This window comes from Colossoma macropomum, unplaced genomic scaffold (assembly GCF_904425465.1).
Source record: "Colossoma macropomum unplaced genomic scaffold, Colossoma_macropomum, whole genome shotgun sequence".
NCBI classification, from domain to species: domain Eukaryota; kingdom Metazoa; phylum Chordata; class Actinopteri; order Characiformes; family Serrasalmidae; genus Colossoma; species Colossoma macropomum.
Window position 1 is genome coordinate 33,213,941 of NW_023494802.1, and position 72,089 is coordinate 33,286,029.

General features: G+C 39.3%; 3 protein-coding genes across 6 annotated transcripts; 1 reads left to right on the plus strand and 2 right to left on the minus strand.

Annotated features, from left to right (window-relative positions):
* Positions 1-1,420: 1,420 nt before the first annotated feature.
* Positions 1,421-13,671, minus strand: nol9 (nucleolar protein 9). Of its 2 annotated transcripts, none has more exons than XM_036592049.1 (13): positions 13,501-13,671; positions 12,167-12,719; positions 11,815-12,037; positions 11,073-11,203; positions 9,730-9,874; positions 9,067-9,163; positions 8,676-8,773; positions 8,265-8,426; positions 7,065-7,317; positions 5,515-5,629; positions 4,994-5,168; positions 4,677-4,810; positions 1,421-1,953 (listed from the first exon to the last, which is right to left on the minus strand). In XM_036592049.1, exons 2-13 carry the CDS (start codon positions 12,680-12,682, stop codon positions 1,825-1,827), a joined length of 2,178 nt encoding a protein of 725 aa, XP_036447942.1. In that variant the 5' UTR covers positions 12,683-12,719; positions 13,501-13,671; the 3' UTR covers positions 1,421-1,824. The 2 variants fall into 2 exon arrangements, with proteins under 2 accessions (XP_036447942.1, XP_036447943.1); XM_036592050.1 differs by lacking the exon at positions 13,501-13,671 and adding an exon at positions 13,282-13,463.
* A 915-nt stretch (positions 13,672-14,586) lies between these two features.
* zbtb48 (zinc finger and BTB domain containing 48) lies at positions 14,587-27,332 on the plus strand. Its single transcript, XM_036591005.1, has 10 exons — positions 14,587-14,719; positions 15,762-16,565; positions 19,169-19,561; positions 20,170-20,262; positions 22,279-22,365; positions 23,486-23,640; positions 23,935-24,071; positions 24,765-24,929; positions 25,170-25,258; positions 26,487-27,332. The coding sequence occupies exons 2-10, from the start codon at positions 15,804-15,806 to the stop codon at positions 26,925-26,927; spliced, it is 2,322 nt and encodes a 773-aa protein (XP_036446898.1). The 5' UTR covers positions 14,587-14,719; positions 15,762-15,803; the 3' UTR covers positions 26,928-27,332.
* Positions 27,333-30,096: 2,764 nt separating this feature from the next.
* On the minus strand, positions 30,097-46,561 carry klhl21 (kelch-like family member 21). Of its 3 annotated transcripts, none has more exons than XM_036591006.1 (5): positions 46,417-46,561; positions 35,621-36,709; positions 33,245-33,650; positions 33,046-33,118; positions 30,097-32,002 (listed from the first exon to the last, which is right to left on the minus strand). In XM_036591006.1, exons 2-5 carry the CDS (start codon positions 36,645-36,647, stop codon positions 31,673-31,675), a joined length of 1,836 nt encoding a protein of 611 aa, XP_036446899.1. In that variant the 5' UTR covers positions 36,648-36,709; positions 46,417-46,561; the 3' UTR covers positions 30,097-31,672. The 3 variants fall into 3 exon arrangements, with proteins under 3 accessions (XP_036446899.1, XP_036446901.1, XP_036446900.1); XM_036591008.1 differs by lacking the exon at positions 46,417-46,561 and adding an exon at positions 37,961-38,199; XM_036591007.1 differs by lacking the exon at positions 46,417-46,561 and adding an exon at positions 37,976-38,193.
* Positions 46,562-72,089: the final 25,528 nt, after the last annotated feature.

Below are 72,089 nucleotides of genomic sequence, written 5' to 3' on the forward strand. Positions count from 1 at the left end.
AATAGCAGAAAACTGCTCAAACTTTAACTTCAAAAATTAAAATTGTCCAGTATTTGTTGTGTCCACCCAGTATCCATTCTTTTCAGGAACAGGGATATTTTTCCCCACCTCCAAAGTTCAGTCTAAGAAGTTGGTTGCACTTTCTGTATCGCATGATCGCAGTAATCCCAAATTTATTCAGTGATGTTAAAGTCTGGACTTCGGGATGGTCAGTCCATTGTTCTGAAAACACCAACAGCTTCTTTGTTTGATTTGCATTTCCTTTTCTCAATAACAATTTCTTGACATCTACATAACCTTTCAGACCCATAGCGTTGAGCTGTCTTCTCACAAGACGGTGGAAGGATGGTCTAAGGCAGGCATGTGGGGATCTTCTAGGCCGAAAGTGCTGCAGATATTAGCGTTTACCCTCATCTAACGCTCCGAATTCAGTTCACGAAGGCCTTGCTAATTAGCTGAATCAGTGAGCTGAAGTCTGCAGTGTTTTGGCCTGCAAGGACTGGAGCTTGACAAGTGATCTAAAATAAGAGTGGTGCTCTTAGGTGCTGTTTATCTGATGGTAACAGTTTTGGTGGTCTACCAGGTCTTACATTTGTTAAGAGTCCCACTTCTTTCTGTATCCTTGCAGAAACTCATTTTCCTTTGAATTTCCCTGTCCTTATGCAAGCCGATTATCGTATATCTAATCTTCTCATAAATATCTTCTGAAAAATGAGTTATTTGGCCATTTTGACTGGAAATTAAATAAAGGGTGGTCTCTGATTTCTGCACAGTACCATATGTGACGTTTTATAAAGCCATTACCAGCTAACTTGACCCATTCTTCTGTTTAGCAAAGAGAAACCCAGTTGGCCTCATTCCAGAGTGGACCCGCTTAAGACCTTCTTATACTTGCCAGGATGAGGAGACTCCACTGAGGGACTCAACAGATGGCACTACTCCCCTCCCAGCCCTGCTGACGAGGAAAACTGGCTTGAAAAACATTTGGCGGGAAGATCTCATAAGTTCGGCAATTATACAGATACAGGTTTGTCAAAGTAAACAAGACACAGATGCTTTAAGCTCATTTAGACGCTAACATTTTAACATGAAACACTTGTACCACTCTTACCTACACTGCTTGTCTCAATCATTCCAAGCTGGGAACAATTATTAATTTTCCAACACAATGAATTGCTGTATGAGGCATGTGTGAACGTGTGGAAGTATTTTTCTTTACTAATTTTACTTAAATGTTTAGTTGCTGTGACATGTCGACCCTCAAACTCGAATAATAACAATATTTACAGATAATTTTGTGCCAGTTTATCAGTTTGTTAACCTGGCATATTTGGGCGCAAATGTTCTCGACTTATATAATACATTTAATTTAAAGTGTAGACTTTTTCATAACTGTGGAAGAAGTTACTGAAAAGAAGTCTGGCGAAAAATGAAACCAATTTTAATATCTTACAATCTGTACAGCCTGGGAATGTCACCTGAAACAAACTGACAAAAAACTTACAGTATGCAAACCTACAACTAATAACATTTAAAAAAAAAAAAGTAACACAAATGTCAACCGAATTATACGATGCAGCAATTAATAAAATACGTTTAACCAAGGTTGTGTTCCAAATACTTTTATGGCAAGGAGTTGTCTGATCAAATTATAGAAACAGTTCTCATCATACACCATCGCTTTAGATGGCACAGAGTTTCAAGAGCCAAAATGCCTGTTGTTCTGTACATTCAACAGCAGCTGTTGCCTCTTTATTCAGAATATAAAACAAATACAAGGATACAAATGTCATTCGCTGAAAGCGTAGTCCAGACACAAAGACTTTAGTTATTTGTTTTAGCATTTACAAAACAGGATCTCGTCCGTCTTTTAAAAACGTGGAGTTTTCCTGCTCCTGCGATTTCAAAGCTGTAGTCTGTGGTGACGTACGGAAGCTCCATTTCAACTCCATGCTGAAAGAGAAAAAGAAAGTAAGTACTTACACAAACAGGTGCACGGTAGCAAAGGCAGTGAAAATCCTATTAATTCCGACAAAATTACACTATTAAAAGGTAAACCTACCATACACGTGTACTTTGTAGGTTTACAATTACTGATTGTAGCCCATCTTTTGCTGCACAACTCAACCTCCCTCTAACCCATCAATCAACAGAAAAGGGCCACCACTGACCAGATACTGTCTGGGTGGTGGACCACTCTCAGCATAGCAGAGATGGAGTGATAAAATAGTGGCATGGTAGCATGTGTTGCGCTGGTATAAGTCTCTCAGGCACTGCAGCGTTGGCAACTGTACTCAAACTGTGCTCATGATGCGGGTCACATAATTACATACAATCATAAATATTATGTTTTAAAAAGTCTGACGACACAGGCTATGGGAACAGACGCTCAGCATATTTTCTCTGTTTAGCAAAAAAATGGAGACAAAGAGATGAGAGTTTTTAGCTTTTAAAAGAATTACTGCCACTGCAGTCTTCCTAAACGGAAACCTCAAGAGCTCTATGGCTGGAAATTAAAGTGGGGTTGGGTTAAAAATAAAAATAATAAAATCCCAAAATAAAAACTAATAATTAGAAATTCAGTAGGAAACAAAAATGTCATCAAAGTCACTTTGATGGGAAAAAATGTGTATACGGTTAATTTTATTCCTGCAATCTGTGCAGAACATCAATGGAAACTTAGCTTCTGTTTGTAAGTCTTGCTTGAAAAAGTTACTGTTTCACAGACAACCACTGGTTAGCGCTGGTCTACACACCTCAACCCAACCCTACGAAAATGCCATACGAGGCCATTTCAGATCCTTTAAACCTGAATAACAGTGACCACAGCACATAGATTCACAGATCCACTTGAAACTTATCTTTGTTGACTAACTTGAACCAATGATATTGTGCATAGTCACAATCCTAGAAACTACTGTAACTAAGCACTTTAAGCATCACTTACACATAATTTGCATAAAGCTATAACTGTCTTGCTCAAGCTTATACTAGTAAAGAGGGCACCTGTGGGTACTTACACTCCTCCCCCACTTCACTTTCTCTGTTATCTCTCCCTACATGTACTGAGCATTTTTTAAAAAACATTTTATTTTCTGTTTAAGCCATCTAGGTTTAGTTAAACTTCTCTGTGCACTACATTACATGCAAACACATGGCAGGTAACTCATAAAAGAGAGTTTTTTTTTCCTATTTCAATGTCTTCATCCTCTTATTAAAACACCTTTAATAATTTTTTTCATAATTTATTATATTATATAATGCTGGAGATATGAATCATCTCTTTGCTGATTTTCAGCTTGAGGTGCTGAGGATTCAATTTGATTACATTACATCCTTCCATCATCATTACATCCTTCCTCAAACTTGAAAATCAACCTAAGGTCTTTTTTGGTTTTACCTTTCAGGTCTGTCATTTTTTTTAAGTTTCAACTACACTATGGCGAACCGACACTACACTGTGATAAAAATGTGTCATGATGCTTCAAGATATTTTCACAATAACAATACATATCATATTGCCTAGCTCTACTACGTACTACTATACACCATGTAATACATAAACATTACACCTTATAGATTTGGGCAATGAAACAGAATAAAAGATGAAGGCAAACTATAAAACTGTCACTTGCTTCTAGACTAAAGAAGAGAACATCCTGAACTGGTGTCGTCATCTTCACAATTAATAAAACAGGCAATTTGCTGAAGCCAGTTTTGTACTGATTACTAAGGGTGCACTACAAACAACAAACAAGAACAAATCAAAAACATCATCCTTTGCTTTCCCCCCCCCAATTACAGAAGAGTGCATCTAACAGAAGTCATTGAATAGCATGAGAACTGCATGAAAAACAAAATTTTCCAGCAGTACTCAACAAAGGAGTGTTCAGAAAGATCACAGAAATGCACTGTGGTGTGTTATACTCTTTTGGTAATAACTTTTGGTTGGACCATTTTGAAAAATTTCACATTTCACAAACCTACATCACCATGAGAAGCCTTTCAAGGAACTAAATATATTTGTTTTATTATTGTATATTTGTTGCAGGTATATGCAGAATATATATCATAAATAGTAAATACTACTTCTCATCATTAAATCCAACAGCTTTATCGAACATCATATTCATTGTCCATATTGTGCAGCCCTAAATGAAAGTACTAGAAATCAGAGATCTTTCAATTTAATACACTGCATCGGTAACAGACTGATGTGACTGCTCCACACTTACTGTTTTTTAGGGATAGTCATGATAAAAATCTAACCGTACAAAAAAAGGACCTGTTTGTGTGGCCTGTTTACTTCATACAGAAGCTTATGTGTGGCCCCACCTATCAGTACTACATTCCATGGTTCATATAAGAAACACTTTTCAATATCTCTGTGCATTAATACAGAACTGCTGTGTGCAAATATGAAAGTATTTTACTTGGCCTCAGCTAATCAGCTTTTAGATCTTTTTTAGTTTCTTTTTTTTATAAATGATACTTTGATGGGTTGCAACCTTGATTTTAGGCTTGTCGGTTAATGATTAATTGCTGACTTACAACGGACGATTATCTGTGAAAAGAATTTGCCACAAGTTGCATCCCCAGTGCAGATATCAGAATCAGAGGAGAGCCAGTGCGCTTGTAATTGCAAATGAATGTCAGTTTAAAATCCTGACCCTTACCTGCACGGTGAAGAGTATTTTAGGCAGATTGACTTCCCCGAGCAACAGACAGTTCACCTGCCTCAGGGCCGCAGGGGGTACTGGAGTAACCAAGAAGTAAAGCCCTCGTGCCATGTCCACCCCTCTAAGGACACCTTTAACAAATGGGGAAAAATAAAAGAACAAAAAAAAATCATACTTCAATCTTAAGCTACGTTTAAGACGGAATGCATCAGTACTTTTTTTTTAACCTGTTAATCTGGATGCACTGGATTTTCCAATCAATCTGTGATGCCTTTCCTATGCCAGATATGAAACAGGAAATATGGTGCACTCACCTAAGCCCACGCACTGGCAGATGGGTATCTGGGAGAGCAGCACAGGGCCTCCTCTTCCTGACACTTTTTCTCCCAGACAGCAGAGTCCCACAAGACTGGCATTGGCTGCGTACAGCATGTGGTTTGGCGCCACCTCACAGTGTGTAACTCCTATAGCTACAGCTGAGTGAGGCACCTGCAGGAGGGAGAACAAACGAGGCACAGAGAGAATGATGAGTGAAGAGAAGAATAACAAGCAACATTCATGCAGGTGTAAGAAGTGCTAAAAGACAAATAATTATATTTTCATGACTTTTCAACATTATATTAATAAAGCTTAAACTTGTAGCTGGTCTAGTTAAGCATGGGGAATACATTATGCATATTCAAGCAGAGAAAACAAAACAGTAATGCCTTGTTCTCCAGGACTAGCGTTTGATCTCTCTGCACTAAACCCTCTATGAAAAACATAGGCAAACAACCCGAAAGTGCCTTGAGGACATCAGCTATGCTCATGTCTAGTTATAGCACCCATACTTTACCTGGTAGGGAGTGAAGCAGTGGAGGGGGCGAATGGGGCCTGGTTCCGCAGATTGCAGCTGGCTGAAATACCCAAGCAGTGCCAGGTCCCGAAGCTCGTTACTACGTTGGTGACGCCTGCAGGAAACACATAGGGGAAAACTAATTTATGGCCATTGCAACAAAATCTTTGTATACTGATGACCCTCACTCTCTGAATCCCTCAAGGTTTTAATTTTAACTAGAGAGCACTGACAGCAGAGATCCAAAATGAATTGGGCCTCAGTAGCCTTTGCACAAATGTGGTTAAATTATACAAAATTAAATTTCCTTTATTTAAAAAAAAAAAAAAATTCTGTTGAAAACATGTTAACAGTACAAAGTTGTTAAAAGTTAGATGCGTCCACAATGAACGGGGCTATGAATGATTCCATCATAATTGATAAAACTGTAAAACACTGAGAATGAAGTTATGATAAAATTAATATCCAGAACACCTGGTATTTGCAAAGTGGTAAGAGATGACTTATCAAAAAATTACTATAAATACAGTCATATGTAAAATTCAGAAATTACAAATTACACGTTCTGTTGATTTTCTCAGTTAACACATCCACTACAGAGAACAGATTTAAATATGTAATTTTTCTGCAAATTTTAGTGTACACTTTCTATTTATTTGCTACCTATTTTACCATATCAGGGAAAAACTACTTTACTTTTGCACAAGCCACATTATGTTTGTGTGAATTTGCACATCAATATGGGCAGAATTGTGTTCCTTGTAGAGGATGTGTTAAGTTTTCTTCACTCAATCAAAGCAAAACAAAACAACAACAAAAAGAAAAACAACATGCTGACCAAGGGTGCCCAAATTTTTGCATATGACTGATAAATAAAACTGTGATTACATACATTCAATAACTTTACATTTACTAACTGATGCTCCCAAAAATGTGAAATACTAAATAAAACATCTTAAAATACCTAATGACTATATTTAGGTCAATAGGCCAACCAATTAGCCATCAGTGGCAGCAGTGCTAAGCTCTTGCCACCCAATAACCCATTGCTGAAAACAAAGATTCATGTTTTTAATTAATGTTTTGATACAGTAGAATCAAAAGCTAATTACTGCAATGACCAGAAATAACTGATTTAATTATTTTAGCTATTTAGCTCCGTTCAATCCTATTCATTGAGGATCGCTTCATGTGTACCCCCTGATTATCAACTGCACTGCTTAGGCAGGTGCAACAGGACTTGGAAATACTGCCTCTCCATGATTAGATTTGGAGAACTAGGCAATAGGAAATCGTCTCTTCACAGCAGTCAAAATCTACACCAGGGGTGCCTGGAGGTATTCATCTGCTGATTTTACACTCCAACTATACAGTCAGTTATAAATGTGTTCATGAGATGAACTAGATTACTGTTAGAGAATGAAGAACACCAAACCCAGCAATGCTGTGGTCTTCAATGACTTTGACACTCATCTTTACATACATCTGCAAATATATAATAACGTATTGCTTTTACATGAGTTAAGATCAAAGCACAGATTACAGCTTACATTTCACCAGAGGTGCCGGCCCCTTCAAACTCTGAGTGGACGCTGAGAAGCACATGACTCCTCGCAGAGAGGTGACTGACTGGCTCCTCTGTGAGAGAAGGCTGGGATGGGGGATGTGTTTGCCAACCCTGGGCAGATCGTAGGAACTCAGGGGTAAGACTGTGGCACTGGGGTGTGTCCCCATAGCTCAGCTGTACTAAGTGGGTGACTGAGAAGAAGCGGATGAGGTCCACCAGCAACTGGAAGCCATGGCCTATAGAAGAAAACACTGGTTCTCAGGACAGGATAACTGCTACACTGCATAGAGACTAAAAATAATTAATTTAAGAGAACAAAGGTGACAAATATCCTTTATAAAACAGATTTGGCCATAAAGTTAGCATTTTATTGCAACTGATTTGTTGAGATCACTAATTCTACAGGCAAATATAACCTGGCCAGTCAAAGGTTCACTACCAGCTGTGGCACAAATTGTGAAGGGAAACATTAATGGTAGCGCTAACAGTGGTCTATTTTGTTATAACATGCAATCCAAGGAGTTTTCATGAACATAATAAGGCCATAACCTTTAGTGAAGCAAGACACATATATATTTAACTTGAATTAAATGTCCTTACCGTCCATATATGGAAACTAAGCTGCAAAAACACCCTGTTTTGAATTTACTGTTTTTGTTATGTCACGAAAAACAACACATTTACGTATGTTCACCTATTATGCTTCCAGCGGGTTAGCCCCGACCATTCATGCCAAAGTATAAGGAGTGTTTCAGGACTACTTTTTAAAGGAGGCACAATACAGGACAGCCAATCAAAGTAGAGCTTGTTTACATGGATCAATCTTAAAGGCAAACAGGTTAATTCTAAGGGATCGCAAGAGGATGGAAAAGAGTCATGTAAAAATGAATGATGACTATTTTTGGTACCTAAAACCAACCAAAAATTACAAGTGGACCTCAGGGGGAAAAGAAATATAAATAAAAATAAAAATAAAATGTAGGGATCTGGGCCCTTTAAATCATTTTCAACTCCACTGCTGTTGCATACCCAACTGCTCATCAATAAAGCAATATATTTCCTAAGTGGAAACGTACCTTTTCTAGCACTTTCAAGCTGAATTCCCTCCCACATACAAAACTGGCTAACCCATAATTGTCATTAACATTTATTACATGGATGTTAGTTTAGCAAAGTGCCTGACCTTTGACCCAGCCCATGGTGTTAATGATGATGGGATTTTCTCCGCTGTAGTGCCTCCATAAGGTTTTGAGGGAGTCCAGGTATCTGTCCAGGTCAGCCTGGCAATCAGCCTGTCCATAGAAAACCATGTGGTCTGGCTCTCGCTGGTGCGTGAAGGGAGGACCTGAGGAAGGGGGGGGGATGGTCAAACAGTCACTGGCTTCTGGATTGAAACTGGACTCAGTTAATAGTAAGATAAAACGTTATAAACAAATGAATGGTTTAATTGGCTTTACAAAGTCCAATCAGGGTAAACCCTGCTGGAAATCAAACATCAAAGCCCATGTTATTGGGTCTGATATCAGAGGCTACAGGTACAGTATTACTCATGTTTCTTTCCCTTCAGCTGTGGATGTGTACTGCTTGTACTTACCCAGCAATGGCTCAGTCACTGTGCTTAAAGAAAGACATCCAGGAGGAGTGAATTCAGTCTGTCCAAGGTCACACTCCAGATATTCTACGCTTGCAGTGCTGCGCGCGCACACACACACACACACACACACACACACACACACACACACACACAAATACATGTGCCTATTAAAACAGATATAAAAGCAGAGAACCAACAAGCCCATCCACATATTGTGTTTTATTCTCCAACAAAAAAAAGTCTGGATCATAATCACTGCACCCTTCTACAACAAATTCTTATTATGGGATGCGTTATGAGTTTCTATTCATTAGACATTCTGCGCTCCATTTCACACAAACACGCTCAATGGTGTATTTTACAAATAGAACTGTATAATGCTGGCACTCACTGGTTGAGTAGGCTGTTGATGAGATGTCGGTTGAAGGTTGACTTGCCAGAATTTTTGGCCCCACACACAAGAACAATGGGACAGCGGTCAAAATCCCCTGCAGAAAAACAAGAAAAATAACAGTTCAGATGTATTATAGTAGGTATGAATTTTTCAAATGGAAAAGCAATTAACACCGTGGCTCTGTCATCCTCATCAATGAGAAAAGCAGCACTAAAGATAAAGCACCTTTAAGAGATAAATGAAAAACATGACATGCTACTGTTCAAAAGATTAAGGCAGTTTAAATTGATGTTGAAGTTTCTTGGAAACATCAATAAGCTATTAACAGTAACATACTGTAATTATTTGTTACCTGCCTCAAGACTTGATCACCACTTTTCAAACACAAGGCATTCTAGCTGATAATTAATTCTCAATGTTACATAGCTTTCTCAGTCATGGACTCATCTACAGCTCTGTTCCTCATTCTGGGCATATTTTGAAATTTTTTTTTACTGCTTTTTACAAATTAGTTGTAAATGTAGTAGTTCTTTTTTACAAAGAAGTTGTATCATTGTAGCATCATAACGGACCAATTTTGTACATGTATCTTCAACAAATTGGTTTTATATTATTGAAAACTCTATTTTTTACGTGGTAGTGTACGTGTATAGTGTATACCTTCCCAGGCACTGAGTAGGTTGCCGAGAGCCTCTCTGTAACTCGGGGACACGACCAGGCCTCGACTACACGGCCCCCGCAGAGCTGTAACACCCACGGCTGAGAGGGCAGGGTCGTATACAGCGGCCTGAGAGCGCAACTCTTTCTGTAAAACACACACACATCCATACACAGACACACAACCCAAGTTTCAATGTCAAGTGATATAGACACTCGTCATTTAACCCATGAGTTAAAGTCTGTATGAACATCAATGCCTTCTGGCCACAGCTACAGCCATAATACAGTTTGTATATATACTCTCTCTCTCTCTCTCTCTCTCTCATATACACACACACACACACACACACACTTTATTTTATATAATATACAAAAACAGAGGGATGGCGTGCTCATTTATTCATACTCCTAAAAATTCACTGATACCAACAGATACCATGTCACGTGAGCCTAGCGTATACTGCCGCACAAATGAACAAATGACTCAAGATGGCAGTGAAGGAGGCTCTGCTCACATCGAGAAGAGGGAACTTGGACACAAGACGTAGGTCAGTTTTAACATTCCACCTTGGCAAATTCCAGGAATAGACGGTACGATTTTAGCTCATTTTAAAACACATACAATCACATTCACAACCACTTCCCCAATATGGGTGGAGACACGTAGGCTAGCAAAGCGGATGTTGACATTTCTTACCAGAAGTCCGTATTTGCCAACTTTACTCTATTAGAATGAATGTAATTGCGAAGTATAAACATTAATACGATGACTTTTTAAACTGTCTTTGTAAAATAGGCTGTAGAGAGACTGTTGTCCTACTGTGTACATTACCACCTGATTTTATGTTTGGTTTTATTCTTATATGTAATCTTTGGTCTCTCTGTATGTTTGCTAAGCTCCTCAGATTAGCCTCGGACGTGATACCTGCGGTCACTGTGTTTAAGAGACTGATGTTGAAAGAGATCCAAGATAACTAGCATAGCTAATGGTTGGGTTATCATTATCCAAATGTGTCTACATTGTACTATATTTTATTTATCTGTGATACAGCTATGACTGTTACTACATGGTAACTTGTGCTGTGCTATAAGGCTTTATTTAGTGCTTTAGGTGATTGATTGCTACGTGTCAGTTTGGGCACTGTTTTGTTGGACTCATTTTAACTTGATATTGTGTTTCGAATCAGATTTGGTTTAGACTCAAAACATGATGCTTTGTTAGCAACATTTGCCTCTTAGCCTCTAGTGCAAAACTGAAAAAGCAAAATTTATCTATTTATTTCTTGGTCACACTTAATATTTATTAGTAAGACTGTGTGTGAAGAGCAGCAGAGCTCACTAACCGAGTTGACGTCAAAGAGTGGGCTGAGCTCACTGAAGCTGCCGAGGAAACGTGTGAGCGGCGTGTCCAGCGGTTGCAGCAGCAGCACACACGAGTCTGAGTCCACCTCGCTTAGCAACCTCTTCCGAGGCTCTGCAATGCAACAAGAAAGTCACACATCAACCTGCATAATCTTTTATTACGGCTACAATGATTAGCTGATGACGAAGATTATGAAAAAAAATGTTACTGTTGCTTTAATAAAAAAAGTGCTATAATGTTCTTAACATGGACAAGCTGTTTATTCCAATATACTGCACGACACTACAGAACAAGTTACCTGTGACTGCAATTATATTGAATATCACTATATATAATAAATCACAAACGAGGTCTCTGTTTATCTTACTTTGATTCTAGCTACTGAAGACTCCCTTGCAATGAAACAGCTCTGGGACTGCCGCAACTTCTTGCATAAAAGGATGTTAGCTAGCTGGCTAATTGCTACTAATTAACTTACAGCATGGCTAAGTAACTTTAGCGGCACTTTGGTGAGCAAAAAGATACGTTTCAATCCATTTCATCTGTAACACTGTTGCAAGCAGCGTTAATCACATAGCTGAATTCAGACAACGGAACAGCATCCATGATGCCAGACAGATCAGCTCAGCAAGGGGGACCACAAATATGAATATAAATGTGTCATCAAAGAAGAGTTAGATTACTTGCAGCCCAATCATTTACCATGGTGGCAAAGCGCTCACCTGAGGAAAGGTACTTGCGGACAATGGCCTTGGCCTCCAAGCGGCATTCTTTCTTGTTCTTGGTGGACGGTGTGCAGTCCCCTAAGGCTGTGATGGTGAGGGGGCAATGGGATGAGGGGGAGAAGAGTGGGTAAGGTTGCTGGCCCTGCTCTATAGTGAAGCCCAGCACCTCCACACGACCGCTGAGGCATGTGAGCAAGCACCTCCCTCGGAAGCACAGGGACTGCAAATGTAAGATCACAAAGGTTGAAGCCTCAATAGCAGCACCACTCAGAGTACAACCAGGACACACAAATGGTGATTATGAGCTGGACCATTTAGAACTTTAAGAATGACCAAGACTCTGTTTTACCTGGCCTTGCTGCAAGACCAACACTGTGTGGTTCTGGACATGATCATGCTGGGCATGGTATCCCGGCAACTCCTCGTCCTCCAACTGTTCTGAAGCCGCTGGGGCTGAACTTTCTCGACCTCCTCCTCGCTCCATACCATTCTGAAGAACACTCTTGGCATAGGAGCGCCACTCCTGAGAGTCTTCCGAATCGCCACCGGCCTCCACCTCTGTCCCACCATTAGTGTGGACGTGAGGGAAGGTAACAGGAGCGGAGACCTTGCCTTTGGCCCGAACTGAATGATTGTCCTCAAGTGTCAAGTCTTGCGCCTTGGTGTACACCTTCTGCAACCGTTTCAGCTTGAGCTTTTGCCTAGTAGCCAGCTGATGCTCCAGTTTTGCTGTGGCAGGGCTTGAACTGAGGCCAGAGGGGTCCACATTGCTAATTTTTTTGTTGTGAACACGCCACTTGTTCCTTGGTGGATGGCGTTTTCGCTGATCATTTCTGGAACGAGGGGAGACTTTATGCACTTTCATTGCTGCTGCTTCTGTACTTTCATTGGCACTAGATCACCTACACAGAAACACAGAAAAATAACACATTTACATGGACAAGAAGCACTCCAATGTTCGTCTTCAGCCTTTCTCTTAAAAAAAGCCAGAGGCTGGATTTGCCCACCAAAGATAACTTTATTGATTCACTAGCCTACTGGTTGTTACACTGATGTTAGTTCTGCAGCTTCAACATACAGCATTAACAGTGACACTTCCTCTCACAACCAAACAACATGGTAATAAGCTTTACTAGTTCAAAAGTAACATAAGATTTCATTTGCTTGAGCTAAAATGCTGTAAATGAGTAAGACGAATGTAATGTTTACACAGCTTCTCCTCAAACAGTGTACTAGTACTGAGCTAACAAGCTGTGCTAGCATTTCACTGCTTTTATCTTATTTAATGCCTAAATCGTTTAGCTAACACGTTTAAAATATTAACATAGCTCAAATTAGCCCAGACTGATGTATAATACTCGTGAAAACCACTTCAGGTGTTGTTCGTTATTATCAGTGTGTGGCTGTAAAGTCACAGCGCTGCCTGAAGCACCGCGCATTAGCCACGCTACGTTACCTGCTCACCTCTGTATGAAAAGCCACTATTTCTGTTTTGAAGAGAACATTCAAAAAGCAGCACCGACAAGCATTAAAGTTAAATATGAACTAATTCTCGGGCTGTGCTCCGAATTATCCACCAACCGCTGCTAACAGTCTAATGAGCGGCAGGGCTTCACTCCATGTGAGGGGCAAACACTAACTAGAAGACTCGGCTAGTCACGTTATAACGACACACTACGTTACCGTTCGTAGCGGACCGTCATGCTCCCGTATCCTGAAGCTCTTCTACGCAAAAACGTAGTCTAATACAGCACTTTAAACGGGGCCATTGAGTTCACACTGGGAGAGAACCAAAATGTTAAAACAATGCAGCTAGCGGCTGGCTAGCGCTAGTAGCGATATTCGACTCGTGAATTGTTCTTTTGAATCGGTTCGTCCCAGTCAGCCGGTGGAACCGATTCACCAATCTAATTGAATCGATCTCTGTAGTGGCATCTTCATCGCTGGAATGTTTAATTTCATTTTATAAGGAAAAGACCACCAATTCAACTTGAATAACAATCTCTCGTAATTTTACTTTATAAAATGATAACATAAACATTGTAGCATATCAAGAACAATGTATTTAATTTAGCTTGCCTTGTCTCTCTGACTTCCTCTTCCCTTTTGCCTTTCTGTAGTTTTGTACTTTACTTTGTACTGTACTTTGTGTTATGTGGACACGAATTTTCCATTGTCTTATTTGTTGCATCCCACACTTTCACCACATAAATCAAAACTACAGAGCCCCTAAGGTGATAAATGGTGACTATTTTCAATAAGGTGTGACGGCAAATCAACATACTAAGGCCACGAATTAGTTCACTGAATCCATAAATTAAGTTTTCTCATAACTTGTGGCCTCAATATAGTAATTCTTAGCGCGCACTCCCTCAACTGAATCTCTTTAAAATTGAGCGTAACGAGAATAAAGTTGGCTTGACATACGAATCAGTGAATCGCTGCTTCGGGAGTTCGGAAGTTAACTACTGAGTAGAGTCGATTCGGTACTTGAATCAGAACGACAGAAAAGGCTACGTGATGGACAACTAAAGCATTCTCGCGTTTAAGTCTCTGTACTCGACTTTAACAACAAGCTGTTAAAAACATTCTGTTATGCTTTCTGTTCAAAATAAAACACACTGTTAGTTATTTTATCTTTAGGCAACGCCAGATGTGCTTTAGTGTATAATTTCTCATCAACAAAACGTAACTCCGTTGCAAAGCTTTGTTTGGCCAACAACCTTGTAGGCTTCAACATGCAGGCGTCATTTCCTGCTTCTTCCCAACATGGCCGCCTGTGGTTTAGAGGAAAAAAGTATTTAATGATTTCAGTGTAGTATGTATTTGCTGTGTTGTTGCTATAGGTATTGTTTCGACATGTGGAAATAAGGGGATATTTACTGTCGAGATTTGGGGGAAGGTGAGTTATTCGCAGCTGCTTTCATAGGCGCGAACTTTAGGGAGCGTCACTAAAATACAGATATCGCGCTCAACGTCGAGCTAGCTAGTAACCTTAGAGCCGAACTAGCCGGATAAATAATGGAGCCCTTAAGGTGCTAGATAACAATATGTACATCAAATGTAAATGTGTTTTCTTATTTTTAGAAAATGGGAGCTTAGTGTAGGGCTGCAACATCTCGAGAAGCCAAATTGGTTCTTCAAGCACAAAATGAACGGTTTCTTATTAAAGGGGGATTCCACCAAGTTTTAAAAATTTCTGAATAATTCAGCCCTTGACATGTAAACAGAGTCATTCAGAGTGGTTTTATGTAAAATGGCTAATTGTAGAGATAGTTAGAGGCTAAAATGTCTGTACAGTGGTGGTGATAGGAACCAGGGGTCACAGTGTATACATCACAAGTATAACCATTTTATTTATTGTCTAAAATCACCAGAGAGCCTACACACATCTTCTGAGTTTTATTTGTAATGCTGATGATGGTCAAGTAGTGGAAAAATTGGAAAAAATAAGTTTTTGGGGGCCTATTCTGCCTTATAACACCCTGCATATTACCCCTCCACCTTGAATGGATTAAAAATAAATGAATTAAAATACATTTTAAGGCAAAACTTTATAACAAAACTATCATTAAACAATATGTCATAAATCAGGCCACATATATCTAACCATTTCCTGTACTAACTGTCTGTGAGGGAGCTTTTAGAGGTGTTTAACTCTTCAGGCGCCTAGTTCCTAACACCACCATTGTGAACAATTCTGACTCAGCTAGTTTCTTTAGAATGGGTCATTTTACACCAAACCACTCTGAATTACTTTGTTTACATGTCAGCCATTTAATTATGTAGAATTTTTGAAAAATCGGTGGAGTTCCACTTTAAGACAGTAGCCTTTGGGGACAAAAGTTGACCATTAAGTAAGACCTCGTCCTGTAAATATTACTTATTTCAAGATGTCTTTGTAGTATTTGTTTTTTTTTGTTGTTGTTGTTGTTGCTCTGCAGGGTGTTCTTGCTGCTGGTCTGACTTGCTTCCCATCAGTAAAGATGGAGATAATGGCTCAAGGGAACACCCATGCTCAGTGGGTGCTATCCCAACTCAACCAACAGAGGGAGCTCGGCAAGTTCTGCGATGTCATGCTCAGCACCCAGAACGGTCAGGTGTTCCTGGCCCACCGCAATGTCCTCGCCTGCTTCAGCCAACTATTCCAAGAGCCCATTTCAAACACCACACCTAGCATGGAGGTCAACCTTCCTCAGGAGTGCACTGAAGATGGCCTTGAGCTGCTTTTAACTTTCTTCTACACTGGTGAACTGCAGCTGAACAGTGATAATGAGGCGAAGGTTCGAGGTGCAGCCAATGGACTGTCTGTCCCTGATTCACTTATACCTGGCCAGGGTCCGCCAGGGATTAAGGCTCCCAAGGGTTCGGACTGTGCTGGGGATGCTGAAGGCAAGCCACCTTTGCCCTCATCTGCGGTGATGAACACCAAACCTGATCTGACTGTCCAAGAACAATCAAAACCTCGACAGAGAGTGAAAAACAAAGCTGAAACTGTAGGGAAGGCAGCGCCAGCAGTACCAGCGGTTACAGAACTTGACGATTCCTCCAGTGCCATTTCGTCCACCACTACTCGATCTGGCAGGAGAGTAAAGGGCCCGAGCAGGTTGGTTGGGGAAAGCCCAGTGACTGGGGTTCAAAAGTCATGTACACCTAGGAGAAGATCACCAGCTACTGAGGACAAGGCTGAGGGCACTGTCACCACTGAAGGAGATCAGAGTAATACTCAAGTGTCAAGCCAGGCTGAGGTAATCATTTCATTCACCAGTTGTGGTACTGGTCATTTAAGTGCTCCATAGTTGTGGAGTTGCTGCCATGCTTGAGTTGCTGGTTTACTTGTCCTGATACAGTCCAGGGAATCAGGGCTGATCCAGGTGAATATTAAAGGCCCATTTCCAACATTTTTTTTGTATTTTATTTTTTCCACCTGAGGTTCACTAATAATGTTTATTGTGTGGTTTTCTGTCCCAAAAAACAGTTCTGTCCCAACCTTCCAACCAGTTTTTGGTTCAGTCTAGCCTGAAACACTCCTTATAACTTGTGCGTTTATGGGCGGAGCTAAACTGCTGTTGGCTGAATAGGTTGATATATGTGTTGGGCTGTTTTGTGGTTTAGTATGGACTAAGAGTGAATGCTATGTATACTACATTAACTGTTTTTATTGCAAGAAAGCAAGGAAAATTTGTTTGTCCGTGATATGGGCCGTGCAATGGATTGAGCATCAGCTGTTTAAATTCTGATCCACTTACGATGCTTTGTTTATTTTTTTCCATGCTCTACTTACGCCGTAAATGTCGTAAAGGTGCCGTAAATGGTTATACCTGTAGCAGCATGGTGCACAATTTTCTGCATTTACAAAATTACATGAATTCACTGCAGCTTTTTAAAGTTAATAGTAGTTGAATCATCATATCATTCAATAAAACTGGATCAGTGGTCTAATCTAAACATACCAGTTCACAGTGTTCAATTTTGCATATACTAAAAATGAAGTAATTTTACTATAGTATTAATTAGCAGACTAGAATATATTATTTAGATTATGTGGCTGTATATCTGTAAAAATGCAAATATTGGATCAGATCAATATCGACCAATACTTAATGTTAACATATTCAGATTGGATCAGAGGCAAAAAACTGAATCAGGATGTGCCTATTGTTAAGCGCTTGAGTCAGTTATGATTCCTGACTACCAAATAGAGTGTTTCTCCAGAATATCCCGTCTTATGTTTAGGTTTTTAGGTATCTGAATGGCTTTTTCATGATTCCTTTGATTGTATCCATTCATCTTCTAGCTGGTTGTCTTCTTCCTCTTTTACCTTCAACTTGTCCAAACAAGAATTGGTTCTTCTGAGACGATATGACCAAAATAAGATAAGATTCATTTTTGGGTATCTGGGCTTTGAGTGAGAGGTGAGGCTTGATTTGTTCAAGGATCCATTTGTTTGTTTTCTGTGCTGTCCAAGGTACTCTCAAAAGTCTTCGCCAACCCAAAGTTCAAAGGCAACGTTTTTCTGTCTCACCTATTTACTATCCAGCTTTCACATCCATGAAGAACCAGAGAGAAGAACACAGGCAGAACAGTTATAATCTTTGTTTGCAGAGTCACATTGTTATGTTTGAAGATCTTTTCAAGTTGCTTTCATCTTTGTTCTGCCATGCTTTGTTCTAGTGGTCTTTACTGTTTCCTGATTCACATATTGTTATGTTTTGAGTAGTCTTAAGTCTTAAGTGCTCAGACAGTGTATAGCCCAATTTAATTACTTAATTACATTTTGTAGATTGATTTTCAATATGAATGTAATAATTAATTAATAATTTATTATATCTGTACCATTACAGAAAAAAAAGAATCACATATAGTTATGAGTCTGTGTTATAAGTCTTAGCCGTCTTCATATTGAGCCGAAGTCACACTCTGTTCTTTAACTTTTCTTATAAGAGCCTTCAGGCCCTCCAGATTTGTCATCTACACATCGAAAGTTACTGATATTTCTTCCACTAACCCTGAATTCTCGATCATCCTCCTCCAGTCCATTAAAAAAAAAAACAATAACTAGGTGATAGATTTATTTTAAGTGGCAGGAATGGGCTTCCATATGTATTTGCTGAATAAATACTGTAAATGCAGATAAAAAGTCATTTGATTAATCAGGTGAGCAGTCATTTTCGTGTCCAGTCACAGCTACGAAAAGAGAAGACAGAAGGTAACAGTGGACCAATAAAGACATTTAAAAAGTACCTTTATTTTGTAAAAGAGAAAAGTAAACACAATGGTGATATTAAATAGGTCATCGTATTTGCCTGTACATTTTGTCTCCACACTCTTATGGTGTAAAAACAGCCAAAAAAATGAAAGAAAACACCAGTGAGGAGCTGCTTAACATTAATGTTTTTTTGTAAACTTGCTCCGTATTTCTCAGAAGTGTTTTACGAAGGTGAAGTAGATAGTTTTATGCTCTTGAACAGTGGTGATGGAAATGCAGTGTTAATGGTTATTTTTTGTTTGAATTTAATTCAACAGCTGAAGGGGCACCTGCCTACTGACCAGTATGTTTTGAATATGAAGTTCGTTTTGTTTCCAGAATGTTGGCTGGTGGTGTCAGATAAGAACCCATTGCCGCAGGACCTGATGTAATTTTCAGGGAAAAAAAATGTTCTGTGACAGCAGCTCATATTACCAGAGCACATGGAGTGATAATTTCTATTTTGTTTTGTATTCATGCAGCTAACTATGCAACCAGTAGTACATTGTAAATTTCTAGTGAAAATATCATTGATCTTTGAAATTATTAATCATATTGGTCTTCCCTATACCCCCCTATTGTTTTTTTCCAAAACATGTATAGGATGTTCCTGCCGACAGTCAGAATAATGACGCTGTTGAAGATGTTGATGAGGATGGTGTGGGCCTCGAAGGTTTCCCAGAGGACACTGATGAAGAGTATATACCTCATGATTCACCTGTAACACCTTCGAAGAGCCCCAGAGGAAAGCGCAAACGAAAAGGCAAAGCTACAAATAAAGAAAACGGAGAGGCCTCGCAGAAGGACGTGAAGAAGGGCTCTGTGCAGTGTCCTACATGCCACAAAACATTCCTCAGCAAGTACTACCTAAAAGTACACAACAGACGGCACACGGGGGAGAAGCCTTTCGAGTGTGCGAAGTGCGGGAAATGCTACTACAGGAAGGAGAATTTACAGGAGCATGAGGCCAGGAACTGTCTCAGCAGAACTGAGGTGGTAAGTTTAAAAAAATAAATGAAGATGCAAGGTTTTGTTCCAAGAGTGACGATATATATTTATTATTTGTAGAATTTACATTTTTTTTATCAGGAATTATTTTTGAATTATGACTGATAATTACAACTGATATTTTAGCAGCCTATTTTTGCATGCTGCTATATGAAGAAAAGAATGCCACGGTAAGAGTCATTGGGAAAGACTGCCAATGTTTTGTTCACTAACTGTTGTGATTTGGTTACTGATGCGTGATGAATAGTATAAAACATTTACATAGAATAAGTTTGCAGAAATTCTCTGAAAATTGTCTGATTTGACTTTTTGCCAGTGGCAGAATACAGACAATAAAAACAATACACCAAGCTTTTTTGAGATTTTTATTTTGGCCGAGAAAATGCACCTTCATTATAATTGATTATTACTATTCTATCTGATTTTAACATTCTAAAATCTGTGCAGTTGATTTGATTCCTTCAGACTGATGCATTATGATGCAATGCATTTTGCACCTCTATCATTAGGAAGAGGTTTATGTAATTGTTGCATATGCATTGCTACATAGTTTGTACACTGATAATTGACTGAAATGGATTTCTTGTTTGGTCTAGGTCTTTTCCTGTTCCAGATGCTCCATGACCTTTAAGAAGAGACAAGAGCTGCGTCTCCACGTGGTCACACACACAGGAGAAATGCCAAATAAGGTGCACTCCCCATGGCACACACATATACAGCAGCCAAATGATTATTTTATATATATATATATATATATATATATATATATATATATATATATATATATATATATATATATATATATATATATATAATTCTATTCTATTTAGTGAATTCAGCAACTTGGAGGTGCACCCATTACTAACACAGACATTCAAATGCACAGCTTTACACAACTCCTTAGAAAAGCATTGCTAGTAGAATGGGATACTGTGGAGCAGACCCACATGAGCCGAAGGTCACCATGACCAATCTCAGACATCAGCTAGGGGGGCACAAATTCCAGTTCACTTCCATTTTTGTAAATCAAATATGTTTTCATTAAAATATATTCCAGCGTTACTGAAGAAACAATATGCATAATTCAGCCTCCAAAACAGGTGGAAATTGCATTCAGGTGCTACTGTAAAAAGGGGATAACTAATCATCTAACATCAGTACCTGATCTCACTGATACTGTTGTGACTGTGTGCAGTTAAATCCTCACAGCAATGTTCCAACATCTAATGCCTTCCCAGAAGAGTAGAGACTGTTACTGCAGCAAAGGGAAACAAACTCTTCATAAATACCCTTGGTTTAAGAAGAAACATTGGATGAGCCGTTTGTGTTTACAAATGTTTGGATATATTTTTGGATATATAATGTACACAAGCACAGTAGCTTCCATCGCTGGTCCTGGAGTATCTGGATCTTGCATATTTTAGGGTTTTCCCTGCTTTAACACACCTAGCAAGCTAATTTACAAGCCCTTCCTGAGAAGTGTGTGTGTTAGAGCAAGGTAACACTAAAATGTGCAGGTCAGAGTACCCCAAAACTGGGACACCTGTATGGACACCTGACCGTCACACCCGTATGAGCTTGTTGGACATCCCATTCCAAAACCATGGTCATTAATATGGAGTTGGTCCTCCTTTTGTGGCTATAACAGCCTCCATTCTTCTGGGAAGCTTTCTACAAGATTTTGGAGTGTGTCTGTGGGACTTCATGCTCATCTAGTCAAAAGAGCATTTGTGAGGGCAGTCACTGATGTTGGATGAGAGGGCCTGGCTCACAATCATCTTTCAAGTTCATCGCAAAGGTGTTTATTAGGGTTGAGGTCAAGGCTCTGCACAGACTGCTGGAGGTCCTCCACACCAAACTTGTCAAACTATGTCTTTATGGATAGCGCTTTGTACACAGGGGCATCGTCATGCTTGAAGAAGAATGAGTCTTCCCCAAACTGTTAACACAAAGTTAGAAGCATATAATTGCCTGAAATGTAATTGTATGCTGTAGCATTAACATAATCCTTCACTGGAACTAAAGGGTCTAGACCAAACTTCTGAAAAACAGCCCCAGACCATTATCCTACCTCCACCAAACTTTACTCTTGGCACTGTCCACTCTGGTAGCTAGTGTTCTCCTCGCATTCGCCAAACCCAGATTCATCCTTCAGACTGCCATATAGTGAAGTGTGATTCATCACTCCGAATAACATGTTTCTACTGCTCCAGAGTATGGTGGCGGTGTGCTTTACACTACTCCAGCCAGCGCTTAGCATTGCGCATAATGATGTTAGGCTTATGTGCCACTGCTCGGCCTTGGAGACCCTTTTCATGTAGCTCCTGACACATGGTTCTTGAGCTGATATTACTTCCAGAGGCAGTTTGGAGCTCTGTAGCAGGATATATTTTTATGTGCTACACACTTTAGTGCCTGGCAGCCCCACTTTGTGAGTTTGCATTGTCTACCATTTTGTGGCTGAGCTGTTGTGGCTCCTAGACACTTCACAGTAATAGCACTTACAGTTCACTAGGGCAGATCTAGCAGGGCAGAAATTTCCCAAACTTACTTGTGGCGAAGGTGGCATCCTCTTTTACTGCTAATGTTTGTCTATGGAGATTACATGTCTGTGTGCTTGATTTTATACACAGTTAGCAATGGGTGAACTGAAAGAGTTTTGTATTGGGTTTTAATGTTACAATGCCGTTGTCTTCCCATGGTAGTGCACTTCATGCTCTGAACAGTTCATGCAGAAGAAGGATCTCCGGATCCACATGATTAAAATCCATGGAGCTCCTAAACCACATGCGGTAAGAACAGGCTTTAAGCCTACATTTTGGAATACTGTTCACAATAATACAGTGTTGTAATGAACTAGCAGGACGTTTGATTTGTCCTACCAGAAAGTTACCTTCACCGCACTCTTCCACCCATGTTGTCACATTACATACAGATTAAAGGGCCCATATGCTACGTTGTTATTGTTATTTTATTTTTCTCTCAAAAGTCATTTTGTTTGTGTGGGTTCACGCACCAAAAACAGTCATAATTAATTTTCACTGGACCATTTTCCAACCTCTCTCTATCCCTTAAAATTAAGGAGGCAGATAGATGTACAGTCATATGCACAAGTTTGGGCCCCCCTGGTCAAATGATGTTTTGTTGATTTTGGCCTGTGCAAATGTTATGGCACATTTTATTTAAGTTGTATTTTTTTCCCCAATATATATAAAAAATAGAACTGTGTAATAAAATTAGCAGAAACAGTAAGTTAAAAGCTGGCTGATTTTGCAGGTTAGATTCCATATGTGTACTGTATGAACTGGGGAGTAAAAGGTACGTTTTGAAACCTTAACAGTGTTTACATACTTTCTCAGATGGAACAAAAGGATTCAGTTTTTCATAATATAGGCCCTTTAAATTCACATTTTTTAATGCAAAAAATATACAATTACAATAATGTAATGATTTAATTAGAAATTTTGAAACTGAACATGAAATTTACCTTCTAATCTTCATCTGTATATTTTTCTTTTTGGCTTTTTGGCCCACCACAGTTATTACATATTGGCCCCTGATATACACTCATTTCCGCACTCCTTTCTTGGCTTTTAAATTTGAAAAAGATTCATTACACTTGCATATCTCATTTACAAAAATGGTTCTTTGAAGAACTGTGCATTAAAAGCTTCTTTAGGAAACTAAAAACGGTTCTTCTGTGGTATAACTCCAAGAAACCCCGTTTGGTTTCATTTAGCACCTTTATTAGTGAGTTTGAATAGTGATGATATAGCCAGTGCAAGTCATGTTGGTAGTAATATTCAATATCTATCTGTAATTCTGCGACTGTGATGATGTTGATATTCAACAGATGTTTTGAGGTGAATGTATTAAGGTATTAATTTCGAAATGATCCTGTTTTTTCTCTAGTGCTCACTGTGCCCCAAGTGTTTCCTGTCACGCACAGAGCTGCGCCTCCATGAGGCAGCTAAGCACCGGGGAGAGAAGCTGTTTGTGTGTGAGGAGTGTGGTCACCGAGCATCCAGCCGCAATGGCCTACAGATGCACATCAAAGCCATTCACAGGTAAATATATGTTTATATAAGGTGTTATTTACAGTATGGCGGTCATTATAAATACATATATTATCTCTGCTTTGGGAGAATGATCAGCAGTTCTGAAAATGGCTTAGAATCGTGTCATAATACACAATTAATTTTAAGAGTTGCGTATTTGAAATAAGGTATCGTTTGTAAACATTGTTCCATAGAATCCCTATATCATCGAAACTAAGCAGCCATTTCATCACATCCTAACCATGAACATACTGACATGTAACTGCCCACCCAGTTGATAAGTGTTCTTTCCGTGTTCTTCAGGAATGAGCGTCCATTCGTGTGCGAGTTCTGCAAGCATGCCTTTACCCAGAAAGCCAACCTCAACATGCACCTCCGCACGCACACGGGCGAGAAACCATTCCAGTGTCACCTTTGTGGCAAGACCTTTCGCACTCAAGGTAATTCTCAGTGTAATTCTTTAACCAGTTGCACTAGACTAATGAGAACTGTAAGTATATTTACATGGTAGATTTCCAGAGTTTATGTACACTTCATATAAAAGGTCCCTTGTATGTGATTTTCATATTTCTACCCCAAACACTCATTAGAAGCCAGAGAAAGTGGATTAGAGTCAGTGACTCAGACTGGAGTTGTACGTTCGCTGTTAAGTGAATGTGACACTTGCTTAACAGCCAGGCATACAAAATTGAGTGAAAACATTTTGCTAATTTAAACTTTGCTTAACCAGTTAATAACAGTGCTCTTTTGTTTCGGTTAACTTTCATAGAATCAGGGATTAAAATTGGAACTGGCTTAGAATTTTGCTTTGTTCTAATATGGTTTTTGCTTCACAACTCCACCTTCCTTCTCCAGATGTTAACTGGTTAAAAAGGAATTAAAGAAAAACTATAGTAAAGAAAAACTGCTATAGAAAAATGTGCATGTATTAGGCCTATTAATATAGCAACAACACCAAATCATCCGCTGCTGCATTTGTTCAGTGTAAAAATGTAAAAAATGTTGTTAACCATCTGAAAGTTGAAAGTTTTCCCGGATTTGGATTATATTTTCAGAAAAATATTCTTCATTTTTATGTTTTGTTTTCATTCCGTTTTTAATCCCTGCTCCAAAATCTTCATGTGTTTGAGCAGCGAGCTTGGACAAGCATCACCGTACACACACTGGCGAGCGGCCATACAGCTGCGAGTTCTGTGAGCAGAGGTTCACTGAGAAAGGCCCGCTGCTGCGCCACATTGCCAGCAAACACCAGGAAGGCCGGCCGCACTTCTGCCACATCTGCAACAAGTCCTTCAAAGGTGAGAAGACTTGGAATCACTGTCTAAATCTTTACGAAGAGCCACTGTTGTTAGTGGCCACTAACTTGTATCTGGCAGAGAAATAGAAATACTTGTAGCTGTGTTGGAAAAAGTGTGAGATGAATCATGTGGTTGTATTCTGTCTCAGCCATGGCAGGGTCCAGTTGTAGCACTTTGTATTATGAAATGTCATTGGTGTGACCCTCTCCCTTTGCTTTCTGATGTGATTATTCCATTCAGCCATCGAGCAGCTTCGCGTTCATGTACGGAGACACAAAGGCATGAGGAAGTTTGAGTGCACCGAATGTGGCTACAAGTTCACCAGACAGGTACAGTGATAGCTGAGACAGGTCAAAATAAACATTTAAGCAAAAGTTCAGCCAAATTTTACATTTACACAATTTTCCCAAGATATGCCTCTTAAAATTGATTTATGTAGATAAATTATCTGTCTCTATCTCTCTAGCTCTCTGGCTGCCCAGTATTGTGCTATATTAAAAAAGCTGTCTTATATACACCGATCAAGCATAACATTATGACCACCTCCTTGTTTCTACGTTCATTGTCCATTTTATCAGCTCCACTTACTATATAGGTGCACTTTGTAGTTCTACAATTACAGACTGTAGTCCATCTGTTTCTCTGCATACTTTATTAGCCCCCTTTTACCCCGGTCTTTAGTGGTCAGGACCCATGGACCCTCACAGAGCAGGTACTATTTGGGTGGTGGATCATTCTCAGCGCTGCAGTAACACTGATGTGGTGGTGGTGTGTTAGTGTGTGTTGTTCTGGTACGAGTGGATCAGACACAGCAGTGCTGCTGGAGTTTTTAAACACTATGTCCACTCACTCTCCACTCACTGTCCACTCTATTAGACGCACCTGCGTTGTTGGTCCACCTTGTAGATGTAAAGGCAGAGATGATAGCCTATCTTTTGCTGTACAGTGTGATCTAATCATCCTCTAGTCCTTCATCAGTGGTCACAGGACGCTACCCACAGGTCGCTGATGGCTTTTTGGTTGGTGGACTATTCTTAGTCCAGCAGTGACACTGAGGTGTTTAAAAACTCCAGCAGCACTGCTGTGTCTGATCCACTCAGACCAGCGCAACACACACTAACACACGTCAGTGTTACTGCAGTGCTGAGAATGATCCACCACCCAAATAGTACCTGCTCTGTGAGGGTCCATGGGGGTCCTGACCACTGAAGAACAGGGTAAAAGGGGGCTAACAAAGTATGCAGAGAAACAGATGGACTACAGTTTGTAATTGTAGAACTACAAAGTGCACCTATATAGTAAGTGGAGCTGATAAAATGGATACACACACACACACACACACACATACACACACACACATATATATATATATGTGTGCTACTTTAGTCTCTTAGCTTGTTCTTAGTCTCCTTGCTTCTCTCTGTTGTCATGTTAGCGTTTTGGACTGTCCCAAATGTGCAGTCCAGACCCCCAGCATACAGAATAGTCTGAGGTGTCTGCCTCATAAACTTGAGGATCTCGGTTTGTTGACTCTCTGTGTTTCATCCTCTCCGGCAGGCTCACTTGCGGCGGCACTTGCAGATCCACAACCGCGTGGAGAACTACAACCCCCGCCAGAGGCGACTGCGCAACCTGGTGGTGGAGGATGAGAATGCAGCTGCTGCATCCACTCCGCCAAGCCAGACAGAGGCCACTCCAGAGCTTGGGGACATAATCAGAGTAGAGGTCAAGTCAGAGGTCCAGGGGCCAGAACTGGGAGCATCCACCCAGGCCATGGACCCTGGGGGAGACCAGGCTACGATCACGGAGACAGAGGCTTCAGCCAGCGGCGAGCAGCCAACGTTCAGCGAGATGAAGGAGGCAGAGGCTGCGGATGAGCAGGATGGCTTTACCGTGGACAATGTGATTCAGCACACGGTGCTGGTGACGGACACGTTTCCCATCCAAACTGATCTGGTGGTGGAGCTACAAGGCTCTGGGACTGATGGGAAGACCTGAGGGAGAGAAGAGTGACCTACAGAGTGACGATAGTCATGTAAATGCCTTGATTCATCAAAACACCCAAAAGAACTATATATAATAAACATTTATTTGCATACTGCAGCCTGCAATACCAGTCAGAGTATCAGGACAATGATTAAAGGAGAATTCTATTCATTTTTCAAAATTTCTGTGTAATTAAATAGTTGAGATGTGAACATGGAATGTTGGATAGTAGTGAACTATACCTGCTGATTTATATACAGTGGTGGTGGTGGTGGGAACTGGGGTTGTGGCATCTGGCATCACACATCTAGCCATTTTATTTACTATCTGAAAAACTAGCAAACCTACACGTGTCTTATATGTAATTTTGATGATGGTAAAATAGTTACATCTGAAAAATGTCTTCTTTGGGGACTGTTTTGCCTTATAGTGCCCTGCATGTACATCTCTGCCATAAATGTATATAAAAAAAAAATAAAGAAAATAAAAAGAAAGACACATTTTAGGCCAAAAGCTGATCCCAAAACTGTCATAAAACAGTGTTTCAGGCATCAGACAGCTTATTCAGAACCATTTCATGTAATAACTTTTTGTGAGGGAGCTTTTTAGAGGCATTGAATACCTTGAATGTCTGGTTCCTATCACCACCACTGTGAACAATTCTGACTTCGCAGGTTTCTCTAGAACAGGGGATTTCACACCAAACCACTCTGAAAGACTATGTTTACATCTTAACCATTGAATTATGCTGAAATTTTAAAAAAATCGGTTGAATACCCCTTTAAGAGTGACAGGGTCCAGCTTCAGCCCTAAGTGGCCACATCAGCTCCATCTAATCAGCCTTTTCTCACAGGGTCTTTCCAAGCTGAAAGGGACGTTTCTGAGTTTTACACTTTAGGTTGGAGCAGGACTTGGCAGCAAAGTAGATGTCCAAGAGGAGGGTTAGTGACCACTGCTTTGAGCTGATTAGGGAGCAGTTTTGTTGTCCTTCAGAAAAGGAGTATAGACTACTGCCATCAGAAAGAAGAGCTGTGATGGGAAATGAAATCACTAATGCACTGACTGCTGTACTTATTTTAATGTTGATTATTTCTCCAAAATGGTTTTGGCATTGAAAACTGATTGCAGTTATATAATCTAGAAGTTTACAGTTGCATAATCTTCCTTTATAAAATTCCTCTGGTTGAATTTCCAGAATATGTTGATTTTCAGTGTTTGCACTTGTTTATTACATGTGTATTAGGGATGTACAGATCAAGATTTTTTTTTTTGATCCGATTTCTTTACAGAAAAAGTGGCCCACTTATATTAGACCAAATGCTTTCTATTAGCCAAAGTTGCAACATAAATATATTATTTGCCCCTTAATGGGCCAGACTGGCATTTTAAATTCCAGTCTTAAATGTCAGAAGGGCCCATTTCCTTAATTTTTCTTGCACTTTATTTTTCGCCCAATGTCCAGTTATGTTTGAATGAGTTTATGTAACAATCTTAAACAGGCTGTTTTTGTTACTGCACCTTTAAGACTAATATATAATATAATAATATATAAAAAAAACAGCGCGAGTGTCGTTACCATCGTAGTGATCAGCAAAAATAAAAATAATAAATTGGACGATTGCCAGTTGCCTGTTTGAGGCCAAAATCTGCCAATTCCGTTCTTGATTGTTTCCGATTGTGCGTCCCTAATATCGATGCTGTCCAAAAAAAGTATCTGCATTTTTTTCGTTATTATTTTTAGTTTTCCACATCATTTGAGAAGAGCAGCTGCCCTTTACAATGGGTGAAAATTTCCCAATGAATGGGCCAATAGGAATGCTCCAAAATTGCTTGCAGTAAAATCTAACATTATTACATTAAATGTAAAGAACATTTTGCTTTCTCCTGTAAAGTTGCCATTTTGAAGATGTTTTTCTTTATGCTGTGACGATATGCATGTATGTATGTATGTGTTTATGTAGCCAGATTTGTTCAGCTCTGATTTAAAAGTAAATTACTTGATTTGATCCTTGAGCTCTCAAAACACAGCCCTTCTGCATGATACCAATTTTGGAATATAGAGCAAATATGTAATGTAAATAAATGTACATATTTTATGACAATGTTATGGTTGTTTTTTTCCTACTACTGAATAAATACTCTTACAGATAAACTTCTGTAAATAAACAGACAAAACCACATTCCTGCCTGCAGTTTATTGACTGATCACACTTACAGACGCCACTACTCAAACCAAGCCTGTATGGTAAAAATGATTTTGGCCACAAAAGAAGAATCATTCCGTATGAAAAATAAAGTAATAAAGAAGCTACATCAAGTACCGTTTCAGTATAACATACGTAATCATAATTACTAGTATTATCAAACACAAATTTAACTCAAGATAGTGAATTACTACTTCCAGTTATTAACAGCATACTTAAAGACATACACAAAAATACAACAGCTTTCATCACGTATTTTGAATAACTGATGATTTCAAGACGTGTAAAGTAACACAGGCTGCTCTTCATCTACAGTTTCAAACCTTCACTAAAATAAACATTCTCTACACATTCATAAATAAACTTACAACTAAAATATGAAAATTATGATTCAACTATGAATTCACAGAGAAACATGGGTACTTCATGCATATTAGATTGTCTGATATGTCTAGATTGACTGGAGGACATAAAACAGGTCTGACTGCTTTCTTTTGACATTTGGAAAAGTATCCACAGAACAAGATCTCTTGTCGTCTATTGAAATGTATGAGATCAACAAGGATTCTTAAAAATATATACGTTCCATAACACTCGTTCTGAATTATCCAAGCATACAAAATACCTTAGACTTTGTCTCCTCAACAGTGCAGTCTGAATTTGGCTATACATATAAACTCAGCAATCCCATCCCTTCACCTTTTGGAATGTATGGAGTGGCAAACAAGGTTTGTGTGGTACTGAAAATAGGGCTGTCATGATTACTCACTTTAAAAAATAATCGATTAAATTTTTCTGTGAATTAGCAATCATGATTATTTGGCAATTTGGCATGATGAAATATAAAAGCATATATATTTTTTCATAAATATATTTTTTGTATATTGAGTCATTAAGGCTTCTGTATAATTTTCAGTTAAATTTTGACTGGAAATTATATGAATGACAATTGGTGCATATATATATATATATGCACCAATTGTCATTCATATAATTTCCAGTCAAAATTTAACTGAAAATTATACAGAAGCCTTAACGACTCAATATAATCTCAAATGTTTCAGTCCTTAGTGTGTCTACCCTTTGCCTTCATTGCAGCTTCTGGCGTGGTCAGTCCATTGTTCTGATAACACCAGCAGCCCTACATGCACTTGTGCGTTTACATGCACTTAATGCAGAAAATCAAATAGTGTCAGTAATCCGATAAACACGTTTACATGCACTTGAGTAATCAGATAATGGGGAAACTCCAGGTCTACATGAGTCAGGCAGTAATCAGATTTCTGCTTTGCAACCAGCCAATAAACTCACTGAAGAAGACGTGACGTAAACTTAATGTAAAACTCAAACTTCATGCCGCGTTTTTTTTTTAAACATCGCACCACTTTACCTGAAAACTATGAACATACATCATCTAGATGTATCCTTCATTTCGTCAAGCACGTAGTTGGTTTCAGTGTCGCTCCAAAAGTGTTTTGCTGCCATCTTGTGGCAGCGCTCCTTGCCCATTTACAGTACCACGGTCTGTTTCGCACATGCGTAGACTAAGCAATCCGAAAGAAATCAGAGTAAGAGTTCACATGCACTGAGAAATCTGATTACTGAGCTAAAAACCAGCACTTTTTATTGGATTTCTTATTCTGATTTCTAGACCTTACTCCAATCTAAGAAATTGGAAATTTGAATAATCAGATAACTGCAGAAATCCGATTATGAGCAGAATACTGAGTGCATGTAAACACACTCACCGACTGGCCGCACGCAGTCTGTAACCGCAGCACGCAAGTGGAGCTGATGAAATGAATAAAGAATGTAGATACAACGTGGTGTACTTAATGAAGTGACCGATCGGTGTATCTTTTGTACATTTTATTAATGTTTCAACTCCAGTTTTTCCTTTACCTTCCCCCTTTCTTATGCAAGTGCATTGTCTTCTATCAAGTCTCCTCAGAAATCTCCTGAAAAATACAGAACCTGTACTTACTGGCTGTTTTGGCTGTAAATGAAACGAATGAAAGATGATCTGTGACTTCTGCACAGTCCTTTTTAAAAGTACTCTGAAATCTTTGAAAGGCTACGCATGGTTTGTTATTATTAATTTTTTTGTTCAGTCTTTTTTGAGAGTGCTTATTCAATTAATCATCAAAATAACTGATTACCAATACAGTCGACTGTAACAGCCCTAATTGATGATAAAATGCTGTGGACCACTTTTGGCAGACTAGCAACTAAACAACAGTATTTCTTCAGCCTGATCTCCATTCAGTTTCCAAGGCATGGATAACTAGGCACTATTTCATAAAGAGCCACTTTATCTGTTCCCACCCCCCCCTCCTTCAGAGTCCTTCACAGCCAGAGTTAGAACTGCATGCAAAACACATATGGCTGTGGTAGCGCTAGTTTACAGAGGCAAATGAAGCGAACACAAGAAGTGTCTGTTCACCTCCTCCACTCGCTCTCCAGTTGAGGTGAATATGTGTTAAAGTGCCTAATGTATGTAACATTGCAACGTCACATTCAGTGGGGCGCCCCTCGGAGCACCGGTGTAAGCAGTCAGCGTGCTGCGTTCACCTCGCGGTTCTGGTTGAGCTCGTTGTTAAGGTTGTGAAGGGCTTGGTGGCGATGGTGCCGGTGCAGGTGAATGTCGTTGGCATCTGGCATGTCGATGGGCTCAAAGGTGCTGGGCACGAGTGGCATGAACTGGCGAAATATGCTGACGCTGCCGTGCCAGAAGGTGGGCTGCGGCAATCTGCCGGCCGTGCTCCAAGAGCGAGTGGAAGGGTCGTAGGCCTCCACCACATCGGACAGCTCAAAGGTGTTGTCATAGCCACCAGACACGTAGATACGGCCTCCCAAAGCTGCCACGCTGCCTCCAACGTGGACCTGAGAGAGACGATCAATCATGTTTTAGTATAAGAACCAAAAGGGGAAAGAAGCAAATTATTCATATACAGTTGTACAGGGAAGTTTGATCACCCCTATCAAATTTATTTTACATACATTATTTTGTAAATAAATTAACACTAGTCTACAGGAAACACACCTGAATGTGGCATTTTTTTCCAATTTATTATTATTTTTTTTTTGCAGAGGTTAAATAATGGAAAAAAATAAAACCTAAAATGTGGCGTAACTTTTGCACAGGTCCCATTTTATGCTTCATTATGTTACAAATAAATAAACGGCACCTGTGCATTAAAATGTGCAGTGTGGCCTTTGTGGAGGATGTGTACTTTTTCACTTAGAAAATTAAAAAAAAACAAAAACAAAAAACAAAAACAAAAAAAACAAAACTGTATTTGAACAGGGGCACCAAAACCTTTGTAATTTTTTTCTCTGAAATGGTATTTATGCAATTATAAAAGTATAAATAAATAATATTTATACTATTACTTTAGTTTATTTGTAACTAACTGTTTTATTTGTAATCGATTTTAATTTAATTACTTAAGTTGACAGCAATCATGTTGCACGGCTGTTTTATTTCACAGTTTTATTTTTATTTTGCTCCAACAAACAAAATATGAACAGAGAAATGAATGATAAAAAAAATACTGTAATTATCTATTTACATTCATTTTTTGTAAAGTTACTCTACTTCAGATTTAATGTCCATTTCTGAAATGAAACAAATTCTGGAGAACATTTTGATTCTAACTTAATTCTTGATGTTATACAGCTTTCAGTTTCTTTCAGAAACTTCTGTGCCTCCATTCAGTATTCTACACACTTCTAACCTGTATTATTTTTATTTACAGCTTCACGGTGTCCTACTAATTATTTGAAACCAGGGAAGCTGCACGGGACTAATCTATTAGGTTTTACATCATTGATTTCAAAGGTATAAACAGCGATTCTAAACTCCTAAACAGTAGTGTACCTATGTAAATCATGAGTGAATGTGGTGATGACTTTAAATCCCTTACTTGGTTCATTGGATTAATCTTGTCCCATTCTTTCTTCTGTGGATTGTAGACATCAACTTCTGCCGAGTCATCCCTGAAAGAAGGAATCATGATAATATGCTAATGGAGTCCTCATTCCACACCCTCGATTCGCTCTGTTTAAAAACCTACAGCCCTGCCAGACAAGATAAATGACTGTGTGTGTACATCAAAAGCTTACCTTACAAAGTAGATGAGTCCATTGAGAGTCACCGATTTGGGAGCAAAGGACCATGGAGGCAGCTGACCACAATTGACCAGTGTCCAGCGGTTGGAGTCGCTGTCGTAGCACTGTATGGCCATGGTGTCTTCTGCAGTGAGGGAGCCAATGGCATAGAGGCGCCCACCGCATGCTGTTGTAGAGCAGTTGTCCATTGGGTGTGGCATGGGCGGCAGGGCCTCCCAGCAGTCCAGAGCATGGTCATACCTTTCCGTGCTATCCGAGGCCACCACATACAGCTGGCCTTTCAGCACGCATGAGCTGTGGTACTCGCGGGCCTTCAGCATGGGCGAAACCTCCGTCCACTCGTTCACGCTGGAGTTGTAGCGCCACACGCAATCATAGAGCCTGGACCCATCAGAGCCGCCTGCCGCAGACAAACAGGCAGGATTAAAAGGAGGCAAAGTACAATGCATTCACAGCACGGCTGCAATACATGGGCAAAACATCATAGTGCAATCATACTGCTATATATCGATATAGCAGAAACATAGCTTTGAGACAGCTACACTGGCTGGCATTAACTTGACCAACATGAAATACCTTCAAAATAAAAAAAAATAATTTCACTTTTTGCTGTACTTTTCAGAGCTCCCATTGTTCTACTATATCATATAAATATTGTTTATCTGCATGATGTACTGTATATCCACAAATGTGTTACATAATTTTTGGTGCAGTTTCATGAGAATGACCCAGTCAGCATCTTGTCCATATAAGGAACTCTGGGTAAAAGCTGTTTTTCTCATCCTGTGATAAACAGATGCTCCAAAGCCAATACTTTTTGTCCTGTGTACATTTGTCTCCAAGTGTCGCTTGATCATTATGTGGTTGTACAGCAGTCGAAATATGAATTCTGCCTCCCTGAGTACAGTCAGCTAACCGTGCCATAGTATCTATGCTGTAAGCCAGTTGGCCTTGCAGAGGAAAAGAAGCCACAATATCAGTACTGCCCAGGCCTATAATGTACAATCACAATATTGTCATTGGGATAGAGCTACTGCCTAACAAATCACATTGAAGACTATATGATGCTACAGGGTTTGACGATGGGCCAAAACATCTGTTTGTTAAAATGTGAACTTCTTGTTTAATCACTTGACCAAACAGACACTTCAACTGACCTACAGATCTTGACCAAAATTGGTGCAAAATGCTTTCATTTTGCAGCATTTAATGAGATTAAGGCTAACGCTACAAGAAGCATGAACAAACCATACGCAACTCTGTTCCATGGAGACTGACTACAGACCCATGGAACTCAAGTAATGCAGCCCAAATACCTCTTCTTTCAGAACCGAGGTCATTATGTCCTACTAAAAAGAGCAAAAGTCAATGCACAGCTACTTCCAGTAACATTACACCTGCCTGGTATTCGCATTTATATAACAACAGCAAGTGCATGTAGCTAGTGCTATCTTTGCTAATGATTTGTTGCAACAACCGGTGTCTCTTGACACACAGGCGGCATTTGTGAAGGCGCGAGACATTTCCTCAGTGGAAACACTGTCCAGTGCATTGGACCATCATTAATACAGAGACTGCTGCGATTCTCTGGCAGAACACCACGTCCCCATCACCTCTCTCCCATATAGCCAAAGAGTCCGTGGTTTATTTATACTTGCGCTGGCTGCCATTTCATAAGACTAGAGCGTAAGGGAGTGATAAAGCTGAGATACAGGATAGTCCACAAGGGATAAACTTTCAAGTAATTTGGACAGTCAACTAAGGACAAATGTCTTCAGCAAAGACCACGAAAAAGACTATGTTCACCTTTCAAGCCAGAAGAACCCTTTAATGTCAGATATGGGTCACTAACAAAAGACTGGATGAGCCAAACAAACAAACAAAAAAAAACAAACAAAAAAAACAAAAGGAGGGGAGCAATAAAACTGCAGAATCTGTGTAGTTTGATATATATTACTGCCCAAAATTCAGAGACCAACTCTGACTCTGAGTGGCCAATAAGCACAAGTTTTTTATATTTCAGTATTAAATTAAGCTCCGCTCTTGCTTCAGATCTTAAAAACACAGCAGGTGTTTCTGTCCATCCTTTCACTGTGAGAAAAACAACTCAACACTACGGGTTTGGAAGGATGTGCTGTCAAGGAGTCCTTACTGAGAAAAACAATGGACTGGCCACCTCAGCGTCCTGACCTAAACTTTACTGAATGTGTTTAGGATTTCTTGAATCATGAGAAGCAGAAAATGCAACCGACTTCTAAGACTGTGAACAATTATCCTAGCAGATTTCTTTGGACAACAAAAGGAAACTTTCGCAAAACTTACATTTATGCTCAAACTCTAGTACTTCAAACATCTGGCCGTTTAACATACCTGTGACGTAAATATCATTTCCTAGTGCCGCTATGCTGTAACCTCCTCCAAGGTGGTCAGGAAATTCTGCCAAGTACCTCCACTGACCAGTCTGAGGGTTGAAGCAGTCCACGGTGACCAGCTCATCGCAATCCTGGTCACAGCCTCCCACCACCACTAGGATCTCAGCCAGACCCGTGGAGGGCCGTGGCCGCATGCGGTGGCACGGTCGGTCATGCCGGTCGTACTCACAGGACTGGAAGCTGCGCGCTTCACTGACCAGCCGCAAGCAGGCAGGCGACAAGTAAACGAGTGGGTCACTTTCAACTTGGGCCAGCAGGTAGAAGCGGCGCACAAAGGGTAGGCGCACCTGCTGGAGCAGCTCGGGCCAGTAATGCAACCTTCTTTGCAAGTCGGCTTTAACCCAGCGTACAGCAATCTGGTACGCTGTCTCCTCCTTGTCAACACACAGGCCATCATCTGAAACAAATTCCAACAGCCGCTTCCATGGCAGCCTCTCAAAATCTGTGCCTTTGGCTAGTTCCACAATGTTCTTCAGCACGAAGCGGCGGGCGCTAGCGGCTAATTCTCGGCAGGCGTAGGCTTCTGCAAAGTCCTGGATCTCCAAGCAGTTGGAGACATCCAGTCGTTGCTCCAGGAAAGCGCAGCAGGCCTCCTTGACTGAGGGGAACTGGAAGAGGTCAGCAGTCTTGAGCAACAGGTCCACGTTGTCATGCGTGACAGTCACACGGCCGGTGTAGCAAAAGTCCACCAACAGGCCCAGGAGCTCAGCTGACACCTCATGCAGCACCACGCGGTCCATGGCGCTCTCGCGCAGCGTGCCTGCAAACATGGCACGAAAGTAGGTGCTGGCGGCAGCCAGTACGGTGCGGTGGCAGTGGAATTCCTTACCCTCAGCACACAGCGTCACGTCAAAGAACTTGCGCTCGGCCCGCAGCTCATGGATCCCCCGCAGGAGGTTGATGGCGTGCGCTGTGTCGAAGAACGGCAGCATGGAGGGCTGCGTCTGCAAAACTGGCTTCTCCATGGCAAAGCCCTTTAATCAATCTCTGTCTCTGGCTGTGATCGTACTCAGAATACTTAATTCATCTGTAAAGAGAGAAAAAAAGTGTAGTTGTTAGAGGTCTGCAGCAAACTGAAGCAAAAATCTGAGACCCAACCAGGCCTGACCAGTCCTCCTAAATGTCACACCCGAACCCGCTCAGAGATGGATAATCGCAGACATGGTTTAAGCCTCAGCTGCACCAACGTTTGCCAGGGTATTGTCAGAAGTGAAATTACATTCACTTAATTTTTTACTGGTTTTACTGGTAAACAAGTTAGCCAGCTTGCTAAGTGCAATGTTAGCTCGTTGGCTCACCGCAGCCACAAGTCATTTATCTACCCTTTTTTGCTACAGATAAGTGTGTAGCACTGTGCTGGGGTGAGTATATAATGATCTAACATAAATATGTTCGCTTTTGTGTTTTTATCGTTAAAGGTAGGCGAGTTAACCAGCTCCCTGGCTAACTATATACAAGAAACCCCCTGTTGCCAGCCACACCAGTCATCTCCCTTTATGCTACAGATCAGTTTACAGCATTGTACATTCCTCAGTATGTAGTTTTGCTCACTTATGTGCCATTACTGCTAGTTTGCTAGCTGCACCAAAATGAAGGATTTTTTTTTATGCCAATCCTCTGGTCCAGTCTTTGTCATCAGGTTGTACTGAGGCTTTAGGGAGCAATTCTGAATACAGTTGTAGACTATACAAGAAAGTGAGTTAGACAAACTGTGTGCTGTGTGAAGGCTCACAAAATTATTATAATATTCCAAAAAAAATAAAATTATAAACAAATAAATAAATTACCACATTTAATAAATAAATAAATAAATAAATAAATCTTATTAGAAAACAAATCCAACCCAACTCAGGCTTGGGTCAGGTAGCAGACCTTTGGTGGTTTTGGTGGTTTTGGCCTTAGTCCAAGTTTAGTTAAATTACGGTTACTGAGAGGTTTCGGAAAAGACCACTGACCCACGATAAACTTAGATAGAAGAAGATTACACAGATGAAAAACCAAGAACAAGAAGTAAAAGAAGAACAAGTAGAAGAAGGAGTAGAGAATAGAAAAAAAGTAGATGTAGAGGAGTTGAAGGAGTAGATAAAAGTAGATACAGAATAAGGAGCAGAAAGTAATGTAGAGGAAAAAGAAGACCACAAAGCCTAATCTTGCCCTATGTTGCTCTGATATGGGTGATATTCCTCCTTTAAAGCCTATATTATCCAGGACCAAGACTAATTTATGTCAGGAAACTGACCCTGTTTATGCAAGCCAAAAGTTTAATAAAACAACATACATTCAGCCTTCCTACCTGGGTGCCTCTTCAAGCGTCTTAACTACTGAAATCAGAGCACACAAGATGGGAGCCAGAAGCTTCTAGACTGCAATATCACTGTTATGACGAACTCATGTGTCGGTTACTCTCTTAAGAAACAGTGCTTGACTCTATGCCTGGTCTATAAATACACTGGCAGTGTCCATTTCAACACGGCGGGTGGGGGAGTACTCCTCACACCATGCATGCTGGTTCACTGAGGATTACTGAAATTCCCCCACTCCCCAACCACCTCCCATATTCCGTCACATCCCATGAGTAAAGCATAACACCACTGAGACGGCAGCGGCCATGCCGAGCTGAGCCAGACTTCAACCAGGTTCTTAAACAGTTCAACTTGAGGTCTCTGGAAACCAAGGGAGAATTTAACTTGGAAACCTGGAGCAAATTACAGATACATTCTGAAACTTTGGCAAGGTCGTTAAAATCTGCAGTACTTGTGGCACATGCATGTCCCTGTAAGGCATAGCAAAATGGATTAGCATGTGGATCTGGAGTTTTCTGTGAGCTACCATATTTTTTAATCGCTGTACAAGGGATCCTCGATGCTGCCTTTATTGTTAAATGCACTATAATAGTTTCTGAATTAGCATGCACACTCATTTAGAACGGAATTCAACCTGCTAAGCACTTATTTTAGTTCTGGTTCATCAGAGTAACAATAAAAGCCAAATAAGGCTGAAGTATGCTTGAAGCATAGTCCTATGCATTTGTTTTCTTGCTCAAAATAACAGATTATCACTGAAAAAATGTTTTAAAATCAGCTAGATTATGTTTTTTACATACCAAAAAATCCAATCCAATGATTCAATTAATCAGGTAAACATTAAGACTTAATAGGCTGAGTCAGGTCCATGTTCCTGATGAGGGAAAGCACCGAAATGTGTTTCCGTGACTGGCTTTGAGAACCACTGCACTGGATTATTTATATTTTACAGACTCTATTATAAAGATCGTGTAAGGCCACAAGCATGGGGCACAAAAATGGATAAGAGGATCTCTCGGTGTTTATATTCTCACCATGAGTCATACACTAGGTATTCAAAGAGACGTTTCTCAACGGTCTAGAAATAAGTACTTGTAAGGTATATGTACTTGGGGCACCTTCTGGTCACTAATTAAGCCCTGGTTAACATTTCTTTCAACAAAGTAATAACATATTTAACTGTAATTTGCTATAAAGAGTTGTAAGCACATATTTATGCTTAAAATGGATTTCTAACAGTTTTTTTTTCTCAATTTCTGCATAATCACTGAGCTGTAACAAAATCAGTTCAACTGGTTTGATGTGAAATGGTTCACTGTAACGCTAATTTCTTAACAATGCTGGTGACAGGAACCAGGGGTCATGACATCTACAACACAAAGACAACCAGTGAACCTACAGGTGTATTCATGTGTTTGTATGTGTTTGTATGTGTAATAATGTAGGGCTGGGGAACATGGCAGTATTTATCGTTATTGAGATACACTACACAAATATTAGGCAGTGTAAATAAGAGCGCTGACTTCAGCTGATGACGTAAACAATGGTTAAGACTACTGCTGCGTTCCTAAAAGTACTAATAATTCGACCGAACAGCTTCACCTGAGTTTCCACACGATCAAGCAGAAAAATGTTCAACGTCAGCTTGTCATGTGTCACTTATCACGAGGTAACCAACAAGAAAAGAGGGCCAATAAAAACAAAACGGAAGAGCCAACACAGGACTGTCCAGTAGGACAGTTTTGCTAGCATTTGTGACGTGCTTGGCCGTCTGAACGCAGCTGCTTTCACCACAGTGAACATGGAAAATTCGCAGATACACTTTCAAATAAATTATTTTCAGTGGACTGCGCTGAGCTCAGCAGTAAACAGAGTATGTTGGAGCAGACATGCAGGATCATATAAAGTCCAACGTTTCAAACTTTTGTGCAACACCCTTGGGCCAAGTTTAGGCTTTTGTTCACATTCGAGGAACTACCAGACAAGCCAAGCGCTCTTCTACTGGCTGCGCCGAGACTTCCCGTGTTTTTAAGGAAGGCTGAAAACTGGCGACCCTCCACTGTCACCAGAGACATCATAAAGGACTTTGTTACTGCTCTGTTAAATGGTGCCAAAAGCTGGATGTGGTGACACAGTGACTGTGAGAAAGGTCTACTGTCAGCATGTAAAAACACTTCCCAACAGCATGTTTGATTATAAGAGAGAGCATAATGCACAATTAGTCCTGTTTTAGTGCAGTGCAGAATGTGAAATGCTGAATATAACTCACTGCATTCATAGTTTCTGATGATATTTTTTTGTGGCACTACTTTGTTTTTTCTAATTTATTGTGACAAATCATGTATCAAAAAAACTTCAAAGTATCATAACATTACAGATATCAGGTAGTGCACATTTGTAACCACTGCATGTAATAACTTTCTGTGAGATAGCCTTTAGAGGCATTAAACTGGTTTGTATCACTACCATATGCTGCAATTCTGCTGCAAGTTTCTCTAGAACAGGGCATTTTACATCAAACTACTCATTAAGATTTTGCGTACATCTTAATCACTGAACTATGCAGACAAATATCTGGACGTTGTGTTGATAAATTGGCTGTGTGCAAAACAGACTTGTTGCTTTCTAGCCTCAAAACAAGTTGAAAAACAAGCAGAAGTCAAATGGCAAAAAAAACAAAAAAAACAACGAGATGCCAGTGAGCCTAGTCCACATTCCACACAGAGGTCCAACTATGCGGCCAGCATAGAAAGACAGATCACCAGCAAGGAGAGAGAGAGAGAGAGGGAGAGAGAGAGAGAGAGGAGAGAGAGGGAGAGGGAGAGAGGGAGAGAGGGAGAGAGAGAGAGAGAGAGAGAGAGAGAGAGAGAGAGAGAGAGAGAGAAAACCAGGGGCCCCAGTGGGTCAGAAAACCATGCAGAGGAAGGTGCTGCAGGTTTTTGAGAAAGAAGAGAACTGTGTCCTACATATTGCAGCGCAGCAGGATGTGGGATAATGACATTTCCTTGTACAGGTATAGAACCACTCAGAAAACCACAGCTTCTGATGCACTGCTGGACAGTCTCCACAATGCAGTGCCTTAATACACCATTAACTTGTCCTAAAGAGGAAGCTAAATATGGACTTTTTACACGAAATCTTCAGCTTCCTTTAAACACGCATAAAACAGATAAAACATGATTTAGGTCTGCAGTTTCATTCTCATGATATTGACCATTGCGATACTGAATATCTCAGATCACTGCAATGTTCAAATGGGCCAATGAGTAAATTAATTAGTTTATTGTGTGCTGTGAGCATCCTGACCAATCTCAGCTCCAGATGAGTGTTTCTGTGGTTTTGATGAATCAGGGGATTCACGTCAGGGATGTGCATCACAACCCAATTTGATATCTGAATATCTGTAGAGGTTAATGAACGGATAAATTGCTTAACTTCAGAGAAGGAAAAAATATTATTATAGGCCAATATTAATTTACCTTTTAGACAGCACTGACAGCACAAACACTGAGCAGCACACGGAGGAACACATTTGAACACCTGTTTTATGTCAGATGAGCGTCAGAGGATGCCCCTTCAGATGAGCTAATGAGGTGACAGCGTTAACCAGCACAACACAGAATGCTGAAGAGGACTGGTCATCTTTTTACAGATGGACCATGTGCTAACATGTTAGTCTGTATATACTGTTTCTGGAACTAGCCAATAGTAGCAAGAGTAGTTAGTCTGGTTAGCGATAAAGCTGCAGCAGAACCAGCTGCACTATCCCTATCAGTTGTGTCCTTAACAATGTACTCACGTTATAATACACTTACCCACCAATACAAGTGAACTTATTTTACAGTCCTGTTGAAACATAAAATCGGTGTTTCGTTGAATGTTTGTCTGTATTTTTTTCACCTTCCCCAGATAAAATGAAACGAATACCCATAATATATCAGTATTCAAATACTGGCACCTCAAATGGTTAACTGGGCACTTGAGTTCCTGTGCACATCCCTTATGCACATGATCTTAGAAAAGTAAATTATTTTGGTTAAAATAACGAAGGGTCAAGTATATTAGATCAAGTCACAACAAAGGTTTTTAATACACTGCAAGGTATTTTGCAAATGAAATATGTAGCAATTATTATGGTGCTAAATACAAGTCAAATGTTTGAACACCTGCTCATAGAAGGGTTTTCCTTATTTTCACTATTTTCCACAGTTTAGAATAAGGGAAAACATGCAATGCTTTTCCAGCAGAACTGAAGATACTCATAGGCTGAGACTTTGTTGTTGCTGAAAAACACATGTAGAAAGTCTGCCAGAAAACCAAACTTGATCTGCTTTTCATTTTTAGGGCCTGAAGAATGGAAGTTGCTTGCTTATGTCAGCAAACGTTCAGAAGGTTTTACTCATTGATACAGCAAATATGAAACATGATATGAGTTTCATGTTATTTAGCATGTTTTTCATGTTTTTAGGGATATGGCACAATATTTCAGTATTACCACTCCAAACTTAAAAACAAACTAATACTGAACATTACAAAGCAAATGCCTACATCTTCTAATACAAGCAGTTCACCCACCCAGCCTATTTTATAGCAGTGGAAATGCGGAATCACAATATGGTATTTTTCCATATCATGCAGCCCTAATAGGATTATTAACATGTTTAAACATGTTTTTCCTCTTGCCAAGGCTCTGAACCCCAAAGCTGACACACAGTTCCACACATATGATTTGTTGTCACTAAAGTCAGCTCTTCAAAGGCAATGAGTTATGCAAGATGAAGCAACCCTCATGTCCCTTTATACATGAGGGGTATCTGGAAAGCAGAATGCCAAAGTGCTTACTGCCAGTCTGTTTACCAACCTATAATAGCAGGCAGAATGTGATCCCTTCACAGGCAGAGTGGGAGAGAGAGAATGATAGCTAGTTGCCACCATCTGAGTTCAAGTATATGCAGTGAGTAATCCTGGTCATCTGATAATCACCCACCCAGGTCAAAATGGCCCCTTTCAGCTTATTACAATCTCAGGAGAAAGTCTGACTACCTCTTATATCACCAAGATAACCTTTCCTGTACGAGTCGTTATCTAAAGTTAGATGTACTGATCACAGGAGAAAAGTTCCATGATACATACCATGGTGATGTGGTAGGGGTAAATTCTGTAGCATATCTGTTTACTTGACAACAACTGAACATTCAGCTAAATATATTTTACTGTTTGAAAGTCACTAAAATGCCTTTTCTTGTTATAATCTTACATTTGATCGTGTATCATTTCCATTATAATAAGATTTATCCCTATTAATGAATTATGCGATATAATTAAATGTATAATAGTACTATTTTTATAACAGTTTACTGCAAATGTTGTTTGTATACTGCACAATACATACACATACAGAGAGTAAATACAACGTTAACGTTATCTTCAGTGGATGATTATATCGTAAAACATTACTGATCCTAAAGTGATAATAAACTGAAAATAAAATAAATTCAAGACAAGTTAGGAATGAGTGAAATTATTTGAATGTTCAAACAGTCATGAAAGTCTTAACAGATTTTTTGATAAGTATATTAGGTTTTCTCTGACATAACACATAACACATAACTCATATGCAAGAGCTATGGGATGTTCGAATTTTACACTTCTCTAGACATGTAGAGTCTTAAGTTTTGTTTTTAAGTTTTAGTCAGAGGTTCTAATCTGTTTAGTTCAAAGAAGGAAACATAAAAAGACTACTGCAGCCATCTAAAGCAGAGGTGTCAAACTGGGTTTCTTCTGGGCCACAGAGCTTTTAGCACTTTCCCTCTTGTAACACTGTGAATTCAACTCAGGAAGGCCTTGCTAATTAACCAGGTGTGTTTAATTAGGCAGAACATAAAATCTGCAGAGCTGTAGCCTGGAAGGAACTCAGGCTGACAATGCTGACTACCTTACACTGGTGGCTGATGGTACAAAGGGCTAATAACATTAGCTGAGGATTAGCATTTGTCTGTTCATTTTAAAGACCATATCCCCACAGTCTTTTTCAGTGTAAATAGGCTTATTAACATGGCCTATTACGTTTCTGTGGATTTATTTTTCTGCAATAACAGAGATGCTGAGCTCAGAGACACTGAGAAGTGCTGGAAGTCGCAGACATTAAAAAGACTGGTTTGGAATTTTTGGATGCTGCGTGTCACACATCTGATCTGTTCAGAATGCAGTAGCCAGGAACTTTTCAAATTTGACTGAAATGCTCATGCCTAAAACACGCACCAGAGGTGGGGAGAATAGCCTAAAATCTGGCTAAAGAGTAGAATAAATTCACAGAAATAATATTTCAAAGAGAAGTTATATATCCAAAAACTTTCTACAGAGCCACAGGAGATAAAAGTACATCCAGCATCAGCAAAGGTAATGAACTTGTCGTACTGTTCTACTGTTGGCATCTGCTTGGTCTAAACGCAATGAAAAGTAAGAGGAGTGAACAAAAACAAAGTAGTCCATCAGTCCATGACCTAAAAGAACAGAACAAAATGAAACAAACAGAACCAGCAACTTAAAGCGAAGGTCTAAAAAGGAACTAGGAATAACCTGAGTAATTACCTCATTAATAAAGTATTATCCATTCAAAAATGTACACATTCATTAAAATCTTTGGTAATCACATGTGACTGTGTACGTTTGACAAGTAAATATTCTGTTTACCTCTAATCCAGGGAACAGATGAATGTTCTCACTCTGAAAGTGTTTGGCAAAGACATGGCTTAAGTGTCACTGTGAACTCCGGAAATGTTTAATCCAGCCATCACCATAACTAAATGCAGCCAACAACAAAAACACCACTACGTAGCCCAGCAAGACGGCAGCCAGTAAAAAGCCTTCTGCTGCACCTGGCTGGGAAACATCACATCACAGTGACTATAGCCTTTGGCCTGCATACCAGAGCCTATAGCAGCATGGAGCGGCCTCAAGTACAGGACTCTTCATGGCTGAGCTCTGCTTTGCCATAAAAAGGCAGCTGAGGGAAGCCCACATTCCCCGTGAAGGATCCAGCCCTCCTCAGTCCACCTCATAAAGATAAGATCAGCTTTTGTAGAAACAGGGTCATGGCCTACAATTCTAAAGGTGACACACATTGTTATAGGAATACTGCAGGCTTTGTAGACAGAGTGCAATAATTACACAGAATTATTATTCCTACATAAGACACAATTTTGACAAAATGTAATTATTTTATTAAGTCATTATTTCAGTGAGACAAAATGCTAACAATATGCCAGCATTTCACCAAAATAAGTCCAGAGTTATAAAAATGACATGTTATTTAATAACTGGAGAAAATAATAAATTGTTTCAAAATAAGTCAAAAGTTTAAGGAAATAAGTCATTATCTTGAGTAAGAAAGTCAAACATTACAGGACCACATGCACAGGACCATACTGTTCACAGTAGTGGTGATAGGAACCTAACATCCGAAGTGTTTAATGCTCCTAAGAGCTATCTCACAGAAAACTACAACATGAAATGATTATGAATGCGCTGCCTGATGCCTGCAACATTGTTTGATGGTTTTGGATAAAATTTTGGCCTAAAATGTATTTGTAAAATCTATTCATGGTGGGAAGGTGCATGCATTCTGAGATAAAATACTACCAAAAGAAAAACACTTTTTTTGGATTTTCTATTATCCTAACATCAACTTTACATCTAAAAACTCAGTAGTCTGACATCACACTGAAGACCAGGGTTATGTGTATATTCTCAACGAATACTGACAAGACTAGATGGATTCAAGAATCAATCAATAGCAATAAAACCCATAAGGCTCTATTCTGTTTAAATCTCAATCGTTGGTAAAACCTAGAATGAACCGAACAGCCAGTTCATTAGCTAAGGGGATGAACTTGACGGATGAAGCATCTAGAAGGGGCTACTTACAACAAACAATGGTGATAAATTTGATGTCAACACAAAAGGATTTATGCATACCTGACTGAGGCATTAACTAACCAAATAACCTAAAAAGAAAACCCGCCTACTTTTAAAACAGACCATTAAGTATCGGGCTCAACTTTAGACAAACGAGTTAGTCTCTATGCTGAACTGCTGCGTGTTGCATACCTCCGTCTGAGGGCGCAGATGAAGGTGAACAAACAACGGGTCTTTCTTCGCTGTCGGCTTCCCATGCAGCATTCAAATACACGTTAAGCCACACCATACCTAACAGTAGTGTAACCAGAGTGTTTTGTCTACTTTAGCCTACAGTCCCCGCTCTGTCGAGCAGAACAGCGAACACAGTTCTGGTAAACACGCAGGTGTGAGGGTGGTCGGGACGGGAGCGAAGCCCAGCAGAGCAGCGCGGCGGCCACTTCAGCTCAAGGAGAAGAGACAACAACACGCCAGACGTGACTCTTCAAACCCGAGCACATCTACTTTTACTTACCGAATTTACACACGTCGCGCTTTTCCGTTTGCTCTGCGACTCCGACAGCTCGCTATTCAGCAGCAACTCCTCGTTTTCTGCGAAAAAAAAACTTTGACACCGTCCCCGTCCTGCTCCTTCATCTGAGCGCCATGGCTCCTCTGATCCGCTCTGCTCTCATTGGTCGTTACGGTTACGACGTGACGTGAGCGCAGCTCGCAATGTCGCGAGAATAAAAGTTTTTATTTCTTATTTTATTTGTTTCTATTTGTATTTTTTAAAGAATTTTACAAAAAAAATAAAAATTGTATTTTTATATTTTAAAACTTTTATTTTTCTATTTTGAAAGTTGTATTTATTTGCTGTAATTTATTACGTCTTTTTATTATTAGGCTTATTGATTTGAAATTTTTTAAAATGTGGTTTCTTTCTATCCTTTATTTTTATTTATTAGTTAGAAAAGGTAACACAATCATAAAATACTTTATGTGCAGTATTGATACCATAACAAAAGGACTACTGTCAATGAAGTGCAAACACCGTAAAAGAGATTTTTAAAAATAAGTACACATACGCGTTATTTTTCAGTAATTTTGTTTCATCTATCTCTCTCTCTCTCTCTCTCTCTCTCTCTCGCTCTCTCTCTCTCTCTCTCTCTCTCTCTATATATATATATATATATAGAGAGAGAGAGAGAGAGAGAGAGAGAGAGACATAGATAGATAGATAGAGAGATAGATAGATAGATAGATAGATTGATTGATTGATATATTAAGAATTTGAAAAAAAAGTAAATTTGCTAATAATTCTATTTTGGAGAACCTGCACTTAAATCCTTCTGTAAAGTCCAAAGGCAAAACGCTGCAAAACCACAAAGTCTTCTTAGCATGTGTCGCCCTCTAGTGTTTGCTTTCGCACTACAGCTTGTGAATTCTTCATGTAGCTCGTTTTTCGTCTTTGGTTCGTCGACGTCGAAATGACGAGAAGTGCTCGTGCTGAAAATATGAACGTGTCTACCTACTCACAATGTATAACATCAACGGACTTGATTTCTTATTTCCACCTTATTTTTTAGCAGAACCTGATTTCTGCCACTGAGTGAGTCTTCCCACTGCACTCAGCGCTAGTAACCCTACTGTCAGGTATAGATATGTGTGGCTTAAGTAAGGCCACATGCATAGTTTTAAAAAAATGTCTACAATTGTTTAAATTAAATGGTTGTTTTCTCTTACTAGTCACGACATACAACTTAAATGGGAACTCCACCAAATTGTCTGCATAATTAAATGGCTAAGATGTCAACAGAGTCATTCAGAGTGGTTTGGTGTGAAATGCTCCGTTCCAGAGAAACTTACAGAGTCAGAATTGTTCTCAGTGGTGGTGATAGGAACCAGACATCCACCTCTAAAATCTCCCTCACTTAAGGTTATAACATGAAATGGTTACGAATAGGCTGCCTGATGCCTAAAACATTGTTTTACAATAGTTTTGAGATCAGGTTTTGGCCTAAAATTATTAATTTTTAATGCATTTATGGTGGAGGGGTGCCTAGTGTGCTCTAAGCCGGGGTTTATCAACCACTGAACCAAGGACCACAAGTGGGCCACAAAGCACCCCTTGGTGGTCCTTGGACCTATACTGAGGGGAGCCAGTGGTCTGTAGTGGGCCTGTGATGGCTCTTTGTCATGAAAATCGAAAAGTGAAGAAAAAAATTGACTTAACAATAAAAAAGAAATATAAAATGTTTTCAGACAGTTAACAACATGAATTCAACCCCCACAATAAGAGTGCTCGAAGGCAGCTTTGTCAGTTTTTTGCTCTTTGCCTTTAGAAACAGCTTTCCTTTCAGTTGTCCACTATTCTGCTGATATTTCGTGTTCACTGATAAACATCACATATTGCAAGAGTGGTTCGAACATTTCCCATAAATTACACTTTTAAGCAAAAATGTTGAGTTTTGTTTTCTTGTGGGCCTTCAAGCTTTCAAGTGATAAACAGGAGGGCTAATATAGTCCCAAATTCAAACCTATTCTTTCAGATTTTTAACTATTTCATCATCAACATTACATATAAAAACTCAGAAGACACATGTAGGTTCAAGGGTCAATTTAGATAGTAAATAAAATGCCTATATCTGCATTGTTGAGATCTGGTTCCTCTCCTCACCACTGTTAAGAAATCATAATTGGTAAGTTGCTCCACAATGAACTATTACACCTCAGACTGCTCTGAATGGCTTTGTTTACATCTCACCCACTGAATTATGCAGAACTTCTTAAAATCAATTGAATTCCCCTTTAGGTACTTAAAAATTAAAGGCAAATGTTACAAAATTAAGAAGTGGGACTTTTTATGTACATCAAAGTAACTTAAATGCTGATGATAAGCTGTTCACACTATGTAACCCAGACTAGTGAATCTAAAATTCTGCATAATTCAATGTCATCTAAGTTCAAACCACTCAGAGCGGTTTGATGTGAAATGAAGCTTACTGGACTTACCCACTCAGATTTCTTTACAGTGTTGGTAATAGGAATCAGGGGTCCTGAGGCCTACACCTCAAATGTAGCTATTTTGTTTACTATCTAACACCACCAATGAACCTACATGTGTCCTTTTAGCTATACTGCTCTAACATGTAATCTTGCTAATGGTAAGATAGTGGTATATTCTGTGGTATTCAAAATAATACTTAACAATGACTACCAGTCATTTAGGTTGGTTTGATGTGAAATGTTTTGTTGTGAAGAAACATACTCACTCAGATTTCTTTACAGTGGTGGTGATGACCAGGGGTCATGGTGTCTACAACACACATATAACCATTTCTTTTATTATCCAGAAGAACCAGGGAACCAACACAAGTTTGTAATGTTGATAATGGCAAAATAGTGGAAATAGAAAAACCTTTTTTTTACAAAATGAATGAAAACAGTGATTGCAATAACTTTCTCTCAGGGAGCTTTTAGAGGCCAGACGTCTGGTTCCTATCACCACCACTGTGAACAATTCTGACTTGGTGAGTTTCTCTAGAATGGAGCACATTACATTAAACCACTCTGAATGACTCTGTTTACATCTTAACCATTTAATTATACAGACTTCCCCTTTAAGTATAATAACAAAGGTACAAAATATACCAATGTATTTTTTCATTCTGGTTGATTTGACTTATGTCACACTTCTATAACAGACAGTGTCCCAAATCATCTCTACAGAAGCGTAGCACCCTAATTAGTAAGCAGAGTGCAACAGCAGTGTGAAAAAGTCCCTAAAAGCAGAAGATTAATCCACTGAGAGAAGAACTCAGACGGCGAACCCTACAGGATTACAGCCTCCACAGACAGGTTGGGAGTCCTTGCAGGGATTGGCAATCACGAAGCTCATTACAAACCCTAACAGAAGTTAAAAGGGCTGTGATGGTTGACTGTTCATTAAAATCTCTGGAGTGTCCTGGTGTGCCTTTTTCATTGCAGCAGGGGAGGTGCTTGGCCCCCTAGATCTCATGCATTTCTCCCGAGGTGCTCAACAAACACAATCAAAACAAATATTTGTCCTGCTCGAATCTCTCCCCAAAGCTAAACTTCATATCTCCATTAGGACAGAACATTTTTGCAAATATTTATGCACACGTCCCTCTTGTTCTCTGTATGCACCCTCCCTTCTCTATTTATAGCCGTCTCTGGAGGAGAACTACTGTATTTCATGCATTGCTGCTTTCTGATTTGTTGTGAGATTTGTTCAGCACCCTGGTGGTGGGAAATAATCTTTCTCAAGTGATGGAACCAGTGTGCACAGGGCCAGAAATAATTTCCACAATGGCTAATTACAGGGGATTGTGGAGGAGTTAACATGGATGAAAAAAGTCTGGTTAGAAGCAGACACCAGTTTTATGAAGATAACAAACAGAATGCAAACCTACATGACCCACTACTTCAACACCCAAACATTTGTTGTACAGTACTGTGCAGAAGTCAGAGACTAGTCTATAAAGGGCATTAAAGCCCCAGTCAATATGGTTTCAAATGTTTACATTTTTGTTTCAATATTAAAGGAAATGCTGCGGAAAAAGCATTTACCAGTGTAATATTGAAGATATATATAAATGAATGCAATTCAATAGCAGATAAATACACCAAATATTCAGAGCTGCTGGCTCCTCAGAACTGTGTGGGCGTGTCAGAATGCAAAATGATTGACAGTTGTGTCTCCTAGCCCAGGCAACATAAACAACCTGGCTCTAATGGAAGTGCCACCACCAATTGATATTCAGCCCTGCATGTTTAAGCACCCCCACCACCCACTTGCTTACAGTTTTTAAAGAAATCTGCAGGGATATTTTTCCACACCTCCAAAGTTCAGTCTTAGAAGTTGGTTCTACTTTTGCTGCTTCTCACCATCCAAGCTGTCCCAAACACATTCAATGATGTTGAGGTCTGGACTCTGTGATGGTCAGTCCATTGTTCTGAGAACACCAGCAACTTCTTTGATTCTTCTGTTTTGGAATGACTTTTACTTTTCTTGGTAACAACTTCTTGACAGCTGCATATCCTTTCAGACTCATGGTGTTGAGCTGTCTTCTCACAGTGGAAGGATGGACAGAAACACCTGTGCAGTTTTTAGGTCTGAATTAACAGTGTAGCTTGAATTTTAGTGGATGTAAATGAGATGTGAGTGTAAATAACCCATTTATATTTAAAGAACCTCCACATAGTGTAAAAGTTCTACACTAATGATTTTTTTTTTTTTTTAGCTCTGAGACGTGTACTTCCAAGCAAGAACACTAGTTTTTAGTTAATACAAACAGCCATTTGAGATCCAGGGCTTTTAAATGCCCCGAGCCGCTGTCATCATGCATCAGCTGTGTTTGTACATATGTACCCTCCTCTAACCTGGTCCTCAGAGCGGATGAGCAAATCAGCAGTAACACTATTCAGTGTTAATTCATCATCAGTGCTTACAGTAACCGCTCTGATGTCAGAGCAATATCACAACCCATTTACAGCAAAGCAAACATCCACTTTATTCTGTCAGGTATACTCATAGTGCACCTTACACAGCCTTTGGAGATAATATGACCATATCATGCAAAACTACAGAAGCCCTAAAGGACTAAAGGACTTTTTTTGCACTCCGTTTTTCCCTAACAATATTTTTGTCATTATCATGACAAAACAAATGTACAAATGAGTCGTTCAAATCATTATCTTGACAAACTGGACATTGTTTTATTGAGATAATATTTAGTATGTCATTATAATGATATAGATAACTCAAGACCTTGAGAAATAAATGTAAAAACTTTCTAGTATCTACGGAGCCCCGCTGGTGACATCCTGTATAAATAAAAATAATGCGTGGCCACGACTTAGTAAGGCATAGGAATGAGATGATTAAGTCGTGGCCACGGCTTAGTAAAGCACGCCTTACTAAGTCGTGGCCACGCATTAGGATCTTGTTCCCACGCGTTAATGGCGCGGCCACGCATTATTTTTATTTATACAGGATGTCACCAGCAGGGCTCCATAGGTATCACATAAAAATGGCGTAAAAAACATGCAAATCCCAATTTTTTCCTCTAGTTTAGTTGTAATAAATTCCCACCTGTCAGCTAGGTATCACCCATCACACAACGCTCCCAAGCTGGGAGGGTAAAGGCTAGCATGTGCTTCCACCACATCTTTTTGAACTACAGTTTTTTCTCAGTTGCTTAAACACTTCTGTCCATTCAGAAGCCATATTTTCAACACATAGCGGTTAACACATAGTACTAATCAGAGGCCAAAATAACGATTTTCTTTCCAAAATGGTCAAACCTCCCCAAAATGCTATATATGTGACATAAAAGCAGCCATTTCCATCAAACACCACAACGGACTATGAGGAGAAATTCTTTAAATCAGTCAAAAAAACACTGACCAAAAAATATGAAATACAGGTTTCAATTTCACAGGTTTCAGCTTCAGTTAGTGCCATATATCAATGTTGTACTTAACCCCCCCCGCAACACCACACAAAAAAAAGGAAAAACTTAAATAAATATTCAGGAACAAATACATTTTGCTCCCTTCCTTGTTCTTCTATACTCCTGAAACAAAGGTGAGAGAGCAACACTGTCCAATGTGATGCCAAACTCTATGCCTGAACTTAAATCAGTCAAGGGTTAGACTGTGTCAGAATAGCCCAAAGAAGGCCTTACACACATAGCTACTGAACGACAAAGTAAAATATAGACCAGATCATCATGACTTGTCCATGACGGAACATTGAAGAAGGGTCCAACACTTCGACACACTGTATCTGCATTGTACAATTTTTTAAAAACCTCAGTAGGAAAGTCTGACATTGTATCAATCTATTACACATCCTCACTAACAAATACTGTCCTGTTTGTCATCATTTGGAAAAATGTTGCCTTTCACTATTCTAACTTTTTATGATAAATATGGGAAAAAAGCAAAAAGCAGAAACAAAATGTTTCTGAAAATTAGGAAGGTGTGCAGTAAATTGCCTTAAAACACACGGCTATAGTGTCTCTGGTAGAATCTATTGTATGAAAATTTCACAGTCTCAGTAAGTACATCTGTAATTTTGTTAATCAGTTTTATATAACGTCAGACTTACCTATTACCTATTTCTCCTCTGATAAACGCTGGCCCAAAACCTCTCATATCCTCTTATATCCTCTTATATCGATGCCAACATCAGCAACTGATGATGACTGATTGTGGACTTAACAATTGTGCACTATGTAGTTCACATGGGTACTTAGGTATTTGTAACTATGAGAGTATTGTCTATAATACATGTTTTCCTTTTGTTTTGCACAATTATACAATGAACTTTTGTGTTTTTGGTGAGACCAGCTAGAGACAGCAAGACCAATCCTGTACTTCTGGACTCCTACCAGAAAATTATAAAGGAGGAGGAGACAGTGGTTGAAAAATGAATAGGGGAGTTTGTAACACTAAACTTGGCATCCTTTTACAGAAAAAGTCTTTCCCTTTTGATAAAATAGAGCCAAGCAGGTTGATAGTAAAGCCGCAAGTGGTAAAAGCCCTCCCTTATTGTGGAAATGAGCATGTGTAGTAGCCAGATGCCTGGCCCACCCTACAGGATTTTAAAAATCCTAACTGATGTTGAAAATGTGAGAGGCCCCACACACAATGATATTTTTCACAGATTTTTCTGTCCTTGATCGTTGTTAGTCATCAAAGTTCCCACACTACACGACCTGAACTGAATAAAACACCACACACATTCAGATTATGCACACGAACGAGAGTCCTGACCAAAGGTATTGCTATGCTGATGGTGTGTCCTTTCTGCACAGAAAAAGACAAGCAGAAAAAAAAATGTGGATGAAGCCATGGCTGAAAAGAAGGGGTCAAAGGGGCTTATACATATTGCAATGCAAGCTTGAGGAGAATACAAACATACATACATACACATATACATATACATGAGGTAAACAGTTCTTGATTTAGCCACCATGGCTAACTTCTTCCGTATGCACTGACAAGTTCAGTTCAGCTTGGGTCTCATTGGTTGACAGTCTTTCAGGCATGACGTTAACACCACGTTTCACACCAGAGAATCAGCGTCCACCCCACACTGCAGGATACTGAGTCAAAAAATTTAACATGTTTATAGTTTACAATTGGGGTGGCCTCAACAGCACTGGGAGTAGATCAGAGGAGTAAAGATCAGGAGTATAGACACCCCACCACAGGATAATCTGGGAAGATTGTCATTTAAGATCAACCCAATATTGGAAGACCTTTTGCGATTGTCTGGACGAGAAAATTGGCCTCAAAATCAGCTCGATTAGCCTGTGGTGTGGGCCAGGCATAAGCTGCAAAAACATTTTTAAATTATCAAGGTTTATTATCAAGAAGCAGTTAATCAAGAGCTGAAGAAGTTAATTAGCTGGAGCAAGTGTGGCAGCTTGTGGTTGGAACTAGACTCCACAGGGAAGTAGATCTCCAGATCCAGGGTTGGTGACCACTGCTGTAAGTGGTCAAGAAAATGTCAGCACTTTCTGGGCCCTTTAATGTGTAATGGAGGAAGAAAGCCTGAGAACACAGTCTGGCCTCCAGGTGAAGCAGAATTAACTCTGCTGGCAAAGGAAGTGCTGACCATTTTTGTCGATGTCTCTCTGGCAGCCATTGCACCTCATTGATTAGCCATGACACTGGGTGATTTTCAACACACTCAGCCTCTTCACTCAGAGAGGACAAAAGGACAACCAGCATTTATTCAGATTTATAATATAGTACTGGACTAGGCATACTGTAGCACTGTACTCTACTATAGTATGCTACAGGAGCAATCTTAGATATAGAGTGTAAGTGTAATGCTGCTGCTGTCACTTTATGGATCATTCTACCAAATGTGTGCACCTTGATTAAAAACAAAGGTTTTAGTGTACCTACACCCATATGGCCCATGACCACCTGTAGACCTAGGTTAAAGTACCCCTGGCTGTGGATTGTGGATTACAGAAAAGCTCCACTCGTCACTTTTCATGAGGTAACCAATCAAAAAAGAGAGTGGGTAAAATTGAACTAGAGAGGCTAAACAGTAGGAGAGTGTTGCCTACATTTGTTGCATTTATCTTCTAGATTAATATTACTATATATATATATATATATATATATATATATATATATATATATATATATGTATTGCACATTAATGAATATTAATTAATATTAATTACATTTGAACCATTTTCTACATTGTTTTCAAGAAACCTTGACAAAATGACAAGTACTGCTCAGCACCATAACTTGGTGAGTAGTTTACTTTAATGGAAATACGTCTCTTTGCTGGTTGTGGTATTCAAAACTCTTGCTAACATTGCTAATGGTGGACTTTTTTCATCTTGTCTCCTCTATACAGAAGTGCAATAAGTGTTACTTTCTTTATTCTATCATTTTAGTGTGATGTTGTGTTGAACTTCCCACCCGTAAAGATCCGCTCTGCTCTTTCTCCGCTTTGCAAAAGTTGTCACAGCCGGATTCCTCGCGGTTCAGACGTGGATGTTTTGCAGAATATGCTCCACCATCTGAACACAGCCTTAGTCATAATTTTGAAACAACAAGCCATTATTTTCCAAATAATCAGTCAAAATCTTCAGAAACTTTTGACATATTACTGTCATAAACAGAGAGGGGAAAAAAAAACATGCACTATTTTCTTTCCTCTATACTGTTAGAAATAAAGGTTCTGTGCAGGAACATTTTTCATTCACCAAGGCATAAACAATGTAAATGTACCTCAAAGGTACAACAATGGTTTTAAGGTCCAGTTGTGGACCTTAAATAAATTTTTCCAGGTGAAATGTATGCATTTGTACCTTTTCATAACCTAATGTTTTAAAACAGAACAATAAAATGAAAAGCCTGGAGACGAGACGGGGTGTGTGGAGTCAATACAACTAAGAAAACACTATTTTAATGGATTATGGTACAATTATGTTCCCTGACTAAAGATACTGAGATGTACCCTTGAGGGTTCCACCCTAGTGACAAGAGAGGTACTGGCAGTTTCAGACCTTTTTTTTTTTGAGAGTGTGCATGGTGAGAACAGGCTTCTAGCTTGCATAAATATGGCTGATTTGATCACAGGTGAGAGGTTGTTTCCACTTGAAGTCAAATTTCCATTTAAACAAGAAGAATCTAATAAAAAAAAGCCTCTAATAAAAGTGGGCGGTGCACATGCTCCACTTGCTCCATTGCTCAGGCGCTTATGCTGCACTGAGTACTTTAGTAGCATGACTACTGTTGAATTCAGTGCAATGACAGTGAAATGTGACATTACTGTGGCATTATCTGTTAAAAGTACTTACAATGTAAAATAGTGTAACAGGATTTTATTCTAATACATTTCTGACTGTTTCTATCAGCTCAATATTGTCATATTGTTTTCCATAATCTTTAATCAAACTGTAGTGCCTTTTCTCCACCTCTAAAATCAGCTCAGAGACCCCCCCCCGATACCCTTTTTCACTCCTGGTATGGAGGGAAATTGAACGATTTGATTCACTTTTACCATAACATCACTGTCAGAGCAAAACATCACATCTCCAAAAAAGTAACTTTACAGGAGAAGCAAAAAAAATTTTACTTTTGTTGTAACAAATTTTGCTGAAGTATTCTTTTAAATCTTCACAAACACCAAACACACTAGCTGCAGTTCAGCTGCAGCTCAACCAATATAAACACTTAACATTAGCTCAGCAGCTCAGAAACCGAGCTCAAGTTTTAATGAACAGCAAAGAAAGGATGCCAGGTGTTTAGTTCAATCAGATAGGTAGATTTAAAAGACTGAGCTCCTGGGGAAATTTAAATATTGAATATTTGAAATGTCCACGTAATATTTCATGGTCAACAAGTGTCTGTATTTTACTGTTGCATATTCTGAAGAAACTATGGCCATGTTGCACACCAGATGTTCAAGTTGTTAACAAACTATCTGTTGAAACTCAGTTGATTCTAAACCAGGGGTGTCAAACTCAATGAGTAAAAGGGTCATATTACAAAATCTCAACAAATCTGTGGGCCAGAGGGAAAAATGTTTGTTAACACTTTTTCTATTCATAGAAAATTAAAATACTTTTGCAAGCTGGAAAGGATTGTGTCAGATCAGGGGGGTATTCCACAAAGCAGGATTTCTTAGTTAGCCAGATAACTTAAGCCCAAAGATGAGGACTGTCCAATGGGAATGCCCCTTAGCTCTTTTCCTATTGGACAGGCTTGAGAAATCCTGCTATGAGGAATACCCCCCAGGCCTGGGGGCCTTGTGCTGATATATGGGTTGTAAACAGTGGTGGGGTTAGGGTTAGGATTTGAAGCAGGGTAAGGGTTGGGTTTAGGTTTTGGGCTGAGGTTAAGGTTAGAGCCAGGTTTAGAGTTACAGAAAATTATAGCCAATTTAGCAAAGATGTGGTTGAATGTGACTTGAAAGTAAATTAAGTATCTACAAAGCATCTAAAGTAGACTGTCCAAATGAAATGTTACCAAACATTTTTTTCTCTCTGGCCCACAGATTTGTTGAGATTTTGTAATCTTTAACTCATTGGGTTTAAAGTGTTGATTCAGATGAAAAGATAAAGACGAAAGAAAGTGACAAAGTAACTGAAGTACTAGGAACCAAAGTGGAGCTGCAGTGACACTTAGTTCTCAGTAGGTGGAACTGTTACTCATTCTTGGCTTCTGTCAAATCAAATGAAGTCAGATCAGGGGGTGAACGAGAGAGAAAGACAGATATAGTCATTGTTATTGCTGTGGTGTTGTAATTATTTGTTTTTCATTTGTGCAAACTTTCAAAATATTGTTGGCTGTCATTTTTGTCAAAACACATTATTCACCATAATGACCAGTTGTGTAGGACGGGTGTTATTTTATATTCATATTTTCAAATGACAAGCACTACATCATCTGAATTGAGCACGTCATGCCACACAGAAGAATGGGGCAGGTAGACAGGTTTCATTTTGAAATGCCATTGCTTCACACTGAGTGAGCCTGACGGCGTGCGTTGTCGCATAAATCGAGTGTTCATTATATTTTCATTTCCACCATGTGCCTGTGTGAGTCTTGATTTATGCTTTATTTTCTCGAGGGTGCGTCTATTACTCAAACGGATTAATGGAAATGGCCAAAGCCCACCGTTAATATCTGTCATGTTTATTGCAGGGATTAAAAAAGCAGGACTGAAAGCTTATGGCTCGCTGTTTGGGTGTAACTGAGGCCGACATGGCGGACCACCGGGCCTTCTGGCTCTCCGCTGAATGCACTCCCTCAAAACCCACCAGTTCAGACAGAGTGTAAATTATTGATACAGCTGTTAAAGCAGAGTGAGGACGAGAACGTCGATACAGTCCTCATCAAACTGTGAGCTGAGAGAGAGAGAGAGAGAGAGAGAGAGAGAGAGAGAGAGAGAGAGAGAGAGAGAGAGAAGGAGAATGGATGGGAGAGAGAGGGAGAGAAAGAATTAAAGAATGGATGGGAGAAAGAGAGACAAAGGATAAATAGAGAATGAGGGAGAGAGAGAGAATGGGTGGGACAGAGAGAGAGAGAGAGAGAGAGGGAGAGGGAGGGGGAAGGGAAGAGAGAGGGACACAGACCAAAGAAAGAGAGACACAGAGAGAGAATAGATAGGAGATAGATATATATAGAGAGAGAGGAAGAATGGATGAGAGAGAGAAGGGGGAAGAGAGAAAGAGAGGAAGAATGGATGGGAGAGAGAAGGATGAAAGAAAGAAATAATGGATGGGAGAGAGTCAAAAGATAAAAAGAGATTGAGAGGGAGAGATAGACACAACGAGAGACAGAGAGAGAGAGAGAAAGAGAAAAGGAGAAAGAGAAGGAATGGATGAGAGAGCGACAGCAAGAGAGAGATAGAGAATGGATGCGAGGGGGAGGGGGTAGAGGGACACAGGCCAAAGAAAGAGAGACAGATAAAGAGAATAGATGGGGGGAGAGAGAGAGAGAGAGAGAGAGAGAGAGAGAGTGAGAGAGAGAGAAAGAGAGACAAAGGATGGGAGAGAGGAGAGGAGAGAAAGAGAGAGAAACAGAGAGAGAGAAAGAATGTTAACGAGGCAGAGAGAGAAAATGGATGAGAGAGGGACATAGGCCGAAGAAAGAGAGACTGAGAGAGAGAAAGAGACAGAGAGAGAGAGAGTGATACAGAGTGAAAGAGAGAGAGAGCGAAAGAGAGACCTTTGAGTGCAATTGTTCACACAAGCAATCAATTATAAACCAGAGGTAAAATGTATATATAAATCAGCTGATGGACACTAATTACTTGTCCGAGGGTTCTGACTGAGTACAAAAGGACTGGCTACGAGTAGGAGCTGAGTGTAAAAAGGCCATGGTGGTGATTATGATGTGTGGGCGATACGATAATCAGACCACGCGTCTGCCTTATTGCCTGCTTATTGCTCCTGCATTAGCGAGGCAGCGCACATCAGGCACCAAAGGCTGCTGTCACTGCTGTGGTGAGGCGCAGGAATATATTAAAAACCTGCAACTGTACATCTCCAGGGAGACGCTCATCACCAATCACCATCCTAGAAAGCTTACGGGTCATGAATCAAAATTCGAGAGTTTTCCCGAGAGGGCCGACAGGTTCTTTGGAGCTCGGGAGCTTCGCGTTTCTAGGAAGACTTCTGCTTTGACTGTCCAGCAGGGCATCCCAGCAGCAAAACAGCCAATCACATGACAGACGTTCGCAGAATTCCCAGAGGAACCTGATGACTGCTTAATGATGAATGCCTTGCTTAGAGAAATGGAGAAATCTCATTTAAATGGCCAGCAACACCGTGCCTCTTCTGTTTTTTTTTCCAAACATCTACCTTTTGTCTCAATTGAACAGCCTGTTTCATGCTGTATTAGCCCTCATGTGGGGCGATAACACATTGGTTCTGGGAAGCTGAAGGCCAATAAACCTCTTTTCCAGCTGCCAGCCATGAAGCATTGTTGAGCACTTGGGCGTGATCAGAATTAGAATGCTAACTGCTCGCCTCATGGCCACCCAGATACTAAACTGGCTGCTGTATCACAATGTAAAATGATGCTAGTTGTCCAGTCCAGTGCAGAATTCAGGCAGGGGCATTTTCAATATCAATTGGCAGCATATGAAATTCAAACTAAGGCACCACTAAAGTATGAGGTTTAACACGTAAAGTATGAGGTTTAGGAATAATGCGTAGTGACAGATCGTGGCAGGTCAATGGTTGGGGGTGTCATGTAATGTTTAAAAAAGTATGCATTAAAAAATGTGCAGACCTGCAGCTCAGTGGTTAGTTTCTCAACAGTCTCATACTCAGCCTTTGTTTTTGGATTCTGTGTAGTCAATGAGTGTTTACATGCACTTAATAATCCGATAACTGCAGAAAATCAGATCAACACGTTTGCATGCACTTGAGTAATCAGATAATGATAAACTCAAGGTCCACATGAGTCAGGCAGTAATTGGATTTCTGCTTTGCAACCAGCCAATAAACTCACAGAGGAAGACGTAATGTAACTCAAACTTCATGCTTAAAAAACATTGTGCCACTTTACCTGAAAATATGAACATACATCATCTGGAAGATGAGAAATATTTAAATCCTTCATTTTGTTGAGAATGTAGTTGGTTTCAGTGTCACTCCAAAAGTGTTTTACTGCCATCTGCTTGCTTATTTCCGGTACAGCAGTCTGTTTCGCACATGCACAGACTGAGAAAGCCGAAAGAAATCAGAGTAAGAGTACACATTCGCTGAGAAATCTGATTACTGAGATGAAACCCAGCTCTCTTTATTGGATTTCTTGATCAAATTCTAGACCTTACTCCGATCTAAAAAATCAGAGTATGCTGTTTACACGACTATTTGAATAATCATATAACTGCAGAAATCTGATGATGATCGGAATATTGAGTGCATGTGAACACACTCACTAACTGACACGGCTGTTTAGACAGTAACACTCATCACACGGCAACTAACTACCAAACACATAGAGCAGAGTGTTATGTCATATTGGTTTGAGATCAAGCTATTTCTGACTTTAAATGTAAATCATTCTCTATCTTTGCTAAGCGTCAGACTGAAGTTACTCTTATTCTTCCTGATGAGGATAAGGTTACACAAATATTTGCTGATGTAATATTAATTAAAGCAACTGCATTGGAAATTGTCAACAAAGTTTTATTTGCAGTGTGTTTGCTTTCCAGATAAGCAATGAGAAATGTCTCTATCCTAGTTTCTTTTCTTTACTTCTTTATTTAATTTCACATTAAGTCAGTTAAGATAAGTAAGGAAGCCATTTCTAAAAAAACACAGGATTAGCACTAAGTACTAGTGGTGTTCATAGTAAGAGTCTATCCTGTTATGGTGCACTTTGTACTAAGAGAGTTTGAGTTGGTTTTCATAGGTGTAGCTTATGACTTTATGATTTTGACTAATAAATTGAATGATTTTGCAGTTTTGTAGCCATTTTTCTGGACTGGCAAGTCAGTCCAAAATGGTATTGATGCATCCCTACTGGAAACTCAACATTATGTAACCAAACCAGTTGCAATGAAAGAATTTGTGTAGGCAGCATATTGACGAGCCACTCATTGCAGAGAGTAAGTAAATTGAAAGATGTTCAGTTGTGTTGTGTAATATATTTTATTCATGTGGAAACATTTGAACTGTGTAAATTCAATGCATAATTTTTGTCAGTGAGACCATCCATTGGTTCTGCATTTTCCACTCTCTGTGGATTATATATGCTCATGTGAGCATTTTCAGACCCCAGGCCACATCTAGTTTTACCTAGTTTTGTCTACTATGTACTGTATTTTGTCTGATATCTTTAAGTTGACTGACCAAGCTGACCCACACTGTAAACAATGGAACAGGGCAGAGGTTAATTGAAGTGTTGGTGAAATGACTGCTGAAAAATGCTTTTGTTCATCTAAACAGTTTTTTTTTGTTTGAACTTACTTGACTTAATGGCTCCTAAGGTGCGCAACCTTCCAAGCACTGACCCTACTTTTGGGAGATTGTGAGCTCAATCCCTGCCGATGCCACAGCCATCCATGGCTGGGAGTCCAAGACAGAATAATTTGCAAGCCATCACTCAGGTTTTAGGTGCTAGCCTAGCTTCACCCTCTCAGCTGGGTAATGCTGGGCTTGCTGAAAAAGAACTGCCCCTGTTTTGATGGTCAGTAAGAGTTGCAGTTGAGGGAGGAGTTGAGAAAGGAATGAAGAAAGTCCTTAAATCCTTATATTGTTATGAAAAAAGGCATATTTTAGAATATTTTATTTTTTAACACACTTCCAGCCCTAGACATAACTTTGAAAAATATTAACTTATCTTAAATAATCACCAAACTACACATTTTATATGCTGTTTTCACTAAAGTTTGTTGGCTGAGCTTCCAGCCAATGAGGATTAAGCTCTGTCATCATCAAGCTGTCTCACAACTAGCATAGTCGGGTGGTGAGCAACTGCGGCGAGATCATAACGGTGTATGTCATCGTGACATGCTGTTGTTGAACCAAGTTGTACAAAAAAATAATGCAGCGCACAAATTATGTGAAGGGGAGGCCTAACTAGCAGGTGGAATTAAACGTTGAATAAAATCAGCTAAACTGCCACCACTAAGAGCATTTTTAGGCTGAAATGCTAAAATATTTTCATAATGACTTTTTTCTGTTACAAATTACAAAAATATTTCCCAATGTGTTGTTTACACCAATTATTTGCTGACTGCTATATTAATTAAAGCTATTTAATGGGAAACTGTCAGTAAGTTCTAATTGCAATGCATTTGCTTTCCTGATATGAGCAATTCGAAATGCTTCACACATTTCTGAACCTCACATTAAGCCAAAAATGTGAAAATGCAAGTGAGAAATAATTAATTGAAATGTAAGAAGGGCTGTTTCACAGTTTATAGCTAGGATGGTTAAATTTGTTCATGTCCTGTGGCTGCCTGGTCGTTGCAGTGAAAAATGAAACAGTTGTCATTACAGACCGAGGCCTGCCTTTTGCTCCACCTGATGGAGCGTGCGATGGGGGAGATGACCCTGGTGCTGGCCGTGGAGGCTGGAGAATATGAAGCTCCCCGTCATCCCTCCACATTAAACGCGTCTGCCAGTTAAAAGGCAGTACCAGTGCTTTCATCAACCCTGCTGACAGCAGGCCTCACTTCAACACTGCCCTTCACCTTGAAGTCTGAATGTCAAGCTGCCTTTTTGGGCAGTATTGCTGCTGTCTTTTTCTCTCTGGTCTCTGCTGTCCAGGGCAATGGTCAAACACCATGGATGTCAAAGGTGAAGTCAGTCATCATGAAGAGCAAAGAATGAAATGTATTCTTATTTTTTGATATTCAAAAATTGTTATTGTTTGTGTGGTTTTATGTACCACATGTAGTCATAATTCATTTTTTCATGACTATTTTCTAATCTCACAGGCTGGTTTCATTATTGTGCCTTTAAGATTGATGTATACAAATGAGCTGTGCTCTGATTGGCTGGCCCAGGGACATGGGAGGGTGCTCTAAGTTGGGCGTGCTGAAATTTTAAGTGGCAAATACATGAAGTATGTTGTGACATAATGTAAATAATTATAGGTAACACTGACATGGCAGACCATTATGTAACACTATTATATTATGAACAAAATCTGTCATGACAACATCAGCATATGAAATCTGCCATGTGTTGTTTATGGGATGGTTATGTGTGTTACGGATGATTCTACCGAATTGGTTCAAAGCCAGAGATGAAAACACATTTCGGACTTTTAACTGACTTTGACTTTTGACTAAAATCCTTTTTCTTTGAAGGACCCTATGCCTTAATTATGTTTATTTTATTAAAACAACTGATTGAACGTTCCATTTTGACACTACCAATACAATAATAACACCTCTGAAACGAAATGTAGTGACAAATTTAGCTAATTTTGATCATAACTCAAAAATGCTAGCCAGCTCAGGACTTGCAAACACACTTTTCAACAGTTGTTCTCACATAAATCATAATATTTTCATCAAAACACAAAAAGTGTACTTAACTGCAGAATATATGTGTTTCGGTAGTGATTATGTTAATGTTACACACTGATTTTCAGACTCTGGGACACTTCAAAACAATGTGATTTAACGGCTCACCCTGTGGCCATGAGGTACATGGCATTTTTTTCTATTTGAAAAATTAAACTAATAAATCTGAATCTTCAACTTCACTTTAAAATAAATAAAAACGATAGTTTAAAAATCAACATTTAAAAAAATGCAAAATCATGCAAAAATGTAAGTCTTTTCATAAGTTGAAATTTAGGAGTTTGTTAACAGGCATCTCCCAACAGAAATTACCCAGTAAATCATGATTTTGTATATATTTAGCTTATTATGTGTTACTATTTCAATTAATGCAGTTAAATGTTCTCAATTAAATGTTTTCTTCATTTTATTTTATTTTTTGGACAATTTACAAGTACAACATGTCATGGCATGCTATAATGTGGTGAGAGATGAAAATATACATAGAACTGACACTGTGTTCTCTCTTTTTTAAAATGAACTTTATACAAATGATCTAAATAGCAACTAATCATATTTGCTGTATGCAGCACTATAACTGATTGTATCACACCCTTAGTCAAGTTACACAGTGAAGACTGAGCAGGAGAAATCACAGTTGAGACAGTCAGGTGTTCAAAACGTGCAACAATCTAAAGATTGATTTTGAATTTTCAAAAACAATATTAGGCTACTAATGTTGCGTATATTTTAGTGACACGCCCACAAAACAGCCAGCAGTTGTTGAGGGAAGCGACCTGGCTCGCTATGACAATGGAATTAACTTAAACAGTGCATGGCTATTGCTTATTGGAAAACATATAAAGCATGAAAACTTGAACTCCACCCGTAAAGCCCCTTAACTTGTCCTGGGGCTAGTCCCCTTTATAAGTAAAATAAGTAATCAAAAAGACCATGTTTTCTCAAAAAGCAGTACGAACTGCTGTTTGAAATGACATCCTTAGTCATTTTAGGAAAAATACACAACGTTTAACCCTTTAACACCTAATGTGATGCTGGCAATACACAGCAGAGGCTCACAACCATGCTGGCCATAGTGAAACAAATCATCATGTGGAATTGGGGTTTTCTGTGTGCTACATTTATTATTGACTGGATTTAGAGTGATACTAAAAGGTGAATGAAGTGTAAAGTATATTCCGATCCATGTGTTTGATTGATCAAGGTAGTTTGTGACACAAACAAAAGTTCTTCACATATCAAATAAATGCCACAACAGCAATGATATTGTGTAATGTTGTTGTGGGAAAAGATTTTTTTTGTGTTGACCCTAAACAGTCCACATCTTCCACTACAATTACTCTGCTACTGACTGTCTGTGGTAGGAACTCTGGGCCTACTGAAAACAGCCAAACTTTTCATTTCCCTACTCTTTATTTTGTCATAGCTCTATGATTCCAACTCTTACTCCGCATGCTCCGCATGATTTTCTGAGTTCAATCTGTATTCAGGTCCAAAGATAGAACAAGAGGCTAGAAAGAGTGTTCTTAGCGCACAGAGGACACGGGCCCACGTTACACTTGGCCTTCACTTATAAGTTCAACTTTTACAGTTCTGTGGTCGAGAACATCTTTACACTAAAACAGAGGTTGTGTTTGGCTATTGATTTCTGAGGGAACTTTGCAGTAAATTTGCATTAGGACATGGTGTTTTATTTAGACAGCTATGTTGCACCATTTCCATCTGACATCTGCAGCTACTAAAGCATAGCCTTTATTTATTTTAACAGCTCCAGTATATCATCATAGCCACCTTTACCTCTGAAAAACTGAGTAACATACAGTGTTTTCCTGGCATTTTTGAAAGCCTGATTTGCAGGTTTTGGCAGCATCTTCATTTGAATTAAAAATGAACCTCGAGTTCTTCTTAAAGACCATAACCAGGCTGAATGTGACTGGGCTAAACTAATGAAGTGTTTCAAATACAAATCTTTCAGTAAGCTTAAAAGTCACATGCAAAAACCAAACAAACAAACAAACAAACAAACAAACATACCCAAAACAGAACAAAGGCATAATTTTTGTGGGCCTATCTGGGAGTCATCTTAATGCTGCCCCTGGATGGGTCATACGTAAATGTGTTTATGTTTGTGACATCACAACCATGATTCATTCAAAATGTGGTGCTTTTGCAGGTTCGTTTTCATATATGGACCTTATAGACTTGGGGGTGAATGGCACTTTTTGAAACTTTAATATTGTTTAGAGAACTTGTGATGGGCTTTCTGACTCTTTCCATGAGTCAGGTCAACCTACTCAGCTTATGCATAAGAATCAACTCTTTTAGCTTGTAAGTGGCTCTTCATTCAGTAACATTTTCAGTTTTTTGTCTCCAAAATTAGCCAAGTTAGTGATTTTATATGTCGTTTAATTTTCAGTAAAACTGAATGTTCTAATTAATTAATAACAACTGCATTACATTTGTTGTTAAGGAGTTTCACTGGATGAATTTCGAGAGGCGGTGGTCACAACACAGGCAAATGTAGGCAAATCAACCAGTCTTCAACAAACAAAGGCAGGTAAAAAAGTCAATAATTAGAAGAACTAATGAGTCACAAAACAGCTAATAGTTACTTATACAAACTAATACATCTACATATTTAGCTCCTAATAGTCACCTAAAAGGACTTACTCAAAGAGCCAACTTGTTGCGAGCAGCACACCATTGCACAGTACATAAATATCTAAAGACCTTAAAGACATTTTTGATTTCTTTTAAAGTGAAACTGAAATATTTTGATTTATCATGAGTTTCATTTTTAAACAAAAAGCTTTTCTGTTTATTTAAAAAAAACATTGTACTATACTTTCATGTCACTACCGAAACACAAAGCAGTTTAGTCCACAGGCGGAGCGTTATTTAAGCCACACCCCTGCATTTTAGAGCAGGAAGTGAGACTGTCCCTCATGGCCACTTGGTGAGTTAGATCCCATTGTTTTAAAATAAATGTGTCCCAATGTCTGAAAATCAGTGTATGACGTTAAGAATTGTCACCACTGCAACACATATTTTCTGCAATTAATACACTTTTTTTGTGTTTTAATAAAAAATATTATTATTTTATGTGTGTACAACCGTTCAAAGCTGTCATGTACAGTCTAATGTTTTTTTAAGTGTTTTTATGTTCAAAAAGAGCTAAACTTGTCACTACCGAAACAGTCACTACTGAAACATTTGGTAAAGTTTTGGTAGTGTTATGATTGTTTAGTTAGTGACAAAACTGAATGTTCAATCATTTATTATGATAAAATAAACATAATTAAGGTACAGGGTCACTCAAAGCAAAACGATTTTAGTCTGAAGTCCAGTAGAGTGAATGATGCACTAATCTGATCATACTGAGTAGTAGTGGTACTTTCCTCTTTTTTACCTTAAAGGTTAACATATCTATCATTAGATCAACACTAGCTTGACATATCTAGGTTTTTATACCCTTAAATGTTAAGTTAGAAGGAGTGTGCCTGACAATTGTGCATGTTAAACCACAAAGGACCTCATTGATCCAACAGCACAACGGCTGTTGAATCTAAATTCTCCTCTTTGTATGCCCGCAATAATTACAGGTGACTTTGTCTGCGTTTTCAATTACTGTCTCAATTATTCTTTCAGGGGTCACAATTAAGCACTGTGGCTCAGGGACAAGCTTTGTTCCCTGATGTCCAACACTGAATTTAAAATAGTACCATCCTTCAGCTAACACCTGCCATTACCACCATTATACTGCCATCCACTAGCCAGAAAACAGAGACAAATGTGTCCAAATGATTTCATGCATCTCTGGGCAATGTTAAAGGTTCAGGGGGTACTGTTCAGGTCAGGCAGGCATCCCCCCTAGCAAACTTTCTCCAGCACAGCATCAATAAAAGGTGCTTCTGGATCACAAAAATCAAACCCTATGTTGCTGAGTAAATGAGGTGAAAGAACAGTAAATGTATAGTATCAGTTAACTGCAAGAATCTATATTCATATACACAATGCTGTGTCAAAACACAGAAAGATAAGAAGATTAAACTATGCTGCACAACTCTGTTGAACATGGAATTGACTGTATGCAAAATTATGACAAGTCTTGCTTCTCTTAGTTACTGTTGCTATGTCCGTCAAGCTTTCTGCTCAGGACACCTGGTAGCGTCTGTAGTACTTGTGCTAATACAGGGTCTCTCAACCTGTGGGCCGTGGACCACCAGTGGGCCATGAAGCACCTTCTAGTGGTCCGTGGGCCTGTACTCAGGGGGAGACAGTCGTTCGTAGTGGGCCGGTAGAGATACATAAATAAAATATCACAGTCGTGGGCTAATTAAACGTCATCAGTTTGAGACGGCGCAGCCACAGGCGCGCAGTGCAGAGTTAGCCAGAGATGGAGAGGTTCCTCAGGGCGTTTCCTATCAAACTTTTTTCTTGGTCCACTTCCATCTGAACCCTGTTGAGTTCACTGCTGATGGGACGCAAAAGAGGGAATTTGTCAATAGAGCGGGCTTTCCTCTTCTTCTAGCAGCACGTCAGCGCTTTACTGTCAGCATAATCTGCCTGTTTGAACCTCTGACTCTTTACACACTCTCATTGCTCTCAAGTCGCTCCTGCGACTCGAGCTGCTGTTAAAAACTACAGATGAGCCTTAAAACAATAGCGAAGATCTGCGTTTGATTATTGGACGAGCATCAGCGACCTGAGTTAAACTCAAGTTGATGAACTACTGACAAAGAAGCTGATCATGCAAGGATCATTATTATTATTGTTGATTGTGATGATCCAAAATGAGGTGCTAAAACCCTGAAAACTAAAGAGAAATCTCCAGACCAAACAGTGACTCCTGTGGGAAAACCACAAGAGTGTTTGCAGTGAAAACGCGATGGACAAATCACAGTCCACATCTACATCCCTTTTTTTTCTTTTTTGACATCTCTGCAAACATACTTTTTTGCAGAGAAATTTTGGTTTCTGTGATTGAAGTAAAATCGACGATCTGATCTTTTAGGGCATTAATTCACAGGTTTTCAGTGTGAGCAATTAAGAAAACCACTTTAAAAAAAAATTAAAAAGTTGATTTTAGTTTTTTTGTGGGCTGCCATGCTTTACAGTTACAAACAGATGGGCCTAGGGGTGGAAAAGGTTGAGAACCCCTGTGCTAATAGACTAAAAGGCTCATAGCACACAGGAAATTTATAAGCACCCAGAGGAGTACATTGGAAAATACACACACACACACACACACATACACACACACACACACACACACATTTTCTAAGCCGCTTATCCTTCTGGCTCGCGGGGGAGCTGGAACCTATCCCAGCAGTCATTGGGCGGAAGGCATGATACACCCTGGACAGGTCGCCAGTCCATCGCAGGGACATTGGAAAATATTTTTTATGATTTATTATGAAATGATACTTCATAAATTAAGTAATTGCACCCTAAAGCCATTTCTTTTTTCAATTAAAAGCTGAAATATGCTGCTTTGTAAAAATAAATGAAATCAGTCTTGTTGAAACCTTAACGCTTCTTTTCAAACTAAAGCCAGTCACACACACACAATCCATATAAAACTCTATAACTATATAACAAACTATATAAAACTCTATATAAACGTTTAGGTCGACCTGATTTACTAGTCTGGCAAAATGCTATGTTTATATTTTCAGTGCAAGTCAACGTAAAATTTTTCTCTTTTCATTCGTTTGAAATTCATCCGAAATGGATGAATGGTTACAAACAAGGTATTTCAAAAAGAAAGATCGGAGTCTGGGCCACCTTCAAGTGAAACAGCCCCTGTATCACAGACTGAGAAAACCCAGTATAAACCGAGGTAAAGAAAATACAGCAGTGAGCCTTATCATGCCATGACAAAACAGAACAAATAGGCAGAATGTCTTCAAGTGACAAAGATTTCCTTTGCTTCTTGCAAAACAGGCAAATGATGACATTGAGAGGGCTTCTTTCCATTCTGGAAAAGGAAAAGGTGCACGGAGAGTTTCACCACTTCAGGAAGTTGGAGTTGGAACTTTCTAAGAGTTAAGTCTGTGAGAAAGCAGAGGACAAACGAATCCTGTCACGGGTAAAAATTCACAAATATCAAACAGAGCGCAAATAAAATAATATTGCATTTTCGCTATTTGAAAAATCACATTTCGTCACGATATAATCAGTTATACTCGTGATCTAACTAATTCACTGTTGTCTGAAAATACTGCACGAATAGGTTGCGTTTGGTGTGTAAAAGCCTTTAGGCTTCATACGTCTGAGAACAGAAAACAAGTAACCGCTGCTCTGTGCTGAGCACTCAGAGATTTTTTTTAAAGCTTTGAAGCCAAACAAATTACACCAGCAGTTGGAGGCTAAACAAATATGCATCTAAATCAACAAATCTGTTAAACTGAGCCAGACCTCCTTTCGAACTTTTTTCAGCATGTCATCCAACACTTGGTAGCTGCCAAACAACATCAGTGAACTCATTATTACTTGGTTATTTATTAGTGTTTGTTGTGTTGCATTATGTTATAAAGCTAAGCAAAACTAACAGGCTGCATTGATTGTTCTGCTATATTTGTTTTTCACATTAAATGATCTGGTCGATTAAATGTTGTGGGCCACAGACGTTTTTGTGGTCAGCTGTGCAGGTTGAGAGTTAGAGAAGGTTGGGAACCTCTTCTATAAAGTTATTGATAAACATGATAGTTTAGATTACTTTAGAGATTGTTAATAGTTTGAACAGTCAGCTGTGAGTGTAATCTTTCAAAAGGTTTAATGCAAAATCTTTTTAGCTTCAGGAATTAAACAAAAACAGCACCATCCTCCAGATCATCAGGACAGCATTTGAAATAATTCTCCTCAGTGACATCTTTTTACTGTCTCTTAGCTTAATAATACTAATTAGCTGCTAGTTAATTAGTACTAATTACTAAGTACTACTAATTAACTCAATGCAGGTTTGTTCTGCAGAGTTTTTCCTTCTCTTGATGGAGGAAGTAGTGCTTAGAAATGGTTGGAGAGGCATGTCAATCAAGTCAATTGACCAATCTGAGCTCCACCTACAAATAAGTTCTTTTATAGTAAATGTTGTGAGATTGGATACCTGTTTAGCTAATCAACCTAATGTTAGTATGGTGCCAAATTCATTGTTTCCCACCTGTCTATAGTTTCGATTAGCTACAACACAGTCCAGCTCTGCACTGGATCTATGTATATTCTGGACTTCTTCAAATTCAAATGTAAAAATGCTAATTGAATTGTGTATTTGCAATTGTATTTTCCATGTGAGTGTGCATTATTTGAGACATAATTCAAATTCAAATGGGAAACATGCATTTGCAGATCATTTTAAATTGCAAACAAAATGTCCTGTAGCGACTCTGAACAAAATCTGCTAAAAATTCATATCAGGTTGAGTATAATTTACATTTACATTTACATTTTGAAAAGCTTGCCTCAGAATGGTTACTAAAAAAGAATGCATTGCTTGGTGGAGCATGAATAGATTAGGCCTATTATGTGCTCTATACACAAAAAACCCCCAAACATTATTCAATAATTGTGTTTTTTTTTCTAAAAATATATAAACATATCAAAAGATTACCATGTGCAGACTTCTTTGTTCTCTTGCTTCACTGTACGACTTTGCGGTTTAAGGTTTCCCTAGATTATTCATTCTCCTCTCTGGTATGAGCATGACTAAACATCCCTTCAGGTTTAATGCATTGCTAATGTCTGCATATCCGTCTATCCCACAGTAACTAACTCCCCTGGCGGAAGAATGTGGCGTTTCTGCCACAATTGTAACTGCACCGTTGAGATTTAATAAGGCTAAAGCTAACAATGGCATCCGTGCTAAGGCACAATTTATCTCGCTTCAGTGCCACTGTGTCTGAAAAACTCTGAGGGAAGATGTCAGTAATCCTTTTAGAACTGGCTGATGGTGGAAGCCTCTTCTAGAGATATTTCTAAAAGTACATCAGGTGAAAGATGAAAATATAGTACTCATTTGCAAGGTAATTTTGCCTCACAACTCACATGTATGCATTTTTTACTGGGTTGAGTCTTAATTGGCTTGCTACTCCCTATATAGTGCACTGACATCAGGGAATAATGGCTTCTACATCCAGGAGGGA

Bases quoted from the DNA above. Each gene is read 5' to 3' on its own strand.
- nol9 (XM_036592049.1), bottom strand. From the start codon at position 12,682: ATGAAAGTGCATAAAGTCTCCCCTCGTTCCAGAAATGATCAGCGAAAA. The intron at 8,774-9,066 runs GTGAGTGCCAGC...GTGCGCGCGCAG, and splicing joins ATCAACAGCCTACTCAACCA to CACTGCAAGCGTAGAATATC. The intron at 5,630-7,064 runs GTAAGCTGTAAT...TGTTTCCTGCAG, and splicing joins GCCGGCACCTCTGGTGAAAT to GCGTCACCAACGTAGTAACG.
- klhl21 (XM_036591006.1), bottom strand. From the start codon at position 36,647: ATGGAGAAGCCAGTTTTGCAGACGCAGCCCTCCATGCTGCCGTTCTTC. The intron at 33,651-35,620 runs GTATGTTAAACG...TGTCTGCGGCAG, and splicing joins AAATGATATTTACGTCACAG to GCGGCTCTGATGGGTCCAGG. The intron at 33,119-33,244 runs GTAAGCTTTTGA...TCCTTCTTTCAG, and splicing joins GGACTCATCTACTTTGTAAG to GGATGACTCGGCAGAAGTTG.
- zbtb48 (XM_036591005.1), top strand. From the start codon at position 15,804: ATGGAGATAATGGCTCAAGGGAACACCCATGCTCAGTGGGTGCTATCC. The intron at 22,366-23,485 runs GTAAGAACAGGC...TTTTTTCTCTAG, and splicing joins GAGCTCCTAAACCACATGCG to TGCTCACTGTGCCCCAAGTG. The intron at 24,072-24,764 runs GTAATTCTCAGT...GTGTTTGAGCAG, and splicing joins CAAGACCTTTCGCACTCAAG to CGAGCTTGGACAAGCATCAC.